The sequence below is a fragment of the Schistocerca piceifrons genome, chromosome 4 (assembly GCF_021461385.2).
Source record: "Schistocerca piceifrons isolate TAMUIC-IGC-003096 chromosome 4, iqSchPice1.1, whole genome shotgun sequence".
NCBI classification, from domain to species: domain Eukaryota; kingdom Metazoa; phylum Arthropoda; class Insecta; order Orthoptera; family Acrididae; genus Schistocerca; species Schistocerca piceifrons.
This window is the reverse complement of record NC_060141.1, coordinates 335469898-335541986: the sequence shown is the minus strand read 5'-3', so window position 1 is coordinate 335541986 and position 72089 is coordinate 335469898. Positions and strand designations below refer to the sequence as shown.

The window sequence follows — 72089 nt, the reverse complement described above, 5'->3', positions numbered from 1 at the left end:
GTAATGTTCCGACGACATAAAGACCTGCACGTTGTTACGCTATAGGCTGTTGGGAGCCATCAAGGGCACGCCAAGGTTAGAAATCAGAGACACAATGCAGAGAGCAGGCGAAAGTGGTAGCGTTTGGATTACCAGAGATCACTGGTAACACTGGAGCCCTGCAAACTGCAGACGCTCTGAGCAGCTGTTCTAGGGGAGAAGTTTCACTTCATAGAATTGACTGATATCTATATCCACCGCCTACACGCTGTTGTAAGACGTCAGTGTCGAAATGGCCACGGAAACGCATGTCTTGGTAGAGGTATTAAGCTTAACACCTGCTCCTGAGAACTGCAACATCAGTGGGTTTACCCAGTTTACAGTGCTACTACAGCAGTCCCCACCGACAGAAGGACGGGGGGCGGCACCAAGTGATGTAAAACACTGTTGTAGGTGACCGTAATAGGAGTGGCAGTGACGTTTAGCTTTCAACTGAACGGTCTTCCAACCAATCTTGGAGTTCGTTAATGTAAAATCCAGAAGCACGCCTACCTACCAAGTAGGAGTAGGGGTGGAATCTAAATGTGGTTAGTCAGGGGCGCCCTGGAATTGCAGAGCGACTCGCCAGACTGGCCGAGGCTTGGTAAGTGCCGGTGGATTGGTGGCTCAACTGCAGCAAGGGAGAAACGGTGTGCCGCCAAGATTCTTTAGAAACTCATGCTTATGTATTCAGGGATAGTTCTCAGTCAGATTGCTCGGGCACCGACTCCGCGTCACTCGTGGTCAGCCTCGGTAAGCTCCGACATACCTGTTTTTGTCACTTGGAGTGATGCTCACATGCTTGTACTTAACGTGCTGCTGGCGACCGCCACTTCTGTCACCACCCATTCCGTGCCTTCAGACACTGACTTCTGTTGTGCAACCAGTTGCCTTCTGTGCTTTTTCTTAAGTTTAGAATTCACCTTCAGTGTAGTAGTTTGACTGATCGCAAATACATTGGTGTCCAAAATTAAAGCAACAAACCGCTATTTTCCCTTCCCGTGTCTAATTCACGACGTAATCATACAAATTGTCAACAGATGTCCATAAGATCGCGTCCTGCACGGAAAATAGCATTTCGATCAGCGGACCACCACACCAGCGATGACGTCAGGGCACCCATCAAAAGGGGTGGTATTTCTCGGGTAGTCCCACATCCACAATCGCTGTGTACATAGTCACAGACGGTGCAGTATGGCACAGGGAAGACGCCTAGACTCAGTGGGGAGGCGTAGAAAGAATGGAAGCAGGACAGTTGCAAACTGATGTGGCCTGATGGCTTAAAGAGAATCGTTCTGTTGTTTCTCAGATCTTGGCGACATTTTATAGAGACCGAAACTGTATCCTAAAGACTAGGGGAGGCCGACCACGTGTAACAGCAGAAAAAAAATGTTATTGGGCGGTAAGAGTACAACGGTACCGCCTTAGTACAGCGCGGCATCTGGCATCTGACCTAGCAATATCCACTGGACGTGTTGTATCGAGGCAAACACTGTACAGAATCCTTTGTTTCAGTGCCTTGCTGTATATGTACCTCTGGCGCATATTCACAGAAGGAAACGTCAATAGAGGAGTCATCAACATGCCACCTGGATAGTAGAACGGTTGTCCAATGTTCTTCTCACAAATGAATCCCGATTTGGGCTGGAGGGTGATTTTCGATGGATTCGCATCTGAAGGCAGCGTGGAATACGATTTCAGGACCAAAATATTGTGGAGAGAGACCGATATCAAGGAAAATCTCTAAAGGTATGGGCAGGGGTTATATTGGTTTCTCAAATATCTCTTCATGAACTTGTACAGAAGGATCGGAAAGATTTAACTGCTGTCAAGTATCGTTATGCGGTTTTGGGATATCATGAACGGTCGTTGTGGGATGCTGTGCATTCACATTTATTACTGATGGACGTAATGCTCGACCTCATTGAGCATGAGTGGTTGATGTTAGTAGTAGGGCAAAGCCAAAACCATCCGAAGTTACATTGTTGACGAATTTATTCAAGATGGCGGATCCAAGATGGAACCAATAGAAGTGGGAAGCTCACAATGATATCATGGCGGGAAGTTTCAATTTTGGCTGGAAAAATAGGTCAATTGAGCTATCTGCACTAACCTTACTCCCTCCCCTCCCCCTCCCTCCTCCCCCTTCCCCCCTCTCCCACAGAAAATGGCGGGAAGTTCTAATTTTAGTGGGAAAAAAGGTAATTGGGCCACCTCCACTAACCTAAGAAAGTGGTGGGAAAATAGCTCGCTTGGGCTATCTCCACTAACCTAAGTCATCCATCCACCACCTATTCCATGGAACTGGCGAGAAAAGGACTGAGCCTGTGTTTATTTAAACAATTTGAGCTGTCATAGACAGTAGCTCCATCCAGCGTGTTCACCATGAGGTACAGCGTCCTAGTGACCTAGTACACAGTACTGTCACCAGAGAGCCCTGTCTTCCCAAGGCGTTCTGGGGAAAAATGGCGGAGAGAAGACTCAGTCTGTGTCTAGCTGCTGGAGAGAGGATCAATTTATAGGGATTGATTTCATGTAGTATATTTATTATGTTGATAAAAAATACTAGCCCTGGCATGCTTGGGGTCACAATAAATAGCCTACAGACCTGCAAACTATACGCAAATTACCGAAATAATGCACTACACTATTGTACAGACACGCAAACAACTCGTAAATTATCAAAATAATGCATGTATAGCGCTCTGCAATCAAACTCACTAATTGTAAACTGTCAAAAAAATGCAATTCACTGCCTGCAGACCGGCAGACTACTCATAAAATATCGAAATAATACAGTACATTGATGTACAGACGCGCACACATTTCATAAATTTTCAAAATAATGCTTGTAAAAGGCTCTGAAAACATGCTCACTGACTGTAAACTGTCGAAATAATGCACTGCACAGCATACTGACCTATTCTCAAAATAATGCAATAGACACGTTCGCTACACGTAAAACTAGCAAAATAATGCGTGTATAAGGCTCTGCGAACACGCTCACAACGCTTATACAGCCAAAAATTATGTAATGCACAAACAGTCACTGCACCAAGAAATTCTACCGCAGCACATCAGCGAACTGTTCCCTACAGAGCCCATCAGCGAACTGTTCCCTACAGAGCCCCCAAGGTGGTGCGATCAAGCAGGTCCCACATGCAAGACATGTCTGGGTGTGCACGTATTCACCATTGCTGACACATAGCTGCAGGTCCAGCATTGAGTGAGAGATGTTTGCCTAGCGCCTCACTATCGCAAGTGCAGCTGAAAGATTGTCAGCAATATACTGATATCTATGTAAACAACGCTTTAGAAATCTTTTGCAATGCTTCCCACAATAGCACAGGATGTATTGTTTCTGGCGATCCTAACAGGACATGTATGCCACATGCGAGGTGCGTCAGACTGCATGCCTGTGTTTACCTGTCCAGTGTGGCTGATGCATAGACGCAAGATGTTTGTGTAGCGTGGCTGGAATTTTTGGTGTCCTACAGCTACTGCTCTGGAGATGTCCTAATACAACAAGGGCGGATGAGGGACATCATCATGCCAGAGGTGGATTGTCTGCTTCAACTTGTCTCTCAACACTTAAACAAAGAATACATCACCTTACTCTCAGAACTTTCTGTAGATACCTCGTCCCCATGTTGTTCCAACCAGCCTGTAGAGGCTCTTATGTCCCAGCACAAAAGATGTCTTGTGAATGAATAAATCATTCTGATTGGCTCTTACTTAATTTACCTTCCAAACTGCTGCTGGTGCCGGTGTGGGAGCACTGTCTGTCATTTTTTTCTGCAGACAAGTCTTTCAACAGCAAAACTACTTTGTACAGATCGCCATGTTGCACTGACAGTTAAACCCTGCAAAAGTAGTCTACAGATCGTCAAATATGAAAAGACACTTCCTCAATTACACTGTTCCGCCACTGACGACAGAAGCTTGAATATTTCAGCGTGAAACGGATCTCCACATACCATATCGATGTAGTAAACACACAATTCGTATCCTGTACCATACAAAATCCCTACTTCTGCATCCTGCATTTAGCTATCGTCCACCAGACATTCGTACATACACTTCGAAGACAGACAGCATAAGCACCTGCACTGTCTATACTTCTCGCTGCACTAGATATTTCCTGCTAGACTGGGTGGTCTTCCACCGCAGCTGACATCCCCCCCCCCCCCCCCCACACACACACACACACTGGCCCAGTGCTTAACCAGAGCGCCCTCAGAAGACCGAAGTAACTCTCCAGACTATTGTAGAAAGGCTGGGTTGGTTCCACTCAGCACAAAGGCATTACTGTTTCTGGCCCCTCCCTGCTTACTTGCTTGCTTTCTACACCCATCTTCAGAATCTGGGATAACAAGAACATACGTATTTTCACATGGGTTGCCAGAATATCATACTATTTTCGCACTACTTCTCGTTATCAAGCACTCAGCAGAATGCTACCGATCGCTTGCACGCTATAATTCCGAAGATATAGATAGTAAATTATTTCTCTACAAATCCGAAACTTTAGCGAGGTGGAGCGTGCTCTAAACCATTAACTAGAAACATATCTCGTCTGCCAAGACCTTTACTTAAAAACTCGAAAAAAAATAGAGGAAACTGATATTTCCACTTGCGAATACTGATGTCGGTGATATAAAAGATTACAAATCATCCTTATAATTTACAAAGACTTCTAATGTGTTTCTCATGTCTGGAAAACAAGCAAATGTGTCTTCCACCTGTCTTTCACACACACCACAATCAATTTTCTCTCAACCAAATAAAGATGGGAAATGTGCAGAATCAGTTGAGAGGACAATTTTCCTGGGAGGAAATAATGGTCCAGCGTCAACACACGTCCATATTGAATCTTCTCAAAGTTGCATGGAGAACACACGTGATCACGAGGGCTGCCCAACACGTACTGAGTGTTAGTTCGCTATCCAGTCATCTAACATAAGTTTTTGCGTCTCCTGTCAAGCGTAGCTTGCTCATCTCCTACAACCGTTCTTCTGCCCAAATTCCCAGATTTGCAGCTGTGACTAGGTTATCTATAAACGCTGTACTTGCTCCCCAATCTTGCCTGAAAATTGATTAACTAGGCTGATGGCAGGTGATTCTAGAGTGGGAACAGCCAAACCTGACGAGAAGCTGTTCCTTCTCACAGCAGGTAACTCCCTATGCAATTCTCTATTATCTGCAGTGAACTGAGCTACCTGGTCTACTAAAGAATTAATGCTTACTGAATAGTAGCACCCTTCGTTTTTGACTCAGTCATTTTGGAGACTTTATCCAATGTGCAAGGGAGCAACAGGAGAAACTAAATGGGTTTAACAGAAGTATGGCTATCACTACCGTAATATTTCTAAGTCCTTCCACCAAATCATGAGCCATGTGCAATCACCACACTGGCTATCATAATGTCCGTATCTATAACATGGGAAGCATGTTACTGGGGTTCATTCTGTGCAGTGTGCACAGTGACCTAACAAATTACATCTCACAAATTACATAGTTACATTGTGTGTACAAATCCCTTAAATTGATTTGATCTATGACCTCGTCGGTGTAACGAATTTCATATATATACTAGCCGTTACCCCCTCCACCGTTCCTCTCCTGGTGTCTTCGGTGCGGCCGGCGCGGCGGCTACTGGAGGTGGTGGGGGAAGCGGCGCCTGGGTCTGAACTGGGATCTGCAGTCTCCCTGCTGCCGCCGTCGTGGGCGGTCCTCGATCTCTGGGACCGCATCTTTCTCTCCAGGCTGTGGAGGGTTCCAAGCCTGACTATGTTGAAGGCCGCTGTCTTTATTAATTACATCGTCCTGTAGTCGGATTTCGATGGCTTCTTTAGTAACGCAGTCCCCGAAGTAGGAGGATTAACAGACTATTTTTGTTTTCTCATAGTCAATAGTATGGCCAGTCTTTATACAATGGTCAGACACGGCTGATTTAGTAGCCTGCCGTAATTCGGTATGGCGCTTGTGTTCGCGGCACCTCTCTTCTACAGTGCGGACTGTCTCCTCAATGTATGATTTTCCGCACCGACAGGGAATTTGATTAACGCCTGGTTTTCGAAGCCCTAGGTCATCTTTCACTGAACCCAGTAGAGTCAAGGTTTTTGCAGGGGGTCGGAATACACATTTCACATTGTGATTCCCCAGGATTCTACCGATTTTTCTAGAGGTGTTTCCGACAAACGGAATACACACCAATGACTTGTGTTATTCTATTTCTTCTTCTTGTTCTCTTGGCGCAGTCTGTCTGAGTGCGTGTCTTATTTGCTTCTGGTTGTACCCATTTTTTTTGTGTCGAGGTGCTGCAGTGTTGCTGGAATGCTCTCCCGATCGCAGATCGATCGTGCCCTGTGAACAAGTGTGCGCAAAACGCCGTCACGCTGGGAGTTGTGGTGGCAACTGAAGGCACTTTGGTACAAATCGGTGTGTGTAGGTTTTCTGTATACACTGTGTCCCAGCTTTCTGTCAGGTTTCCGTTTCACCAGGACGCCAATAAGCGGTAGAGCACCATCCTGCTCCACCTCCACCGTGAACTGTATGTTGGGGTGCATCGAGTTGAGGTGTTCGAGAAATTCATTTAAGCTGTCCCGTCCATGTGGCCAAACAACGAAAGTGTCATCCACGTAGCGGAAGAAACAAGTTGGGTTTTGTTTGGCTTGTTTTAGTGCCTTCTCCTCGAAATTCTCCATAAAAAAGTTGTTGGCTATAACTTTTTCATGGAGACGGCGGCATCGTTGAGACTGCAGACCTCAGTTCAGACCCAGGCGCCGCTTCCCCCACCACCTCCAGTAGCCGCCGCACCGGTAGCACCGAAGACACCAGGAGAGGAACGGTGGAGGGGGTAACGGCTAGTATATATATATATATATATATATATATATATATATATATGGCGCCGAGAGGAGCGGCACAGCATTCGTCAGTAATCACCTGAAGATGGCAGCGTGTACGTCTGCCGAAATATTGTGGAGAAATTACGACGCTACCCGGTCGGATACCCGAGAACTGTTCAAATTGGGAATACGCCGGGAAAACTTCAGATCGAATATCAAAGAATATTTTCACACTGCTTAAGAGTAGCCCAGCCAAACGGGATATTTTGGTACTGTGATGGACAAGAGTGCAGAAAAAGAAATATGTAAAGCTGAAACATCCCCTTAGAAAAATTAAGAATGATAGTGCTGGTATACCTCTTACGTTATTTGATTTTCAAACAGCTGAGCAAAACTGAACGTGCTCAGACATTTCTCCCTTTACTTATTTTGATCAACAGTAAACTGACACACACACACACACACACACACACACACACACGCATACACACACAAACACACACACACACACACACACACACACACACATACACACACACACACACACACACACACACACATATATATATATATATATATATATATATATATATATATTAGCGCAACGCAATCTGACTTTCAATAATCCCTACAAAAAAGTGGTCCTGACTAACAATAAGCTATACCTTTCATGAATCACTTACCTCACAAAAATCTTCATTACTCGAACTACTGCAATACAGTGAGCGCCAATACTGCCAGCTAAATAAAAGATTCTAACAACTGAAGGCACTAACTGCTGATAAGCATTGTTAGCAAATGAAAGATTTTGATGGAGAACAAACAATGTATTTACCTTAATAGTGTTCAAAAGTTATATATATATATATATATATATATATATATATATATATATATATATATATATATAAAATCAATTCATGACCTCCATCTTTACAAATTTCCTTTTTCTGACGGACACACGTCCAGATCGTCCGCTCTCAAAACTGCCATCTCTCTCCCCACATCCACCACTGCTTGCGGCTCACCTCCAACTGCGCAAAGCTACGCGCTGTTCACATCCAACTGCCCAACGCTACAATAGCCAATATTCCAACAATGCAAATCAGCCACAGCACTCAGCACTGTCAGTGATTTTCATACAGAGCGCTACGTGGCGTTACCAACATAAAAACCTAAACAGCCTACTTAATTTTGTGGTTATTTTCGTATATTTTACAGACAGCCACATTCATCTGTTGAGCACTTAATTTGAACAGGCAAAGGTTTCTTTGTAGGTAAGATAGCTTGTCTCATACAAGGAATCATGAAAATTTTCAAATATTGTCAGAGGTTTCTACCCACAGTGACATCACATCGATTTTTTTGCTTTATATTGTACTATGCAGTGTTCTACACTTCACTGGATTTCTGTGCTATGAATTTACTTTCATCAGCAAGTACGTAGCTTTCGAATGCAGCACAATATAACAACCATACGGCGGTCTGTAACGACCACTGGCCGCCAGTGAACACCGTCCGTTCAGTGAGATTATTTCGCTGCCAGGCGAAGCGGTGCCGTCGCACATGTTATCCCGGCTATGTTTCCGATAAGATAAAGTGTATCTACAATGAGATACCAAGTATTGAGCACGGGACTAGCACCCGCTGTGATAAAAATGGGTCGGTGCGCATTGCGGCAGGCTGAGCCGTCATATGGAGCTGGGCGTACCACCGTCGAAAAAATTCGCCGTCACACACCCACGATTTACTGATACTCACATATGGAATTAGGAATACGAGAGCTTGTCAGTGTATATGACGAGTACATTCTAAACTAACTTTGTGTAGTTGCTAGGGTCAAATGTTCAACCTCTATCACGAACGATTGTTTCCTCCGTTATTAGCAGTCACTCACCAAGCTGTTTGTGTATCTATATGACAGTGAGCAAACATTGCGAATTTGTTTTGATGTACGCTGCGGCAGTGAACTTCCAGTATTTCGAAATCCGTCTGCGCCTATTGAAACAGTAGCCAATTACTATGGAGCATGTACAACGTGATTTTTTTTTTTTGTGAAATGAGGAAGAAAAAGAAGAAATGAAAACCTAGAACGGGTAACAGAGACATCAAATGAAACCCTAAGGACTATACTTGTTCATAACTGAATTAGCAGTGCGCCTCCAAGGCTTGAAAGCTTACGAAGGTCGATTTGTCGATGTGGGGGATGGGACCAGACAGCGAGGTCACCGATCCCATAGGATTTGGGAAGGACGGGGAAAGATGTTGGTCGTGTCCTTTTAAAGGAACCATGCCGGCTTTTTCCTGAAGTAATTTAGGGAAATCACGAAAAATCAAAATCAGATTGGCCGGACGCTGGTTTGAACCGTCGTCCTCCCGAATGCGAGTCTGGTGTACTAACCACTACGACCCCTTGCTCGGTGAAAGCTGACAGTAGATAGGTGATCTGTGACGTGACCACTGGCCTTCCCATATAGCATACGATGAAGGTACGATGAAAGGTACCTTTTATGGCCTCGTCGACAATGAGGTCATTAAAGCAGAAGCACAAGCTTCCATTGGGAAAGCATGGGGAAAAATATCGGTTATGCTCTTTCAAAGGAATCGTACTCGCTTTCGCCTTACGCGATTTAGGTAAACCACGGTAAATATAAAGTGGATAGCTGGACGGGGGTTTGAATCGCTGCCCTACCGAATACGAGTCTAGAGCCTCTTCAGTGCACCAACTTGATCGCTGCAGATGTCGACACAGCACACTGTGGGCTAACCCCCTTCGAAACCTGGACACAACAGAAACAGAGAATGGTTCACGTTCCTACTTTATTAGCGCGAAATATTGTGTAGACTACTAGCGTATACTTGTCTAACGCTTTGGTGGCACTCTAGCCACAAGCCGATACAATACCAACTAATATTATCCGAAACCGTTGGCTACAAAATTTCCTCTGCGAGGCTCCACGTTTGTAAATGGCTGTTATACTACCTCAGTGGTGTAGTTATGAGTTCAAATTTATTTGCGTGCGCATATCTGCGCAAATTTAATGGACGTTCTTTCTTTGCAAGGCTTGTTTTGTTTTATGTTTTTTTACGTATTATATCGTTTAGTTTCTGTAAATGTGGTTGGTTTGAATCGATTACACAAAACTGTATACTTCTTCACCAAGAAATGACAGAGTCCAGCATTTCCCCCTGCAAATCCACCCACCAACATGCACTCACCACCACGTTGCGCAATCACTGAAAAGGAACCAAGGAATTGTAGAAATGTACAGTGAAAGATCACCTCATGTGGATGATTTATTTGTTTCCAATTATAAGGTAAACCAAACGACTATTTATGAAAACTTACCTCGATTTATCCTCTGTCACGTTTCCACTTAGGATCCTTCCCATGCTAAAGTGATTACCGAGTGTCCTTACCGAAAGAACATTAAAGCCCAGTGTTTTACTAATTAATGCTTCTTGAACATAGTAAAAAGAAATTTAAAGTTAATGTAGCAAAAGAGTGAGCTAAAGTAAATAATGTTTGCTGAAAGTAATTTTGCAACTAAAACTGCTTATTAAAAGTTTGTGGGCTTGCTAAAAACTAAAGTCAAAAACAGAATTTAAAGTAAGAAAGTAGTGCAAAGAGGTACCGTAACAGTTCGCTGTCAACTTCAAAATTAAATGTTCTTAAAAGTGAGGCTTATGAAGTTTTGCTTGGTAAATGATCATATTCCTGCATGTTGTAAATCGCAAAAGGTGAGTCAGTATCTTATAAATTTGTCAATTTTGTGTCTCACTGCACTAAAAGTTGAAAAATGCAATTGTGGAAAATTATATACTCATGCTTGCTAAGTACTTGTTTCTGTTGTGTATTGAAAGTCCATATTAATAGTGTAACAAGATCCACAGTTTGTCCTTTATGCACATGATAGATAACAATTAATAGAAAGACCACTATCTATGAAAACAGTAACTTCTTTTATTCAGAGGACAGCGAGAAATAGTTTGTTGGTGAACTTTTTTTTACTCCCATGTCAGTTAGAAAAGCAATTGGTAAAAGAAAGACTAAACCTATTCCCAATTTATAATTTTGTAGTGAACTTTATTCACATCTCTTGTTAGATAGGAAAGTGTTTGAAAAGTGATACTAAATTCCATGTCCAATTTATGATTCTAAAGTGCATTTTAATAGTCATACTACTGAAACCTTTCAGTCTGACCAGGCCTTGAAGGCAAAAGTGTATGTCATTATCTGTTGTTCTTATGAAAATAGCTTTGTTCTTCTATAACTGTTAGAACTTTCTTTAACGCCTACCTCTGCTAGTGACAGAGTTCATTGCACTCTCGTGTGACGAAGTATAGGCTGTTTCTGTCCATTAAAGTTACTCATATCTATTTTCTAGAACAAGAATGTTAATCATTCTCATGCCTAATTAGGCTGGCGACCGTTTTCTTTATTCTTTGAAGAGTGTGAATAGGTAAAATATTGTTTGTTACAGTTTCAATATTTACGTAGTTCTGACTTCCACTTCCGATAAGCCACCTCCGTTAGGTACATCACGGTCAACATAACAAAATTCCTTTCAGAGGGTAGCACTGCTCTGCTTCTTTATACTGTAATTGCTTTAATAAAAATAATTTCACTATACGAACGGCCTCCAGCTTTGAGGCTATAGTATAAAGTAACGGATGGTAGTGTTATATCCTCCCCCTCCCCCCCTCCTAACCGCAATTCTACGAGCGGCGTTTTCACTTATGTTTGTTACAGGGATTCCAGGATCGGAAGCGAGTTGTTCCACCGTGCGGCGGCCGATAAGAAGTCGCAGTCTTCAGCTGTAATCAATGGGTTAATTATATATGATCTGGTGTCCAAAGCCTATGAAAAATAGCCTTACAAGTTTCACAGGGAGACTTCATTATTGCTCTGCCGAAGAGGGAAAAGTGCAATATCTGTTGCACGATTGATCTCATACTTCACATTTGCAAACTAATCAGTAGAAAAGTACGCCGTATATTAATGTCTAATAGTACTACGCTTCAGACTATTTTTCACATAATTATTTCAAGAAATTATAAGAAAATTAGGGTTTGACGTTCCATAAACGACGATTCAATTACAAGCAGGTTTTGATTTCTAAATGGCGATGGATAGAGAACCATATAACTTTTAATAACATACCTGATAATGCTACCCAACAAATGACGAAATATATTTCACTGTTCTTAAATAACTATTGAATAACTGAGAAATAAAATAAGAACAGAGACGATGCTACACCCGTCGTGTTATACGTGGAAAAGTACCTGTACTTTCATGGGATAGCTTGTAAAAGTAAATATAATGTGCAAACTTGTTAGCTGTGTTTTATGGATAAAGAAATTAATCGACAGAACTTGGTGATATAAATACGAAAAATTTATTACAGTTATAAATACATAAAACAGTGATGCACTGTACAGACAATCCTCCATATTATTTTATACTGGAGTGCAAACAGTAAAATAGATATCAAACACTAGATAAGTCTAATAAAGCAGTCTGGTTTCTTTGAGAAACACTCATTTTAGGTGTACAAATATATGAACTAAAACAAACAATTTTTGATAGTGTACTGGTACTGTCGATAGCTGTTGACAAAGGAAACATTTTATTCGCAGCGGACGGTTCTTTCTGCGATACACCAGGTAATTACAGTTTTCATACCTTTTACGAGGAGATTAGACAAGGATCTCTAAAAAAATCCTGTATTTAGACGCGGTGCCAATAATTGTGTCTCAAGTTCTATTCAGAGTGGCATTCAGTACTAGAGACAGAGCGTATTTAAACCAAGCTACTTTGTACACTCACACTGTAGTTGTTCACAGAAAATGAACCTTTTCTGCAGAATTGACGACTTCGAGGGTGCTGGTTGCATTCTGTCCCTGCGTGGTAGGCGGAATATTGCCTCATCGCAGTAAGGAAAGTGAGGAAATGCTTACCTGCCATTATCTCTCTACAACCGTAATTCTTTAAACATACATCATTATGCTACTACGATAATGATGTTAAGTGCAAGGCACTGAAAAAAATGTGAGAGTCAGTCGGTGCTTGTAGCGCAGAGAGTACGATTTAGCTCCACACAGACTGCGCTAATAAGTCTATGGAATAAAGTACTTGTGAAGAACATGTGCATGTGTGTATTTTCACGGGTGAATATCGAAATCAAATTACAGGGAGATGAGCGTGCCCCGGATACAATCCACGCGGCTAATAAAAGGCCGTTCCGTAAGTTTTGTATATGACAGTGACTCCACGTGAAGGAAAAATAATCAAATAGCCGTCGGTCTGGTACAAGTTTGGGACACTTCCGTGGAGTTTCACTTCTGCGGTGCCTGGGGCTTTTGCTGAGATAAGCGGTTTTTCCCATGTAATCCCCTTTTGTGAGTTGGCAGAAGTAACTAACCGGAAAGCAAAATAACCTGGGTCGTGACGGATTGATCTGTAGCTCAGCCCTAGGTCTAGGTTAGGTTGAAATGTCACTGTTCGGTTGTGAGTTGGAGAAGGCAACGAATGTGGAAGCAAGAAGTATTTGAAGTGTCTTGGTCTCCCCAGAAACTTCGTTTTGTTCCATTTGCACACAAGTGACACTCCGTGCAACTGTCACAAACTCTGGTACGTGGCTCAGCTTGATGTGATTTTAGCCGGTTTTCCACGCTAGTGTAGGTAAAATCTCAATTTCCGCTTCAGAAGATGTGATAAACACACAGCTAATATACGAAAACACAGTTTCCCCGATTCACATGGGGGTGGCGCACACGACTTCCTTCCGCTAGGTTAAGGGAAGGGAATGCAAGTTAAATGAAATAATTTAGCCAGATATTGACAACAGAAGAAGCTCTAACAAGTTAGCTAGAGTTAATAAGGTGTTGGTACTATCGATGGGGAGAGTAACGACCAACTGAGATCTGATTTGGATGCACTCCCATAACTGGGTACTGACAGGAATTTTTGCTTGATGGAAGGACTGAACTGGATGATTCAGCCTCGTGAGGCCATATGTTCAGCTAATTGAATTTGAAAGTAGCGGTTCCAAGACAGGAAAGCTAACAATGACTGGCCTAGTGTTGAGTGGCTGCAGCCCCTTCCATACGGCACACAGTAAGCTCTGTTAACAGAGGCTGACAGAGCAGCGTGTCGGAGCAACCGTGGTCTTCAGTCTCTCATCATGGAGTTCGTTTCAACTGCACTAATGGCCAAAGTTTGTGAGGGAGGCTTCATCACTGCTCTATTCAAGAGGAGCAGATACGATATTAACCTGACATCTCACATTTTCAAACTAGTGAGTAGAATAATTTACCGAAGATCGGAGTAATGTACGAAAAGGTAGCGTTAGAATATTAGTTCGGACAGAGCAAATATGGCGACTTCGCCCTTAGAAGGGAAAATGAAGGAAAACCAGCGAATCTGTCTTTCACTCACAGACTTGAAAACAGTATTCGATATCGTCATATGGTATGAGGGCTTAGAAGTGCTGAGAAGAAATGAATAAACTATTTATGGTATTAAAACCAAAACAAGAACAAAATGTGTAGTAAACATAGGCTCTTAAATCTTTTGCTTAAGAACTGTGAGCACTTGTTTAATCCGCTGCTGAAAAACGTCTCGTCTGCTGTAAGCTCTTTATATTCCAAACGATCTATAGAATACAGCAAATAAATGAGGACATATTCCATGGATACATAAAAAAATAAAAAAACACTATTCTAATATGTGCAGATGGAAAAGTATTTCACATACAGATCAAAAAAAATCTTGTAAAAGTATTTCACATACAGATCAAAACAAAATCTGACTCCACTTGAACTAATGTATGCGCTCCAGTTATCTATAATTGTGAATACAGTGTACTGCTACAGATTTTTACTGAAAGCTGTATCCATGGCCAAGAACGGAGGAATGTGCAATAATTTGTTTACTGAATTCTGTATGTGGTTCCTAATAGCAAAGAACTCGTAACACCGGATGATCAAAAAGTCAGTATAAATTTGAAAACTTAATAAACCATGGAATAATGTAGATAGAGAGGAAAAAATTGACACACATGGTTGGAATGACATGTAGTTTTATTAGAACCACCCCATATTGCTAGACTAATGAAAGATCTCTTGCACGCGTCGTTTGGTGATGATAATGTGCTCAGCCGCCACTTTCGTCATGCTTGGCCTCCCAGTTCCCCAGACCGCAGTCCGTGCGATTATTGGCTTTAGGGTTACCTGAAGTAGCAAGTGTATCGTGATCGACCGACATCTCTAGGGATGCTGAAAGACAACATCCGACGCCAATGTCTCACCATAATTCCGGACACGCTTTGCAGTGCTGTTCACAACATTATTCCGCGACTACAGCTACTGTTGAGGAATGATGGTGGACATACCGAGCATTTCCTGTAAGGAACATCATCTTTGCTTTGTCTTACTTTGTTATGCTAATTATTGCTATTCTGATCAGATGAAGCGCCATCTGTCGTTTGGTTCTGTTAAAACCCCATGTCATTCCAAGCATGTGTGTCAATTTGTACCTCTCTATCTGCATTATTACGTGATTTGTTCAGTTTCCAAATTTATACTGACTTTTTGATCACCCGGTAGAAGAGATGTGTATTGTAGTAGCGAAGATGAACAAGTGTTCGCAGCTCTTAAGGGATACATTTTAGATGCCATGTTTACTGGACCTTTTTTTCCTGTTTCGGTCTATACTACCACCTCTCAAAATATCACATATTCTTTTTTCACACCAGAATGTGAAATTACTGCAAGAATTTTGGAAGTTTGTGATAAGGACTTATGGGACCAAACAGCTGAGGTCATCGGTCCCCAAGGTTACGCACTACTTAATCTAACTTAAACTTACTTACGCTAAAGACAACACACACTCGCATGTCCTTGGAAGAACTCGAAACTCCGACGGGGGGAGCCGCGCGGACCCTGACAAGGGCCCTAGACTGCGCGGCTACCACGCGCGGCTATCTGCAGAAAGTCGAAGGAGACAATGAGCGAAAGAAAAGGAATTTGCTCATTTGACACATCATGACACGCCAGAGAATAGTAATGGTATTGCCTAGGGAGGCGAGGACTTCTTTTATTTTCATTTGGTTGGGTAGTCTCATGGAGTTTAGAGCAACAATATCTTATCTTTAGGGTAATACTTTATGAAAGTTAAATAATGCATAGGTTTGGTACTTAGATGGAGGATAGAGAAGATGTGTGTAATAAGGCAGTCAGTTCACATAGAGTGGCAGAGACGGCAGATTAGACACTAGGAGTGCCACGGAAGCCTCGGGCAACATCAGCGCCGCACGACATCGTAAATCTCCGCGTAGACCGGCTCGTCCGTTCTTTCGGGGATACGCGGCTGCACTGGGTCTTGCACGTAGACGTTGGGAGGCGCGCGCTCGCTGAGCTCGAAGCACAGCGGCTGCGTCTCGGAGCAGTCTTCTGACGTGGGCGTCGGCGTCGGCGTCGGCGTGACGACCTGCTGGTAGTGCGGCAGCGGCGTGCGGAAGCGCGGTGCCTCGAACTGCAGCACGTCGTACCCCGAGGGCGGCGTCGGTCTCTGCGGCGTCGGGGGTGGCGGGCGCCGCAGCGTGGGAGGAGCTTGCGGGGGCAGCGCAAGGGAGGTGGGCCGCGAGGGCGGCGAGGGCAGCGGCGTGCGCCGCCCCGAGGGTTGTGCAGGCCGCGGCGACGGGCCGCTGCCGCTGCCGCCGCCGCCGCCGCCGCCGCCGCCGCCGTCCTCGTCGCACCTGGCGACGCACGGGGCGACGCTGGAGCGGTGGCGCTTCACGTAGTGGCAGAGCGACCGCGAGGCGCGCCGCAGCGCCACCACGCATGGGTACGCCACCAGGCCCCACACCACCAGCGCCACCATCGTCGCGTTGTACGCGCTCATACCCTCCTCGACTTCTTCCTCCGAAGCCTGGGCGTCGACAAAATAGAGCAATTACCACCAGAAATTATTGAATTTTGTGAAAAAATTCTGCTGTCCAATGCGGCAGGGTACAATGTTTACGGTTTGGCACACAGATGGCGATGAAATCAATAAAAGAGTGTGTGAGACGTCATGGTCTCCTGACCTTCATTGCTTACATATTCCGCGCTCACAATCATATTCCGATCATCAAGACGCTTCATTCTAACCCAAACTCGATAAGGTAAAGTCAATGTTGTATGAATTCATGTAAACGATATGCAATTAACAAGTAAGCGCACCGTGGTTGAAATACTCGAGGCTGGTGTACACACATACATTCCAGACACGATGGTCACAGAAGCTTTTACTATGGGAGAGAAACCGCACAACGGGATGCCAGTCCCTTCAGAGGACGACCCAGCCTTTGTCGGCCAGTGACCGCCCATGTAGCGGACAGCATGGGGCCGAGTGAAAGGGGGGAACAACCCCGTGTTCGGCTTAAAAGCAAATTCCGCTACATTGTGTGGGAGCGGCCAGCCTACGCATTCTTTACACATAGCACGCAGTTTCAGAGATTTTCACACGGAGACAGCAAACGCCAAACGCCAATGCTACAGGTTTCCAGATTGGTCACCTTAAACGAAACGTCATTCTCCCGTTTTAGAAGAGCAATGCTGATTGGCAGACGATATTTCTGACGCCTTGAGCTGAAGGAATAATGGAAGAGACCGAAAGATATACCCCTTCACGTCTGGCGTAGAGAGGCGCCGTTCCGTTGTCGCTCTTGGAGTGAGGAACAAAGCTCTCCTCAGTACTTCACTGGGAGAGCACCTCTGTCGAGAGCGAATCGAAGTGCTACTCTATATTGAGTCCTTCGGATTAAGCATTGTTCACTGTGTTGGCTGACACACTTATTGTGCGGCCTGAACAGGCAGAGTTATAGTTAGATGCCTGCGAGCGAATTTTGAGTGTCATCATGGTGGACTGGTTACCTGACCGGTGTACCACGCCAATAGTTAGACTAGGGGCGAATAGGAATCCTTGACTTCATCATGGCATAGGGAGAGTTTGATTGGCGAAGGTCAATCGAGATATAACGAGAGTTATCTTATTTGTCAGCAGCGAGCGGCGCAGACAGCAGTCATCGCAGCTTACGGTATTGTGCGCTACAGCTATTGAAAGCCCCATATTTCCTCCACAACACTGCACTTCACTGCATTTCACCCGCGACAGCCTCGACCGTACCTAGCAACATTCTAAAGTATAGTTATTCAAGTTAAGTAGGTGCGCCTCTCAGCCATTCTGCCAAGTCAACAACCATCTTAAACTTTGTATAGAAATTTCATTAGCGAATCCTATCCTTGAGAGGAGCACTACTCCAGTACCCAAGTGTCCCACTAGTTACATAAGAAATTTTGTGAATTTATGTGTCATTTCCTTACAGCGGACGACTCCAGAAGATATTTATTGCTGAAAGTTTTTCAGGCATTTCTCTTTCAAACGTTAGGAGCGTCTATCTGACTTCTGTAGTAGTGTCGTGTGGAAATTGCATCTTGCAGGAGCCACAGGGTAAAGGGTACATCTCAGATTAATCCGTTGCGCAGAATAATAGAATAACAGATCAACCCCACACCTCAGAAGTGTGTCATGTAAATGAGTGTGACCGAGTGGGGTAACACAGTGGCTGTGACACTGGACTCGTATTCGGAAGTTCAGCGGTTCAAACCAGCTTCCGACCATCCAGATTTAGCTTGTCCATGATTTCCTAACATCGCTTAAGGCAAGTGCAGGAATGTATCCTTTGAAAGGCCACAGCTGCTTTCCTTCTTCATTTTCCGCTAATCCGAGCTTGTGATATGACTATAATGACCTCGTTGTCGACCGAGTGTCATACACTAATTTCTTCCTCCTCCTCTTTTAAATGAGTGTTCGTGACTCATGGGCTCAGAGAGTAACCAAAACGTAGTACCAATGATTGAGACTTTTGGGTATATCATAATTTTGTTGAAACAATAGTATACAGCGGTCAAGTATTTGAAAAATGCATTGCAAAGCACCAGCTACAACAACACAGTTTTATTCTTCTACCGATTTCGGTTAATAAACGCATAATCACTGGAGAAGCTGGGCATTGGTGATTTACACATACAGATCAGTGCAACAGCATTTCATTATAAATTGGCCTATCTCTTGGCTCACACTTCTTATGCTAATTATTTCACCTTATGTTAGAAGCTCCGGATCACAACCTGAAATATGGTGATCATATTCATCAAGTCAATTCTTAAAATGGTTCAAATGACTCTGAGCACTATGGGACTCAACATCTGAGGTCATCAGTCCCCTAGAACTTAGAACTACTTAAACCTAACTAACGTAAGGACATCACACACATCCATGTCCGAGGCAGGATTCGAACCTGCGACCGTAGCGGTCGCGCGGTTCCAGTCTGAAGTGCCTAGAACCGCTCGGCCACACCGGCCGGCCAAGTTATGTCTTACAACATAGCATAAACAGAACACACAAAAAGTACACGATATTTGCTAATCCTTATAACAGCTGAGGAGAAGATGATCTTTTGATCTTCTGACAATAGTTGTTGTAATGACTAGCAAATACTCTGCGAGTCAAGACAGAGGCAAATTCACAGTGAAGTATCATTGTACAGGTATGTATGTGTAGTGCACCAATGTCCAGCTTTGCCTTCAGTGATGATGGTTTTGTGAAGTGAAACCGGGAGAGGAATGAAGTTTTACTTATAAAACTGGTGGTTTGCAAAGCATTATTTCAAAAAACTTTGAGCATATCTTCGCCTATAAATCCGTCGTGTGCTACGCCGGATGTGAACTACACCCAAACATATTATACAGGGTGCAATGGTTATAAGTGCAGATACTTTTATTTGTAGTACCTTAATATGTTGGTTGTTTCTTCTCTGAGTCGAACTGTCTTGCCATAAATACATCACAAACTTTATGACTTGATGTTTTCTGCATGGTCGCAATTGCACCACTAAGTGGACCGTTTTTCATCCCCATACCCACACTTCAACTCCTGATCTGCCGCCCAGGGTAGAATAAACATTATTTGCTTGCTCTTGCCACACTTGCTTGTAGGTATTAACCAAACTAAAAACATACGACTTGTAATAGCTGTAATTATTAGATTGCAAATGACTTAATGAGTGATGTAATGTTATTCACTACAGATTTCTCAATCACCGATTCAAATATCTACACTTTTACCTGTTACATTATGTGTAAGCATACAGGAAAAATTATTAGTTTCTCCATAAAAAAGCACTCTGGTTGCTTTGGAGCGCTGCAGTTGGTGCAAAAGTGGTACCAGTCACTAACACGTACCAGTCACGTTTTTGCTGAAACGTATGCCCTGGATGGTTTGCCATGAAGGGCAGAAAAACTGGGCGTAGAATATCGTCGACTTGACGCTGTTCTCTAAGGGTGCCGCGGATGCAAACTAAAGGGGTCCTGCTTTGGAACGAAATTTCACCCCAGACTATCACTCCTGGTGGTCAGGCCGTGGGCGACCGTCAGGGCAGTATCCCACCGCTGTCCGTGGCGTCACCAGATACGTCATCGGCCTGGAATCTTATTTACTGGTGTAGAATTGTCTTTAGTGATGAGTCCCTCCGAACTGAGCCCCGATGACCAGCAAACACGTGCCTGAAGACGCCCCTGACTGGCACCCGCCATACGGCGCTATCTGGTTGTCATCCGAAGCACCTTTACATCACAACGGTATGTCCATGATGTTCTACGCCCTGTTTCATTGTCTTCGTGGCAAGCCATCCTGGGCCTATATTCCTGCTAGATAATGCCGCCTGCAATGGCCAGAATTTGCACTGCTTATCTCTGTACTTACCAAACCCTAACGTTGGCAGTAAGGTTACCGGATCTGCCCGCAACCGACAACTTTTGAAGCATTATTGACGACGAACTGCTACCAGCTGGATATTTCGACGATCTAATGCGTCAATTGTACAGAATTTGGCACCAAATCCCTCAGGAGGGCATCAAATAACTCTGTCAATGAATTCCAAGCCGAGTAACTGCTTGCATAAGGACCAGAGATGGACCAACGAGTTATTGACGTGCTCAGTTCACGAAACTTTTCTCTTGAATAAATCATCCAATTTTTGTAAAACTGTGATCATTTGATTACCTGTACATCTACATCAGAGCTACCGATTTGCAACTAATTCAGATTATTCCTTCGTAGTGGTTTTTTTTATGTCTTTCAGTGTACATTGGTGAATTATCTGGTAATAAGGAACCAGACGTCACATTGCCTCCTATACTTCTCCCAGCGACAGTACTCTAAGAGACCGTTTCTCTTGGTCTTCACGACTCTCATGTGCGTAGCCTACTCGTTTAAGCAGGTGGATAATCTTCGGATAAACTGCAAGGGGCGATTTCTGTGATACGATAAAATATTTTGTTTGGGAATCCGTAAATTATAATAAACTGAAATAAATAAAATATGGAGTGAATTCGGCTTGAAAGGAAACTATTGGTTGGAAACCTCGTCCAGTGAGAGAGTAACAGCATACAATATCTAATCAATACTATTAGCACACAGGCCAGTGAAAATAAATATGGGGACAATATTGAAGTATATTGCAATATTCCTTCGGAGATGCATGCACGTTCGAAGCAAATGGCACTGTGGCCTATACAGAAGTCAAGAAATGCGTGAAAAATATTCACAGTTGCTTATATGGACAACCAGCAGCTACACTATTTGATCAAAAGTATCCGGACACATGGCTGAAAATGACTTACAAGTTCTTAGCGCCCTTCATCGGTAACACTGAAACTCAGTATGGTGTTGACCCACGCTTAGCCTTGATGACAGCGCCCATTCTCTCAAGCATACGTTCAGTCAGGTGCTGGAAGGTTCCTTAGGGAATGGCAGCCCATTCTTCACGGAGTGCTGCACTGAGGAGAGGTGCCAATGTCAGTCGGTGAGGCCTGGCACGAAGTCGGCGTTCCAAAACATCCCAAAGGTGTTCTACAGGATTGAGGTCAGGGCTCTGTGCAGGCCAGTTCATTACAGGGATGTTATTGTCGTGTAACCACTCCGCCGCAGGCCGTGGAATATGAACAGGTGCTCGATCATGTTGAAAGATGCAATCGCCATCCCCGAATTGTTCTTCAACAGTGGGATTCAAGAATGTGCTTAAAACATCAATGTAGGCCAGTTCTGTGATAGTGTCACGCAAAACAACAAGGGGTGCAAGCCCCCTCCATGGAAAACACGGCCACACCATAAAACCGCCTCCGAATTTTATTGTTAGCACTACATAAGCTGGCAGATGACGTTCACTGGGCATTCGCCATACCCACACCCTGTCATCGGACCGCCACATTGTGTACCGAGACTCTTCACTCTACACAACGTTTTTCCACTGTTCAATCGTCCCATGTTTTCGCTCCTTACACAAAGCGAGGCGTCATTCGGCATTTACCGGCGTGATGCGTGGCTTATGAGCAGCCGCTCGACCATGAAATCCAAGTTTTCTCATCTCCAGCCTAACTGTCACAGTACTTGCAGTGGATCCTGATACAGTTTGGAATTCCTGTGTGATGGTCTGGGTAGATGTCTGCCTATTATACATTACGATCCTCTTCAACTGTCAGCGGTCTCTGTCAGTCAACAGACGACGTCGGCCTGTATGCTTTTGGGCTGTACGTGTCCCTTCACGTTTCCACTTCACTATCACATGGGAAACAGTGGACCTAGGGATGTTTAGGAGTGCGTAAATATCGCTTACAAACGTATGACACAAGTGACACCCAATCACCTGACCACGTTCGAAGTCCGTTAGTTCAATGGAGCGCCCCATTCTGCTTTCCCACGATGTCTAATGACTACTGAGGTCGCTGATAGTACCTAGCAGTAGGTGGCAGAACAATGCACCTAATATGAAAAACGTATGTTTTTGGGGGTGTCCGGATACTTTTGATGGAATGATGACAATGATAATTTGTGTCGTACAGGGACTGAAACCAGAATTTCCCGCTTATCGCGGGTAGTCACCTTACCACTAGGCTGCTGTAGCACGACTCACGGCCAAAATTTCCATACGTAGTGAGCCACCTGCCTACAGATTGTACGTTCATTATGTATTTTCCCACAAAGGAGAGACATTTTAATTGAAAGCCGTAGATGCCGTAGATGTACAATAATGCAGTGCCTGTGTTGTTCCCAAGTACGATGCAATATTCCTTCAGACAAGAATGTAATTAAAATGTCTCCCCTGACGGGTTTACACATAACAGATGTATGACTACTGTTGTACACAAGTGTTTCACGACATATGGAAGTTTGGACATGGCCATCAGGCGTGCTCGGATAGCCTACTGGTAAAGTGAATGCTCGCGATAAGCGAGAAATCCGGGTTCGAGTCCCGGTTCGGCAAAATTTTCATTATCTTTATCCCATCGTATAGCTCCTGGTTGTCCATATTCGCAACTGTGAATATATTTCATGCATTAAAATGTGGTGTGTCCATCCTTCCGCTTATGGCGGCTTGAGCTCTTCTCGGTGCACTTACAATGAAGTGTATAAAGTTGACCTCTAGGGTTTTCTCGGCGCTTTTCATTGATAATTTTCTATCGGTTTTTCTGCTGGGTTATTGTTTCTATTCAATGTGCAATATTTTTCTTCAGGTGCTAGACTTCAAATAAGCAGCGCGAACACACAACAGCAAACATCGTAGCACTTGAAGACGCCTGGATCGGTCGTCGAATTATTGTGCACAAATTGGAAACAACGACCTAGCAGAACGCCTGGACGCACACTGTTAAGCCGTCTAAATGTCCACGGTGGAACCGCAGCCCATTGTTTCTCAAGAGCTGATACCAGAGAAGGTAGTGCTGCTGGAACTGCAGTCTGGAGTGAAGTTGACACACTAACTCATCGCGAAGTTGTTCTCTTGGGTACAGGTCGGCACTCCAGACAGGGCTGCACAATTCAGGAACGTTTTTATCCACAAAGCATTGTCTCACCGATGCTGATCTTCTACCGTACAAAGTACATAGAGTTTAGCATTTTCTCAAGCACAATAGGGGCACGGCACTATAACCTCGAGAAACACTCCCGTGCTGTAACAGAACCTCTTTCGTACTTCACGACTGGCGTTACACATGCTGGCAGGTAAGGTTCTGCAAACATCTGCGAAACCCAAAACTTATCGGATTGTGACAGTGTATAGGGTAGTTCATCTCCTCACATGACTCGCTTCCATTCATTCACTATCCAGTGGGAGACTCTCTAGACCTACTCCAACGTCGCTTAGCATTGACTTCAGAATAAAGTGTGAGGCGTGAGAAACACTTTATTGTTGCCGCTCTAGCTTACGCCTCAAGGCCGTTGCCTGGTAACTGCGCCTCGGGAGTCCTGCTAGGGAACAGCGATGTAGTGCTTCGTGAGGATAAAGTCTCGTGCATGAGCTATGGCAAGGGTTGAGCGTCCACTGAAGTATTGTGTCTCGTGGGCGACGTTTTGCTGGGAGCTCCGTGTAACGGCCGAGGGACTGGCTTCTGCAGTTAAGTCCACCTGAAGTACCGAGGCGGTCGTTCACCGTTAAAGGGGTGGCCACGCTTTTGGGACTGACAGTTTGCTTCCTGCTTCGACATCGGTGAGTCGCAGGTTGGACTCTGAGTCGCTGAATATGCTGTTTTGCCTGGTGCACCGGCGGCTTGTGGTGGTTTTAATATCATCCAGGACGACGTGATAACTACGGTGAGCATCTGCTTTACAGCCATTGGGTGTCTGGAAGTGAAGTTTTTGGAAAATCGTTCTGTTCTGCTTAAAGGTTCCGCCACCCTGGTTATCGTGACATATCGCCCTCTGATATCATGTGGTCGCGATCTGTGTGGGTGCACTGGTTTTGCTTCTGTGATTGTAATAAGCAAGTGTGTTACTTCTTGTTAAGTTGAAATGAAGTTCTGCCTCACATTTTGCTTTGTCAGTCAGTGAGCTGGCGAGTGGACATTGTCCGTGTTTAATCTGTTTTATCTATAACATGAAAGGATTTCTCCATCTCTGCTTGGCAGAAAATGATATTAATATTAATAAAGAAAACACTTCTGTTCTGCAAAATTATATTGATTTGGTCAAACACCGGCTGTTGGCTTCTCAGCTCATCTTCAGGTGAGAACCGATTGTCGCAAAAGCAGATAAACATGATGAACGCTATATGCGACGTACACAGATATTATATGTGGAGAAGATGCGAAAATCATAGCGTATTTACATGGGAAAAAACTTTTCCTCGCATAGAAACGATTACATTAGCTGTAAACAATGTTTTTATATGGAGGTACATTTAATAAGACGATTTTTAGTCTGAATCTAGGATTTGTAAGGAAAACGTCGTTTAACAAAGGCAAAATGGAAACTGAGTCTGATCGTTTAATATCAGGCCAGCATTCTGTGTCATGTGTTTGTTGATTTCCAGAAGAGTCATCGTTCTGCTTTTCTTTTCTTAACAGAATGTAAAACGTTTCTGCATCATATGAATGGTTTTCTACTAAAAGATGATCAGTAAAGGTTGAACCTTTCTTCTTTAATCTCCAGCTGCTCTCATCTTCACGTAGTCTGAATACCACACCTCTGTCTGACTGATCAATGCACACTTCTTCACACTGCTTACAAGTGATTTTATATACACCAGTCTGTGCCAAGCATTACAATTTGTCTTTATTACTGAATGAAAAATTTGATCTGAAGCTGGTATCATAGAAACCGTGTCTGTCGTTGCGAAACTCTTTTTTGCTAGGTTGCCTGAAATGTTGCTGATATATATGGTTTTGCACCAGGCTTTGTAGCTGCTGAGCAACTGCTGTTGCACATCGCACAGGAACAGTGCAATTTTATGCATTTTTTTTTTTGGTAGCATATTGTGAATCAGAGCAGAGCTATAGCCATTTCTGGAAGCAATATGTTTAATGATCTGCAGTTCTCTTTGTTAGGTTGACTCAGATAATGGTAGAGATATGATGCGACGCACCATCGAATGGAAAGCTGCATGTTTCTGGCTATGGGGATGCTGGGAATTTGCAACGATTACTGCATCAGTAGCTGTGTTTTTTGCAGTGACTTCTTGTACTAATATCTATATTAAGGTCCAAGAAAATTAAAGAAGAGCCTCCCACTGAATTTTTTTACGGTGTGAATTTAAATGCTGTAGTAATGTATCTAACTGACTAGTGGTACTGGTCCACAACCACAGCAGATAAACGATAAGTCTTAACCAGTACTTCATATTGTAGTTGAACGACTCTTTCTGTAGGAAAATTTGTTCGAAGTTGTCAGACAGTATAGGGCTTGGAGGTGAACCACTAGCTAGGCCATAAGACTGACTCGCTAGCTAGGCTATCAGGCTGACTATTAAAGATGTTGTGAAGCTGAAAGTATATCTGTTTTACATACGTTTGAGTAGCATCGATTATGTCACATAATTTTGTAGGATTTACTTCACAATTGTGTAAAGTTTCGTTAGTAGTTTTATACTTCCATTAGCAGGAACGTTTTTAAATAAACTAGTGATATCGAACGATAAAAGTTTAGAATGGGTGGGATATTCATACTTTTAATTTTATGAACAACAGCCATAGAATTTTTGATACCAAATTTAGGTTTTCTTTGTGAAGATATAATCTAGCTCTTTCACTAGTAAGTCACACGGTGCAAGAAAGGATGATACCACGGGGTGTAATAGAACATCATATTTATGCAGTCTGGGTAAGACAGATCATCTTTCCGTTAAGAAAAGGGGGACGGCGACCTTACTGAAAATAATGGAAATCAAACGCATGACACAGAATGCAAGCTTAGTATTAAAGGGCCATACTCAATTTCCATTTTTCCATTCGATGATCAAGTTTTCGTTACAAGTACTAGATTCAAACTACAAGTTCATCTTATTTCTCATCTGTTGTCAAATGTACCTCCACATAAAAACTTCGTTTACCCCTCCCGTTTTTTAGTTAATGTAATTATTTTTATGTTACAGAAAATGTTTTCCTACTTTACCACTCTGTCATTTTTGTGTCTTATGTACCTATAATGTCTATGTAACTCGCACATCATGTTTATCTGATTTCGCGACATTCATTTGTCAACTGAAGATGGCCTGAGAAACAGGAAGCAAGTTCGTGACCAAATAAATAGTTTCGGAGACCATTGGGAAGTGTTTAATATTATTTTATTTATGTTCACATGGCACATAAAATTGCGTGAAACTGGTAACCCTGACAAAAGTACTGTTTCCCTTTATTATTACTTCGATTTCGATATGTTCAGTGGCACATCGGCGTTAACTGTTATTTATATTTTGATTGTTTTGACCTCTCACACTGGTATCTGCTTGATGGCTGCTCCTTGATGTATTCTTTATTTTTTGTTTTACCGTCTGAAGGCAAAATGTTTGAACTGTATTTAAAATGCTTTGTGCATTTAAAATTCAGGTTTAATTCTGTGTAGTTGTCGAAGTAGTACTTAAAAGCTTAAAGACTTTGGGTGTGTCTCAGGCAGCCTGTTACTGTTTACCGGCCTTTGGTATTGTAAGGAATTTAAAATCTTAAAAGATATCCCAGTGGATGGTCTTTTTTCCTAAAGGTTTCTGTTCAAGAGATGTTCTCTAACTTTTGGTAAATGATTTGAAAAGTAATTGCCCACCGGAGGCGGATAATTAAATTCTGATGTGCGTTGTTTTGGCTGTTTAATCTGGATGCTGCTACAGTTAGTTGCCAAACGCTATGTCTGTAAATTTGGCCTTCATTGGTTGCCGAATAAGGCGAGCTACTAACTATAACTGTTTCAAAATTGTTTTTAAACACATTTGTCGCTGTGAAGGCGCATAGTTAACTACAGTGCACCTTTATTTTGTTGTCTTTTAAGGTGGCTAATGGTAGCAATTGCTATACATATTTTATTGTTCGCATCCTTATTATACTGAGTATTTACCAGAAGTATAGGGTGTAAACTTTTTTTTTTAAAGTGTTCACCTGGGACATTAAGAGAGTTGAAATTTATGGTTCTTGATGTTTGATATTATTGTTAAATAAAGTAACTGAAACGGTATCAATTTATTTGATCTAACGCGTTATCACGTTTCATTGTGGCTTATGAGAACTCGTAAGACCATTGGACTCAACTCTGTGTACCACCCTACGCATGGCAATTGTCCTAGCCGGTCTGGTGGTAGCACTTGGGAACTTATTATTAAGTTGTATATATGGTTCTCGGGCGAGACGTCGGATGTCATAGTGAAAACTCCACTACATTTCATCAGCGCAACTGGCCGACAGCCGGCCGGTGTGGCCGTGCGGTTCTAAGCGCTTCAGTTTGGAACCGCGTGACCGCTACGGTCGCAGGTTCGAATCCTGCCTCGGGCATGGATGTGAATGATGTCCTTGGGTTAGTTGGGTTTAAGTAGTTCTAAGTTCTAGGGGACTGATGACCTCAGAAGTTAAGTCCCATAGTGCTCAGAGCCATTTGAACCATTTTTTGAACTGGCCGACATCTTCAGGTGCGACCAACACACTGCTAAGGCAGAACCAGAACCAGCCTATTTATGCCAGTCTTACGCAGGAAGTGCGCATGCGTGGAGGCGCCAAATTCGATGGCCAATAGCGACGATATCAACCGATTATTATTAAGTGTTTCCATTGATGTCATGCGATTTGTTACATACAGCCTCAGAAACGATCGACGGTCACTGTCCGCCAGTACATGAGTTCTGGCTCGTCTTGGTTTAGCAGTGGTTGTTTTTTCGCGTTTCCACTTCACAATCACATCACGGAACTGTCGACTTGGGCAATTTCAGAAGGAGTGAAATAGCCATGATGTACGACGCACGTAATATCTAGTAACCAGTCCAGTCACTGACCTCTCCTGACCGAATCATTCTGTTTTTGCTGGTTTGCAAATGACAACACAATACTCTTAGGGTTCTCCCTTTCGTCACATCTAGTGATCGGTTCTGCATTACATTGGGGTGTCTGGATACTTTTGGTCAGTGTGTGTGTAAGCGGGAGAAACTCTCGGAAGAACGGGTCGGTTCTTGAATGGGTCTAAATAAAGTATCTCTCAAGTAAGGAAGCAAACGTGGAGAACTTCACACATTGTGCAATATTTTCTGGTGGTTTCTGGATGTATGAAAAATTGCACTTCATTTTACTTTCTTGTTCAGAAAGTTTTTGGAGCTACGTTTAGCAAATCCGAGGACAGTCCTGTACATACTTTTCCTGTAATTAATTGGAAATCATTGGACACTAAAATTTTCGAAATATGTTGAGGTTCATAGCTGTAACTTGCCTTAATCATGTAATTCTTAATACTAACACTAAAATAAATTTTAAACGTAACTATAAAAAGTTGTTCCAAATTTTGTCACAAAACTGGTTGAAACTGTCAAATAATGTATCATTCTGAAAAGAAAAAAGAAAAGCTGAAAATGAGGGAACTTTTCACGAAAGTCGAGCAGATCATATAAATCTGATCCATGTATTATTTTAAAACATTGAGTCTTCTGTGTTTTCACCATAGTAGATTCGTACTTTAGATAGATACCTGTAACAGTGGCGAGTTCTACACTGCAGCTTTAGAGAGTAGATTTTTCTTGCCAAGCGAAACTTCAGCATGGCAATAACGTAGCAGAAAGCGAGAATTTTAGCACTTTTTGTCAGCGGTGGTATTAAACTATGTTTCTTGGGTGGGTATAACCGTCGACAAAAAGAGCTTCATTTATTCAGAATACGTGAGTGATGGGAAAACTTTTTTTCTGATTTGCTCATAGCAGTCCTGCAGTAATAGATGAAACGTCGCGAGAGCGTAGGGTTTGATATCTCGGCAGTTGTTATGAGAAACCTTGACTAATTATGCAATGCATTTTCATGTTTCAATCTATTAGATTAACTGTCCAAATACATTTTCAGTGATTTCCATTGAGTTATTATTATTCAAGTACAAGCTAGAAATGCTGTAGAAGCGGGAATGACTGTCGAATAAGGAAAGGCTAATTGTTTTCACGTCCATTATTATTCAAGTACAAGCTAGAAATGCTGTAGAAGCGGGAATGACTGTCGAATAAGGAAAGGCTAATTGTTTTCACGTCCTTTTGAGATGGCAGAGACATCAGCAACTCTAATTAGATACTACATACTCAGAGTTACCTTGTGTCACCCAGTTCTAGTGATGGCTAACTGAAGTAGCCGAGTATAGAATGACATACAGCATAAACTCCCTCCCGCCGACAGCTGGCTCAGAACTTCTGCCAATTTTTTTTTCCATCCATTTGTACACATACCTCATGTACCACCTATGTTGCCACAGAAACAGAATAGTTCCCTGTACAATGAAAAACGACCATAGGATGTATCCCACGTTCCTGGAAGTTCTGGAGAGAGAGAAAAATTACCCTACCCTGGAACACCTGTAGGCCTGTAGGCCTATATCTCTACCTGAAAACACATTCCATAGTGGGAAGATGCCTTAAACTGTTTACAGAAGATGGATGATATCAGATCTAGAGAGCCGGGAGCTAAATTTAGCAATCTATAGACAACATTCAAAAGGAACGGCTACAGCGAACAGTAAACGTATCGCTTTATTCTGCGCGTGGTTCTCAAAGACAGGTCGGCTAAGAAGAGAAGTTAATCCTTTCAGACCTCATTTTTTTCTAGAGGAAGGAAAGTTTTTTATAGTCTCATGCTCTTAGAAGAATTTTTAATTATTTTAGAATCAAGGTTTATACAAATATATGTAAATGTTTTCAAAATATACTTTGTACAAATGGCTTCTTTTCTATGCAGTAAAAATAATTAATTTTGGTATATTCACTGTTGAAATAAATAAACTAATCATTCAATAACTACCATACAAAGTAACTATAGTAACGTTCAGTTATTCACTGGAATATAACTAAACAAAAATTCCAATGTATTCTGATGGTCACAAGAAACTGCGTGATGCTACATTCACTTGCTGCCTTTTTTTATAGTGACAGACAAAAGGTGGCAGGACATGAGCATGATGAATCATTCACTTATGTGTACATGAGGAAAAAATATTTCTGTAGCACCTAAACCACAGAAAAAATTAGTGTACACAGTTGTAGCCAATGCATCAGAAAGATGGACTACTGTCGTATAAAACTGAGACAGATCTGTGCCCGCTTAACTCTGAATGTCACCCATCTCCAAATAGCCTGGGTCTCCAGGAACCGGTTTCAGATCAACTTGCTGCACATTTCAATGATGATGGAGAAATTTTCGTTTTAGTTTTAAGAGGCATATTTCAGTGTCCCTGAACACTTTAAGCAAAATGTCACATTAAAGGCTGAATAAATTTCTGAAAAGTGCAGCATTGAAATTAGAAAACACTAAATTGTTATTGACAGCATAACATTGCAATCTTACGTTACCTAATTTAATTGTGTATAGTGACTGAAACAGAATACATTGTGTAATCCATTGTATGTAGATCCATTTTTTTAAAAAAAGGTGTTCAAAACATGTATTATAGTCCAAATAAATAATCCAGGTACTATGTAAAATATATCAAGACAGATTGGTTGTGTTGTAAAAGTGATCACACGAGACAGATCATGTACTCACAGCACTTTCACTCTTAGGAAAGATGCGAAACTCGTCTAGGATATCAGAGAGAAACTTGCATTCTTCTTTATAAAGTAATGGGAAGCTACCAGTGAAAAATACTAGATAATTCTACAGTAGGCCAGTCTACATTGAGACTCAATAAAAGCTCTCAAAAGCGTCTACACAGGATCAGAGATGGTCATTGTTAGAAAGAAAGTCATTCAAAATTAGATATATGTTCGGTGTACAAAATTTATGTATAATTGTTTTACCTATGATGTTTCAAAAATATGAATACAGAATGAAAACAGCTGTACTTAAAATGAACCTAATATCGAATGTATAATAACTCCAGAATGAGATTTTCACTCTGCAGCGGAATGTGCGCTGACATGAAACTTCTTGACTGATTAAAATTGTTTGCCAGACCGAGACTCGAACTCGGGACCTTTGCCTTTCGCGGACAAGTGCTCTACCATCTGAGCTACCCAAGCACGACTCACGCCCCGTCCTCACAGCTTTACTTCCGCCAGTAACTCGTCTCCTACTTTCAAAACTTCACAGAAGCTCTCCGGCGAACTTTGCAGAACGAGCACTCCTGGAAGAAAGGAGTTGCGGAGACATGGCTTAGCCACAGCCTAGGGGACGTTTCCAGAATGAGATTTTCACTCTGCAGCGGAGTGTGTGCTGATGTGAAACTTCCTGGCAGATTAAAACTGTGTGTCGGACCGAGACTCGAACTCGGGACCTTTGCCTTTCGCGGGCAAGTGCTCTACTCTGGAAAGTAGGAGACGAGGTACTTGCGGAAGTAAAGCTGTGAGGATGGGGCGCGTGTCGTGTTGGGTAGCTCAGATGGTCTGGTCATAGGGGAAACGTCGTCAGAGAGGTCCACCGCATGAGCGTCTAAGGAAGTGATTCCAGTGGTGGTTTCCCGTTGCTTTCAACTGATTATTATGAAATGATAATGAGGGCAACACAACACCCAGTCCCTGAGCGGAGAAAATCTCCGACGCAGCCGGGAATCGAACCCGGGCCTCTTGGCGAGACACACCGCCGCGCTGACCACTCAGCTTTCGGGGTGGACCATGAAAAGGCACGGAAAGTGTAAATTCGTTCTACGTCCTATGTCGCAGTTGTGTTTCCAAGGCGAACTGAACTTTGAAGACTATTAACATTTATGAGAAAACACATAGGTGTTTATGAAATAAAATACGAGTAATAATCGAAACATGATGTTTCACAAAACTATAACTACTCTCATTTTTCAACCATTCATGATATATGTTACAAAGAAAGAAAATATTAAGAAGGTTACAGATAGCAAAAATAGTTATTTTGAAATGAATATGGCTTCAGTTGCCAGTGACTGTAGCGGCGTGTATGTGAACTGCGTTTGCGTTAGTAAGTATGTGTGTGTGTGTTTGTGTGTGTGTGTGTGTGTGTGTGTGTGTGTGTGTGTGTGTGTGTGCGCGCGAGCGCTCGCGCGCATGTGCGTATGTGTGTATCTATGCCTGTTGTATTTTTGCGTCAAAGGCCTTGTTGGCCGAAAACTCATTTTGTGACAGTTCTTTTTTTGTGCCTATCTGCAGCTCAGAATCATCGCCATATGATGATTAGCAACTATCATTTTCATAATATTGTTACATTCTGTCCTGGATTTTCCACTGTTTGAAATGAATTACACTCCTGTAAATTGAAATAAGAACACCGTGAATTCATTGTCCCAAGAAGGGGAAACTTTATTGTCACATTCCTGGGGTCAGATACATCACATGATCACACTGACAGAACCACAGGCACATAGACACAGGCAACAGAGCATGCACAGTGTCGGCACTAGTACAGTGTATATCCACCTTTCGCAGCAATGCAGGCTGCTATTCTCCCATGGAGACGATCGTAGAGATGCTGGATGTAGTCCTGTGGAACGGCTTGCCATGCCATTTCCACCTGGCGCCTCAGTTGGACCAGCGTTCGTGCTGGACGTGCAGACCGCGTGAGACGACGCTTCATCCAGTCCCAAACATGCTCAATGGGGGACAGATCCGGAGATCTTGCTGGCCAGGGTAGTTGACTTACACCTTCTAGAGCACGTTGGGTGGCACGGGATACATGCGGACGTGCATTGTCCTGTTGGAACAGCAAGTTCCCTTGCCAGTCTAGGAATGGTAGAACTATGGGTTCGATGACGGTTTGGATGTACCGTGCACTATTCAGTGTCCCCTCGACGATCACCGGTGGTGTACGGCCAGTGTAGGAGATCGCTCCCCACACCATGATGCCGGGTGTTGGCCCTGTGTGCCTCGGTCGTATGCAGTCCTGATTGTGGCGCTCACCTGCACGGCGCCAAACATGCATACGACCATCATTGGCACCAAGGCAGAAGCGACTCTCATCGCTGAAGACGACACGTCTCCATTCGTCCCTCCATTCACGCCTGTCGCGACTCCACTGGAGGCGGGCTGCACGATGTTGGGGCGTGAGCGGAAGACGGCCTAACGGTGTGCGGGACCGTAGCCCAGCTTCATGGAGACGGTTGCGAATGGTTCTCGCCGATACCCCAGGAGCAACAGCGTCCCTAATTTGCTGGGAAGTGGCGGTGCGGTCCCCTACGGCACTGCGTAGGATCCTACGGTCTTGGCATGCATCCGTGCGTCGCTGCGGTCCGGTCCCAGGTCGACGGGCACGTGCACCTTCCGCCGACCACTGGCGACAACATCGATGTACTGTGGAGACCTCACGCCCCACGTGTTGAGCAATTCGGCGGTACGTCCACCCGGCCTCCCGCATGCCCACTATACGCCCTCGCTCAAAGTCCGTCAACTGCACATACGGTTCACGTCCACGCTGTCGCGGCATGCTACCAGTGTTAAAGACTGCGATGGAGCTCCGTATGCCACGGCAAACTGGCTGACACTGACGGCGGCGGTGCACAAATGCTGCGCAGCTAGCGCCATTCGACGGCCAACACCGCGGTTCCTGGTGTGTCCGCTGTGCCGTGCGTGTGATCATTGCTTGTACAGCCCTCTCGCAGTGTCCGGAGCAAGTATGGTGGGTCTGACACACCGGTGTCAATGTGTTCTTTTTTCCATTTCCAGGAGTGTAGAACGTTACACAAGTCGATACAGGAAATTAAAAGTGAAAATAAGGAGAGAAATGCAGATTGTGAGGTCGCCTGGAGTATTATAGAAAGAGCTGAATGAGTCATTCATTCAGTACGTTCCAATTCAGGGAAGTATAAATAATACCAACCAAGGAAAAAAAGGTTTCTTCGACGAGGAAGAAAAGACAGATATATCACAACTACCACACAGTTCAATTGGTGATGGAATAAGCATAATTAAGGGATGAAGGAGAATTGAATTGTTTGCTTTGCGTGGGCAGGAAGGTCTCTAGAGGCGAATTCTGCATTGTTTAAATGAGAGTAATATCTCTTGGATGTCAGTTCCCATATCTATACTACATGTTTTAAATATCAAGTTTCTATTTAATGTAATAAAAATCCAAAAACTCGGTACAGTGTAGAAATGGGTTTTTGTGCATGTTACATCTGCCTACTATTGCGCCGAAACGCACAAAATTATAAAACGCAGAGTACTACTTTACGCAACTAATAATTCATGGACTGTTCTCAAGTAGTTTGAATTAAATTAAAAACAAATCTATTGCATGGAAATGTAGTTGTTTTCATGATGACTTACTGTTTTTTGCGCGAAAGACACTGCTTATAATGTACGTATGTTTCATTAACTTCTTTACGTAAATTAGCACAATAATGATGTTGATTATTGTTTCACGCTGTATTATAACCATATATTTCTCTGCTAAATTTGTGAGCAAAGGGAGACAATGTAATAAGTATCTGTTGCGTAAAACAGTCTGATTAATTTAAGTGACGCCTGCGAACATTTGCTTTCTAGACTTTTATTTGACGATGATGGAGGAACCAGATTTTTTTGAACGGAAATTTTGTTTGAGGAATGTGGAACATAGCACTGTGTACATTTTACAAGCCGTGAAGACCAAATAATTGAATTTACCGTGTGTCATCAGAACTTTAATTTGAAGAAAGATCGAGATCGACATTATTAGAGAAGAATGAGTAGCTCAACTGGCACTCGATGCGAGAAGTAATGAGCTGTGGACAGTTCCTACACAGACCCGATCTCATTTATGGCGTGTACCAAAAAAATAGATTCTCAAGGAATACTTCAAAATTAAAAGTATTTGCCCGGATCAGTGAGAAGATTAAAGATGAAAAAGAGGAAGGAAGTGGTGTTAACGGTCACATCACGTTAATCAAATCCACTTTTCTCAACAGGTAAGCTAAGTGACGTACATACCTTCATCTCCTCCTGATGAACTACTTCGCTGGTAAGGGACGAAGGCGTTGTGTCGGCTGCAGTTGTAACGTTAACGGTAGAGGAATTGGTGTATTCACTGGACGAAGTAGCAGTTTCTGGAATATGTCTTTCGAGATACATACAATACTGATTAGTAAGAAAATGTGTCCAAAGAAGTCCTCTCAACGCCTTCGGTTTCCAGCATCTTCTACTTTTGTTGTCGGCTGTCCGTCGGAGCCACTTCCCTATTTCTTTCAGCATTTTGCATGAACAGATGAACGGATTTTCACCTAATAGTAGTTCTTCATAATCTAAAGATACCGCAACCTCTGTTAACTTATTGTAACTCAGATCCAGAATCATTTTAGAAGCATTTTCACTTATCACGGAGTCGGTGAAAAACGTCAGAGCATTGCCAGACATATTTAAAAAGTAAATTTCGGGCAGGATTATGGAACTGATAGCTGTTATCTTGTTGGAAGATAAGTCCAACACTGAGAGCTGTGGCATTTCTCCGAAGGTGTCTTGGTCCAAGTTTTCGATAGCGTTATTGGACAGGTTCAAGACGCGGATACTCGGGAGCGATAGACTGAAGGTCTTTAGTTTATTGTACGACAGGTCCAGTACTGACAGGTTGCGCATTGCGCGAAACGTCACTTCGTGCACTTCACTGATAGAATTGAAGGAGGCGTTCAGACGTTGGATGGCGGGTGTGTCGAGGGAGAGCCGGACCAGGCCGCAGTGGGTGACGGCCACCGACAGGAGGCTGCTGCTGGACACGAGTGGCAACTCGTCGTCCTCAATACTCGCGCCCCAACGGGTGTTGTGGCTTAGATCGAGGTGACGCACCTCGGTGCAAGACGTTAGAAGATCTCCCGGCAGTTGGCCTTCCAGCAGATTGTACGACAAGTTGAGATCCGACAACTTTGTCAAATCCTTAAATGTCCCATTGGCCAGCGAGCGAAGTACGTTGTGAGACAGATCTATTGCAACGAGTTGTGGCATGGAGGTGAAAGTTTCCGGTAGAAGTTCTCCAATAGAGTTCCAGGAGGCGGTGAGCCGCTGGAGGGCTGGAGTGTCAGTGGACAGGTCGACGAGTCCACAGTGGCTGAGATCCAGGGACCGGAGCGTGGCGCTGGTCACTAATGCAGCGCTGGTGGTGTTGTCAGGGACTATCCCCAGTCCCAGGTTGTGGCTCAAGTCCAGGTGGCGCATGACGCTGTTCTTCGTGAAGAGGTCAACAGGCAGCGGACCCTCCAGTATGTTGTGCGACAGGTCCACGGTGGACAAACTGGGCGTCTCTCTGAATTCGTCACCGAGCAGAAAACGCACCCGGTTGTGATCGAGAAGAACCACCTGTTCGACAGAAAGCATTTTCAGTACGCATCCAAAGTGCAGCCGCTTTACAGTTCACATTTCTTATCATCTGACTAAAAATTTAATGTCCCGCGATAAAATGTGACGAGCTCCAATAAATTCACGTTTCTAAATTAAAATGGAAATTTTAAATACACTTACGGCAAAAATTACAACACTAAAGGGAACTGTTCGACATAAACGAAAGTTGGTAGGCGTGTTTCTACACCTGAATAATGTTGTCTATTCAGATTTCTCGCCAGTCGCATAAGCGTGGCTCCAGCAGCGTGGCGAGTTGATGCCAATCAAGGTTGCCTTTAAAGCAATAAAGACGCCGTTATCAGCACCTCACGGAGTTTGAACGAGGTCGTGAAGTAAAGCTACGAGTAACTGAATGTTCCTTCTGCGATACTGCAGAAAGACTTGCAGGAATGTGGACAATTTACATGACTGTTGGCAGCGGTGATCACAAGAACGTACGGTCGAAAGAAGAACAGGCTCCAGACGGGCTCGTGGCACTACCGAGAGGAAAGACCATCGTGTTTAGCGAATGGCTCTGGCGCATCGTACTGCATCTACAGCAACTATATGAGCAGCAGTTGGCACCGCAGTGACACAACGAACCGTTACAAACCGGTTACTTCAAGGACAGCTCCGAACCAGACGCCCTGGAGCATTCGTTCATTCCACTGACCCTAAACCACCACCATTTCAGTCTCAAATGGTGTCAAGCGAGAGCTCATTGGAGGGCAGGGTGGAGGTCCGTTGCATTTTCTAATGAAAGCTGGTTCCGCATCGGTGCCAGTGTCGGCCGCGTGTTGGTTGGTTAGAAGGCCAGTTGAGGCGCAGCAAACAACCTGTCTACGTGGTGGACACAGTTATGGTCTGGGATGCGATTTCGTAAGATAGCGGCTCATGGGGAGGGGGGTGGGGGAGTGGATTCCGACAAGATCAACAGGATACTTCTGTTGAACACAACGCGCTCTACAGAGTGTCGACATGTTGCCTTGGCCTGTTCAGTCACCAAATCCGCCTCCAATCGAGGACATGTGGGACATCACTGGACGAAAGCTTCAGTGTCATCCACAAACAGTGTTAACGGTCACTGTATTGATCGACTAAGTGCAACAGACGTGGAACTGCAGCCCGGAAACTGACATCCAACAACTGTACAGCACAATGCATCCGCGTTCGCATGCTTGCATTCAACTCTCTGTCGGTTATACCTGTTTTCAGTGCACCAGCATTTCACCTGTGATCTTGTAATTTCTTTCACTGAAAGACAATTGAATTTCCAAAATTTCATTACTCTATATTAATTTTTTGTGTTGGGATTTTCTTTATGTCAATGTATGTCGATTGCACTTGTGAAGGCAACGCAACCAACAACCATGCATCTCTAAACTCAGTGAAGGAGCAGTAGCAACAACATGCTAACTATAGAAAACGCACAGGTTCAAACAAACATTCCCAGAACTAATTAACAAGTGATTGTATTTGTTAAAGCTGTATAGTTTTAATGCTACTCATGTAAAACAAGTAAATCAAGTGACTATTCGCGATCTCTCCTTCATAATACACTTTTACTTCGTTTCTATGAATCAGTATTTTCTCTCCGTTTCTCGCTTTTGCTTCTTACTATCTATGCGGTATGGGAGGAAGTTCTATCCCTGCCTCTTGAACTGGTTAAACAAGAAATAAATAGACAAGTAAATGAAAAAGAAATGTTTATGTGCAGGACTGATCCAGCCACTAAATGCGACTTATTGTCTTGATATGCTAATTTTTGCCTAAGGCAGCTTATTCATTGTAGGCTAATCATATACTAATGGTTTTTACCTAACATTATTCTGTGAACACTGAAGCTCTAGTGCTCGATGAAATGAAACTTAGAGTATTTTTCTGGAGTATGGAAGAAAAATTTTAACACTTATTGTTATTATTATTAGTAGCAGTAGTAACCGTAGCAGCATTCGTAACAATAACTATCCTGATCTAAAATCGTAATAATATTATAATAATGACAATATGAATACTTAGATTTGGGCCATCGCCGATTTCCTAGTGCAACTTTAATTAGCCCCAAGACGCCACGATGACAGAACATTATTGTTCACCTTGCTATGGCACAGACTACGTAATATATTAGTCCCGACCACGCTGTATAGTCTTCAGGCTGCCCGTTAGAGATGCAAACGCCGGCTTCTGGCACCCAGTGGATTTGGCTTTCATCCAGCCTGGAGCTGATGAGTTTGTGTTTCCCTATAGTGTCTTACACGGTTGGGGTGGGAACCTACTGAGTTAGATGAGAGGTCACCCATAAAGGCAGTTGGTTCCCCGTGCCTGCTACAATTATCTTGTGGTAAGTTCTAACAGAATGCAGCAATTCCTAAGGAGTGTTATCGTAAATAAAATGATCAAAGAGAATGCCTGCGTTCTGCTGCTGAGGCAGACTGGCTGAAAGGTCGAAGTATACACATAAAAAAAAAAGTTTTGGGTCACCCTGGTTCCCAGGGCGCCTGAAAATAGACGTTGACTGTGGATGGTGTACCACAGACACAGTCCCTTCGACTGTTCAGAGATGTCACTAAACCCGCCCAAAGATGTAAACAACAATGTACGAGCAGTGCCTATTAGACGGAGGGGGTCCGACAGCCGATCAGTTCCAGTCATTCCACCAATAAGGAGGTTGTCTGTAGTTCATCCATGCCTAGACGGTCAATACCGCGGTTCGATCGCGTCCGCATTGTACCAGGAAGGGCTCTCAACAAGGGAAGTGTCCAAGCGTCTCGGAGTGAACCAAAGCGATGTTGTTTGGACATGGAGGAGATACAGAGAGACAGGAACTGTCGATGATATGATTCGCTCAGGCCGCCCAGTGGCTACTACTACAGTGGATGACCGCTACCTACGGATTATGGCTCGGAGGAACCGCGACAGCAACGCTACCACGTTGAATAATGCTTTTCGTGCAACCACAGGACGTCGTGTTACAACTCAAACTGTGCGCAATAGGCTGCACGATGCGCAACTTCACTCCCGGCGTCCATGGTGAGATCCGTCTTTGCAAACATGACATCATGCAGCGCGGTACAGATGGGCCCAACAACATGCCGAATAGACTGCTCAGAACTGGTATCAAGTTTTCTTCACCGATGAGTGTCGCATATGCCTTCAATCAAACAATCGTCAGAGATGTTTTTGGAGGCAACCTGGCCAGGCTGAACGCCTTAGACACACTGTGCAGCGAGTGCAGCAAGTTGGAGGTTCCCTGCTGTTTTATGGTGGCATTATGTGGGGCCGACGTACGCCGCTTGTGGTCATGGAAGGAGCCGTAACGGCTGTACGATACGTGAATGCCATACCCCGACCGATCTTGTAACCATATCGGCAGCGTATTGGCGAGGCATTAGTCTTCATGGACGACAATTCGCGCCCCCATAGTGTGCATCTTGTGAATGAGTTCCCTCAGGATAACGTCATCGCTCGACTGGAGTGGTCAGCATGTTCTACAGACATGAAGCCATTCGAACATGCCTCGTATAGACTGAAAAGGGCTGTTCATAGACAATGTGACCCATCAACCACTTTGAGGGATCTACGCCTAATCGCCGTTGAGGAATGGGACAATCTGGACCAATAATGCCTTGATGAACTTGTGGATAGTACATCAAGACGAATACAGACATGCATCAATGCAAGAGGACGTGCTACCGGGTATTAGAGGTACCGGTGTGTACAACTGTCTGGACCTCCATCTCTGAAGGTCTCGCTGTATATTGGTACAGCATGCAATGTGTGGTTTTCATGAGCAATAAAAAGATCGGAAATGATGTTTATGTTGATCTCTGATCCAGTTTTCTGTACAGTTTCCGGAACTCTCGGAACCGAGGTGATGTAAAACATTTTTTTGAAGTGTGTATTTAAAACCCTTTGTCGGCAATCATTGTGAGTGGGAGGGTCGTGGTTTCTCTGGAGTGAAAACTGTGTGTCGATTGTATTACTGATTTCTGAATTAGGAAGTTTGTGATCGACCATTATCCACGAAGCATTTCACCTTTTACGGATGGAAGAGGGATTACACTGCACAGGTGCCAAATTTCGATTATTCATTTTTCGATTTTTGCATTCAGTGCGCGGTTTAGAATGGATGGTTGGAAGAAAGTAACCTGTGTGAGGCTGTTGAGTCATGAACGAGATGGATATGGTGTTGAACAGAAAATTTTGGACAATAATGAGGCCCAACCGCATTAATAATGTTGAAGCAAAAGCTCCTACCTTCAGAGACACTCCTGACAAACGTACATGTCTTAGGTGAGAAAGATTTCGTACATAAACGTGTTGGTTGGCAAAGGCCCACAAGCAGTGACACAAAGTTAGCTGGAAATATGAAAATTACATTAAAATTCGTATTACAATCAATTCACAAAGAGGTTGAGCATTCCAGTAAAACATGTAACTACGTAGATTTATGACATCCACCTTACTAAAGCCATTACAAAATCATTAGCATACCATTGCTATGGTCAGTACTTCTAATACTCTACTAGACTCTCTTTGCACGTGACTCGCAGTAATTCTGTCCACAAAAATATCACTAATAGAACAAAACATAAATGTGTTAAGATTTAGCTGCCGGAAATGAGTTTCAACAGTGCTAAACTATACCAAGACGGCTTACCACTCCCCCTTATTCTGTCCACCAGGCCTGCATGAGAAGCCAAAGCCAACAGATATCCGCTAGAAGTAAACTTTGCCATCTTTCCCTGGGAAGTGAGACAGAATGCTATTCAAATGGCACTTTCTGCTAGAGCAGAATTTCTCAAGGAGCGCCAGTCAAAGGATCACCTTCCCCCACAATGTCTAATTTTGCTGTTCCCTTACGTGCATTAGATTCTGGTAACATTGTCTCAGTCAGACTTTCATCTGTCTTCAGGGACTACTTCTCTCTTTTAAACGTTACTTATCATTGTTGTTGAATTGCTTCAGTTATCTCTGTTCTGTAATTTGCTAGGACAGTGTTTGGAGCGCAGCATTTTGCTATTCGTGGCCCTATGGGAGGTCATTTAAGAAAATCTGCTATGTTACCGATCTGCAAGTGACATCACTAACTGCTCACAGCATCCGTCCTGCCCAGCGCAGGTTATCCATTGCATAGCATCCAAGTGCCTAGCTTCTACAATGTTATTTAGTAGCTCAAAAGAGGACTGAATCGTTACATCCTTCATAGTAATCAGAATATCTCAACGAATGAAAGCACAAGCTTTCAGTAAAAAATAATAAACTGATGGTGTGTGTTTCAATATGGAAGCCAGTTCTTCGGAAGCACTCCTGTTTTAAACTGAACTAGTTCTAAAGTAACGAATATTATTAATGTAGTTGATACGAATTACTCTATCAAATAATCAAAATATAATCACAACCTCGCTCCATTGCGCTGTAGGTGATATTAATCCAACAAAGCGAGTTTGTTTTCGTGGAATAGAACTGTTCTGGTTAGATATTGTGAGCTCTTATTCTTCTTTTATCTTTGTGGAGACTACTGGCTAAAGCTACTAGGAACAACGGCAAGCACTGCATTGATTTTTAACAATGTACATTTTCTAGTCCAGTGGCCTGATCTAGAAATAATTCTGAAAGCAGTTAGAAAGTTAAAGATCGTTAACCGATGCTACTGGGATAGTGACGATCTTAACCCTATCCCGCAGTTCCAAGTCGCATTGGCGACGTTTATTAACACAGTTGTCTGAATTCGAAGTCTGTCAAGGACATTTCATCCCAGAACAGAATAAAAAAATAGTTCCCCATCCTCGTCTAAAATAAAGGTTTTCTGGAAGCTTCTCTTCGTTGTAAGGAAGTTGAGGGGACTAAAAATACGCTCCCAATTAGTCCCAATTGGGACTCCCTTTGCCCCACTAGCAGCTCGCCTGTTAATTGACTGTGAAGTCCCTGGCACTTGCATCAGTCATTACTCGAATAATCTGCGCTGCTACACGGAACATTGACTTTTAGTCATCATGTGGGGCAGCTGCAGTGTTCTTCCGGGAAAAGCCACTTCCCGCATCACAAGTGCAGCTCGCTCTGTATTATATAGAAAGACTTTATCTTATCAGCGTTTCCCCTCCAGCAATCTTATATGACAAGGCAGGGGCTGGAGAAAAATATGGGAACACCAAAAACGGACGTCACCATGCCTAATGCGGTGTAGGAAACCCATTGACACCCAAACCACCATCCAGTCTTCTCGGAATGGATAAATATAGGTTCTACATGGTTTTCAGGAGAATATTATTCTACTCTTCCTTGTCATTGGAGACGGCTTCAGGTGAAGATGGTGAAGGTGGATAGCGATCACGTACCCTTCTCTCCAAAGTACGTCATAAAGGCTCAATTATATATACACTCCTGGAAATGGAAAAAAGAACACATTGACACCGGTGTGTCAGACCCACCATACTTGCTCCGGACACTGCGAGAGGGCTGTACAAGCAATGATCACACGCACGGCACAGCGGACACACCAGGAACCGCGGTGTTGGCCGTCGAATGGCGCTAGCTGCGCAGCATTTGTGCACCGCCACCGTCAGTGTCAGCCAGTTTGCCGTGGCATACGGAGCTCCATCGCAGTCTTTAACACTGGTAGCATGCCGCGACAGCGTGGACGTGAACCGTATGTGCAGTTGACGGACTTTGAGCGAGGGCGTATAGTGGGCATGCGGGAGGCCGGGTGGACGTACCGCCCAATTGCTCAACACGTGGGGCGTGAGGTCTCCACAGTACATCGATGTTGTCGCCAGTGGTCGGCGGAAGGTGCACGTGCCCATCGACCTGGGACCGGACCGCAGCGACGCACGGATGCACGCCAAGACCGTAGGATCCTACGCAGTGCCGTAGGGGACCGCACCGCCACTTCCCAGCAAATTAGGGACACTGTTGCTCCTGGGGTATCGGCGAGGACCATTCGCAACCGTCTCCATGAAGATGGGCTACGGTCCCGCACACCGTTAGGCCGTCTTCCGCTCACGCCCCAACATCGTGCAGCCCGCCTCCAGTGGTGTCGCGACAGGCGTGAATGGAGGGACGAATGGAGACGTGTCGTCTTCAGCGATGAATGTCGCTTCTGCCTTGGTGCCAATGATGGTCGTATGCGTGTTTGGCGCCGTGCAGGTGAGCGCCACAATCAGGACTGCATACGACCGAGGCACACAGGGCCAACATCCGGCATCATGATGTGGGGAGCGATCTCCTACACTGGCCGTACACCACCGGTGATTGTCGAGGGGACACTGAATAGTGCACGGTACATCCAAACCGTCATCGAACCCATTGTTCTACCATTCCTAGACCGGCAAGGGAACTTGCTGTTCCAACAGGACAATGCACGTCCGCATGTATCCCGTGCCACCCAACGTGGTCTAGAAGGTGTAAGTCAACTACCCTGGCCAGCAAGATCTCCGGATCTGTCCCCCATTGAGCATGTTTGGGACTGGATGAAGCGTCGTCTCACGCGGTCTGCACGTCCAGCACGAACGCTGGTCCAACTGAGGCGCCAGGTGGAAATGGCATGGCAAGCCGTTCCACAGGACTACATCCAGCATCTCTACGATCGTCTCCATGGGAGAATAGCAGCCTGCATTGCTGCGAAAGGTGGATATACACTGTACTAGTGCCGACATTGTGCATGCTCTGTTGCCTGTGTCTATGTGCCTGTGGTTCTGTCAGTGTGATCATATGATGTATCTGACCCCAGGAATGTGCCAATAAAGTTTCCCCTTCCTGGGACAATGAATTCACGGTGTTCTTATTTCAATTTCCAGGAGTGTAGATCTGGTTTCTGTGGTGTCCAGGGGAGAAGGCACAACTCATCCGCGTGCACTTCCTGTTTCACTCTTCGGACGGGCCGGGAGTTGGAAACAGTCTGCATCAAGATTCACCCAACCAAATGACTTTCTTCCATTACTTCATAGTCCACGTTTTGTGGCTTCAGCACCACGTTTTCCTGTTACGGTCATTTGCGCCACTGATGTTTCGGAATTCCAACCCGCCACGCAGTGCGCAGCTTGTGACGTAGAGGATGGTGTTTTTACACTTACCCTGTATGCGGTAATAGTATTCTGTATGTTGCCTCTTGAAATACCAAACACTTTGGCTACCTTTGTTACGGAAGCACCCAACATGTGAGCACCAACAATTTGCCCTCATTCAGAGCCACTTAGCTCCGATATAACACACTCACTGCTATACGGAACACAGTACTGGCCACGACGTAAACTTGCTACGTGCTGAGGACACTAACGCCCTGTGCGGCTGGTCCCGGCGGAGGTTCGAGTCCTCCCTAGGGCATGGGTGTGTGTGTTTGTCCTTAGGATAATTTAGGTTAAGTAGTGTGTAAGCGTAGGGACTGATGACCTTAGCAGCTAAGTTCCGTAAGATTTCACACACATTTGAACACATTTTTCAACACTAACGCCGTACGTGGTCAAATACAACAGCGCACCGTGCAGCTTTGGTTAGCATCTGCATCTATGTTCAACCGTCCGTTTCTCGCGGTGTTTCCATACTGTTTTTCAACCCCTGTAACTTCACTGTGAATACTAACTTCCAGTTATTACCTGAATTTATATGTGAAACATGTTCCAATAAATAGTGGCAGACACTTAGACGTACATATGTCAGACACTCAGAACGGTATCAAACGTTTGACTTCGATAGATTATCAAAAAAAAGCACTGATTTAGTTCGTGCTGTCTGCTGTCGTCCAGTAAAATATGCGAAAATGCTAGTTAAAAGTAGCACCAGAACCACGGAGCACAGGAAAAGCGTATCTGTGAGTAGTTTTTTATACATCTCACGTAGTTGAGTTGGTAGTGCATGATGAGGTACGAAAGGTCCCGCATACAAACCACTGATTACAATTCTTTTTAACTATTTACGCGTGAAACTGTTACACGGAAGAACGTTTTCCTGACATGCAAAAGCTCTTTTCCAAGTTTGTAGCAATATTCTTTTGGCAGTCTGCTTTCGCTTCGTTAGTCGAAAGCAGTAAATCTATAGAGTACATTTCTGCAGATAGGTGTGGCATTCTTTCGCGCATATGGATGCTACTTTCAGCTACCGGAGCGAAGGCAGACTGTCAAAAGAATATTGCTACAAAATCCGAAAAGTCCTTTTACATGTCAAGGAAGTGTTCTCCCATGTAACAGTTTCACGCCAAAACTTTTAAAAATAATTGTCATCAGTGGGGTCTGAACGCGGGACCTTTGATTCGCTACCTGACGCTCTACTAGCCCAACCACGTGACATCTACAAAGGAGCTGCACACTGATCGCTATTCCTGTGCTCAGTAGTTTTGTTGTTACTTTTTTTTTAAATTAACGTTTGCAATGTTCTACTGGACGACAGCACATAACACGATCTAAATCGGTGTTTTGGTTGACACTCTTTCGACATACAAAGTTTGGTACCGATTGAGTGGCTGATATCTGGAGGTTTGAGTGTGAGTAGTGTTTGAATGGTGTGATGTTGTCAGTGACCAATGTAATGTTCGTGGGGAAGGGACTGGATTGGTAAATGCAAGTTATTTAAATATGAGAACACTAAAAGTCTTAGGAACAAGGAACCGCCCCAAACAAACGTTTCCGAAATTGTCAAAGGTTCGGTGGGGGGTCTAATTTGCCACCCGAGCCGCACATGGCTTCTCGTCGCAAGAGTGGATAAGACTACCGTCGATGCCTCGGCAGGAAGGAACGCTGCAATGAAAGAAGTCCTCATATTTAAATATGAGAATACTAAAAGTCTTAGGAACAAGACACCGCCCCAAAGAAACGTTTCCGAATTTGTCAAAGGTTCGATGGGGGGTCTAATTTGCCTCACGAGCCGCTCATGGCTTCTCGTCACAAGAGTGGATAAGACTAACTCGATGCCTCGGGACGAAGGAACGCTACAAGGAAAGAAGTCGACATACTTGAAGCTTGTAGAATTCGTTGCCGACGAACACGTCCGGCAGCACGGAGTGCACCAGCGGGTAGGCGAGGTGCAGGTCGGCGACGTCGGAGGCGACGCAGCGCGGGACCCTGGAGAGGCCGCCGTGGCTGCAGAAGGCCGTCTGCGGGGTGGAGGGCCGGGGCCTGCACAGGCAGTTGACGGGGTGCACGTGGCCGCCAGCAGCGCCAGCCGCCGAAGCCGCCAGCGCCACCAGCACGGCCGTCACCAGGGGAAACATTTCCCCTCGCCGCCGCGAAAATCGCCGAGTGTCACCATCCGTTGCTAATCGGTGACTCACGTTCATCGGTCACCATCGTCATGAAGAGAGACTGGTGGGTTGGTGTGTGACATGTCTGGAGAAGAAAAATATTTCAAATAAGGGATTTTGAAAGATGTAAGACTGTAACCGAGGTTCTTTTATTCATTTCTTATTTTCTTTTTCCCCCACTGCTGCTGCTGTTACTTTTAGTGACGTTGCCCGGGGTCCGGGCAACGTGGAGGTGGACCACTGTGCCCTCTTTTCTGAATAGTATTTTGCAGTTTTACTTACTTATTTACAAATAAATATATACAGATATAACATACAAATTATAATGTACATTTCTTACAGTTAGAGAAATTACTGATAAAATTAAGTTGAAAAAAATTGTGTTTTCTTACCTTAAGCATGGTTATGTTAAGTGATATACACTGAAGCGAGAACAAACTGGTATATGCATGCGTATTCAAATACAGAGATATGTAAACAGGCAGAATACGGCGCTTCCGTCGGCAACGCCTACATAGAACACGTGTTACGAGACCATTGCTTTTCACAATATACCGGGTGATGAAAAAGTCAGTATAAATTTGAAAACTTAATAAACCACGGAATAATGTAGATAGAGAGGTAAAAATTGACACACATGCTTGGAATGACATGGGGTTTTATTATAACCACCCCATGTTGCTAGACGCGTGAAAGACCTCTTGCGCGCGTCGTTTGGTGATGATCGTGTACTCAGTCGCCTCTTTCGTCATGCTTGGCCTCCGAGACCTCAAAAATGGTTCAAATGGTTCTGAGCACTATGGGACTCAACTTCTGAGGTCATTAGTCCCCTAAAACTTAGAACTAGTTAAACCTAACTAACCTAAGGACATCACACACATCCATGCCCGAGGCAGGATTCGAACTTGCGACCCTAGCGGTCTCGCGGTTCCAGACTGCAGCGCCTAGAACCGCACGGCCACTTCGGCTGGCTCCCAGACCTCAGTCAGTGCGATTATTGGCTTTGGGGTTACCTGAAGTCGCAAGTGTATCGTGATCAACCGACATCTCTACGGATGCTGAAAGACAACATCCGACGTCAATGCCTCACCATAACTCCGGACATGTTTTATAGTGCTGTTCACAACATTATTCCTCGACTACAGCTATTGTTGAGGAATGATGATGGACATATTGAGCATTTCCTGTAAAGAACATCACCCTTGCTTTGTCTTACTTTGTTACGCTAATTATTGCTATTCTGATCAGATGAAGCGCCATCTGTCGGACATTTTTTGAACATTTTTTTGGTTCTAATAAAACCCCATGTCATTCCAAGCGTGCGTGTCAATTTTTACCTCTCTATCTACATTATTCCGTGATTTATTCAGTTTTCAAATTTATACTGACTTCTTGATCACCCGGTATATAAATGACGTAGTAGATACTGTCGGAAGTTCCATGCGGCTTTTTGCGGATGGTGCTGTAGTATACAGAGAAGCTGCAACATTAGAAAATTGCAGCAAAATGCAGGAAGATCTGCAATGGATAGGCACTTAGTGCAAGGAGTGGTAACTGACCCTTAACATAGACAAATGTAATGTATTGCGAATACACAGAAAGAAGGATCCTTTATTGTATGATTATATGATAGCGGAACAAACACTGGTACCAGTTACTTCTGTAAAATACCTGGGAGTATGCGTACGGAACGATTTGAAGTGGAATGATCATATAAAATTAGTTGTTGGTAAGGCGGGTGCCAGGTTGAGACTCATTGGGAGAGTCCTTACAAAATGTAGTCCATCAACAAAGGAGGTAGCTTACAAGACACTCGTTCGACCTATACATGAGCATTGCTCATCAGTGTGGGATCAGTACCAGGTTGGGTTGACAGAAGAGACAAGAAGATCCGAAGAAGAGCGGCGCGTTTCGTCACAGGGTTATTTGGGAAGCTGATAGCGTTACGGAGATGTTTAGCAAACTCAAGTGGCAGACTCTGCAAGAGAGGCACTCTGCGTCGCGGTGTAGCTTGCTGTCCAGGTTTCGAGAGGGTGCGTTTCTGAATGAGGTATCGAATATATTGCTTCCCCCTACTTACAACTCCCGAGGAGATCACGAATGTAAAATTAGAGAGATTCGAGCGCGCACGGAGGCTTTCCGGCAGTCGTTCTTCCCTCGAACCATAAGCGACTGGAGGAGGAAAGAGAGGCAATGACAGTGGCACGTAAAGTGCCCTCCGCCACACACTGTTGGGTGGCTTGCACAGTATAAATGTAGATGTAAATGTAGATGTGTATGGCGCAGTTGTTATATCGGTTACTGCTACTACAATGGCGGGTTATCAAGATTTAAGTGAGTTTGAACGTGATGTTATAGTCGGCGCACTAGCGATGGACACAACATGTCCGAAGTAACGATGATGGGTGATTTTTCGGTACGACCATTTCACGAGTGTACCATGAATATCGGAAATCCTGTAAAACATCAGATCTCTGACACCGCTCCGGCTAGAAAAAGAACCTGCAAGAACGGCACCAATGACAACTGAAGTGAATCTTTCAACGTGACAGAATTGCAACCCTTCCGCAAATTGGTACAGATATCAATGCTGGGCCATGAACAAGTGTTAGCGTCCGAACCATTAAACGAAACATCATCGATATGGGCTTCCGAAGCCGAAGGCCCACCCGTGTACTCTTGATGACTGCACGACACAAAGCCTTAAGCCTCACCTTGCCCCGTCAACACCGACATTGGACTGTTGATGACTGGAAACATGTTGCCTGATCGGACGACTCTCATTTCAAATAGTATCCAGCGGATGGAGGTGTACGGGTATGGAGACAACCTCATGAATCCATGGACCCTGCAAGCCAGCAGGGACTGTTCAAGGTGGTGGAGGCTCTGCAATTGTGTGGGGAGTGTGCAGATGGATTGCTATGGGACCCCCGATACGTCTAGATACGACTATGAAAGGTGACACGTACGTAAGCATCCTGTCTGATCACCTGCATCCATTCATGTCCATTGTGCATTGCGACGGACTTCGGCAATTCCAGCAGGACAATGCGACTCACCACACACCTAGGATTCGTGCAATGTGGCTCCAGAAACGCTCTTCTGAGTTTAAACACTTTCGCTTACCGCCACACTCCAGAGAGATGAACATTATTGAGTATATCTGGGATGCCTTGCAGCTTGCTGTTCAGAAGAGATCTCCAACCCGTCGTATTCTTGTGGATTTATGGAGGGAGCCCTGCAGGATTTATTGCGTCAGTTCTCTCAGCACTGTTTCAGACATTTTTCGAGTCCATGTCACGTCGAGTTACGGCACTTCTGCGTGCTCGCGGGGCCCCTATACGATATTAGGCAGGTGTACCAGCTTCCTTTGCTCTTCAGTGCGTTAATGTATTATATTACTTTAACTAGTAATCGTGAAATTTTCTACATTTATATTATTGGAGTCTAGACCTTAATTTGCAGTAGATTGTTATTTATTGCTTAAGCTTTCTGTGCCTCTTGCAATTCTTATTTTTAGCGAGAACTTACTGTATATGCAGTTGTGCTTACTGCCTTCTTGCTATACATTAGTCCTTAAATCCTGAGTGCTCTCATTTACAGTTTTAATTGTCTCGTAAGTGCTAAGTGATATAATCTCATTGCACGTCCAATAACCCCATTTTAAAATAATTCTTGTGGAACTCTCTCTCGAATAAACTGAACTTGAAAGATAAACCTAATACAGTCATTACTTTGGCAATCGTGCTGTTACTGAAATATTATAAAACCTGGCATTTCTTAAATTAACTTTAATTTATCTTAAGTGAATAAAGCCATTATGGTTATCACTGTAAAGGATAATCTTAGGCGCTGTAGTCATGGACTGTGCGGCTGGTCCCGACGGAGGTTCGAGTCCTCCCTCGGGCATGGGTGTGTGTGTTTGTCCTAACGATAATTTAGGTTAAGTAGTGTGTAAGTTTAGGGACTGATGACCTTAGCAGTTAAGTTCCATAAGATTTGACACACATTTGAACATTTTTTGTACATTTGATAATCTTATTGAAAAATCTAAGTTTTACTTCCTGTCTGTATGTGACAATGTTAAGTCCCGTGTTTGTCCAAAATATCCTTAATTATAATTAGGACGTCAGAGCAATAAAACGTTCGCTAGTGCATTTACTGTAATTGTTATAACGTCAGAACTGTAAACCTTTCTGGTAAGATAGGATCTAGAAAGTTCTAAGTTATACTTTTCAGAATTAATTTTCATAACACGGGCTATCACAGTGATAATGGAAATTTCTTAAACCGTATTCTTCAGTGCAGTGGGGTGTTTAACACACTACATTATAACATCTATTTACATTATAACATCTACATTATAACATCTACTACACATACATATAAAGAAAAACCGAAATGTTTGCCACATTTACAGACTGCTAAAATGTATGGCAACGTTGGCTATCCACTATTTCGAGTCTATTTATAATCTTTGTCCTGTTAAAATTTCAAGATTGTTTACGTCTTCACTATGCATCGTCTTGGTAGCCTCTATTAGTGCCATTTCCTTGGGCGAGTTGTTGATCACAGGATGGTTGGTTGGTTGTTTTTGGGGAAGGAGACCACACAGCGAGGTCATCGGTCTCATCGGATCAGGGAAGGACGGGGAAGGAAGTCGGCCGTGCCCTTTGAAAGGAACCATCCCGGCATTTGCCTGGAGCGATTTAGGGAAATCATGGAAAACCTAAATCAGGATGACCAGACGCGGGATTGAACCGTCGTCCTCCCGAATGCAAGTCCAGTGGATGGGTTGTTCGGAGGTGGGATTTAACTGGAAGGAAAGGAATACTTGAAAAGCAGGTACTCAATACAGCAAAACTATGGAGAGCCACCAGCGTAACAGCCGGCCGGTGTGGCCGTGCGGTTCTAGGCGCTTCAGTCTGGAACCGCGTGACCGCTACGGTCGCATGTTCGAATCCTGCCTCGGGCATGGATGTGTGTGATGTCCTTAGGTTAGTTAGGTTTAATTAGTTCTAAGTTCTAGGCGACTGATGACTTCAGAAGTTAAGTCGCATAGTGCTCAGAGCCATTTGAACCATTTGAACCAGTGTAACAGAGAGGAGAAAAGCGTTTGAAAGAGCTCATAAGAAGAGTGGAAGGGAAAAAGGGAAAGCGCGAAGATGTTGGGGGTCGAGAAGATGATAATATGAAGGAGATACCAGTAGTCCTACAGAGGCTATAACAAAAGAAGAGAAGAGGACGGAACCTAGAAATGTGAACAAACAAACACACACACACACACACACACACACACACACACACACACACACACAAGCGCGCACGACTGGTTTCACTTACTCGCAGGTGAATGGTGGCGGACGCCCAAACAATACTGAGTAGCGTTTACTATCCGCCAAATTTGGGAGTGGGACTGACTTGGTATGGTATAATCGTACCCCTCTAACCACTTACGGACATAGTTATCACGAACAGCTTACCCACTTAAGGACTGGCCCCATTTTGATGTCAGGGGAAGCATTAAAGATTTGACTAACAGGGTAAATTTAAGGATCCGTTATTGTTTGATTACATAGTTTACGAACAATAACTGAAATAAACACTCTCATTAAACATCTTGGAAACGCATACGGAATAGTTTCACGTGGGCTCACCACACCACATGAAATTAACAGTAGTACAAGTAGTGCTAGACCGAGATACATGGAAAGAATTCTCGGGCGGTGTAGACCTCTCACGAAGGAGGTGTGTTGCGAAACCCTCCTCCTACCGACAATTGAGAATTACTCTTCACGCTTGTATCCTTTGCCAGACAGGGCGATAGAGGAATAGGAAATCAACACGTAACGGCAGCAGCTTTCATCACAGTATCGTTTAGTTAGTGCGAAAGCGCCACGAAGATGCTCATCAACTAGACTGGTGAACGCTGCAATACAGATGTTGCGAATCACGGTGGGGCTTACAGCTTAAGTTCGAACAGCGTACATTCCTAGAACAGTGAATCAAAATTTTGCTTCCTCCAACATATATCACACCAAAAGACCACGGAGGCAAAGTTATAGGGATTCCAGCTGACAGGGAGAGATTACTAATACCGTTTCTCCCGCAATTCCTTCGCGACTGTAATAAGAAGTGGGGTAAGTTCAAAATGGCTCTGAGCACTATGGGAGTTAATTTCTCAGGTCATTAGTCTCCTAGAACTTAGAACTACTTAAACCTAACTAACCTAAGGACATCACACACATCCATGACCGAGGCAGGATTCGAAGCTGCGGCCGTAGCGGTCCCGCGGTTCAAGACTGCAGCGCCTAGAACCGCACGGCCACTTCGGCCGGCAGTGGGGTAAGTGTTGCAGTACGCAAAGTAACCGGCGGCCACATACCGAACGAAGGTGGCTCGCGAGGTGTAGATGTAGCTGTTACCGACACACAGCAAGTTTGGTTAAGAACTCTCTGTGTGGTTTACCAAATGCATTCCAGGTTGTTTTCTATAGTTTTGTTTATTGCTTTTACTGATCATACGGTGGCTGTCTTCAACAGCTCTAAATACAAAAGTCCATCAACTCGTACTGTAACTTCATTATTCATTCTTAACGTATATGCAACTAAGCGAAAAGAATTTTTTTTTTTTTTGTTCGTGCGTATTTTTTAGCACCTACGGTGAATTCAGTTGCTGTTATCTGCAATTGTTTTCGAAGTGTTAATTACAGCTTGTTTTAGTGTTGTAAGTGATTTTCAAGCATAATTTCTCTATTAATTTCGTCTAGTTGTTGTTACACTAAGGGCAGACAACACAGAACCATTGGCGTAACGAAGATGGCACAGGGAGGTTTCATTCGCCCCTTGTCTTTCTTCCTTTCCCTTTCAGCTATTCCAGGTCATCCTCTAGCTTTTTGATGCGTATTTTCCGTGCCTGATTTCTCTTTGAGTTGTGGGCAGCCCATTATTGTGACGAAGATATTGATATACACTACTGGCCTTTAAAATTGCTACACCAAGAAGAAATGCAGATTATAAACGGGTATTGATTGGACAAATATATTATACTAGAACTGACAGGTAAATTCATTTTCACGCAATTTGGGTGCATAGATCCCGAGAAATCAGTACCCAGAACAACCACCTCTGGCCGTAATAACAGCCTTGATACGCCTGGGCATTGAGTCAAATAGAGCTTGGATGGCGTGTACAAGTACAGCTGCCCATGCAGCTTCAACACGATACCACAGTTCACCAAGAGTAGTGACTGGCGTATTGTGACGAGCCAGTTGCTCGGCAACCATTGACCAGACGTTTTCAACTGGTAAGAGATCTGGAGAATTTGCTGACCAGGGCAGTAGTCGAACATGTTCTGTATCCAGAAAGGCCCTTACAGGACTTGCAACATGCGGTCGTGCATTATGTAGGGCTTTGCAGGGATCGAATGAAGGGTAGAGCCACGGGTCGTAACACATCTGAAATGTAACGTCCACTGTTCAAAGTGCCGTCAATGCGAACAAGAGGTGACCGAGACGTGTAACCAATGGTCCCCATACCGTAACGCCGGGTGATACGCCAGTATAGCGATGACGAATACACGCTTCCCATGTGCGTTCACCGCGATGTCACCAAACACGGATGCGACCACCATGATGCTGTAAACAGAACTTGTGTTCATCCGAAAAAATGACGTTTTGCTATTCGTGCACCCAGGTTCGTCGTTGAGTACACCATCGCAGGCGCTCCTGTCTGTGATTCAGCGTCAAGGGTAACCGCAGCCATGGTCTCCGAGCTGATAGTCCATGCTGCTGCAAACGTCGTCGAACTGTTTGTGCAGATGGTTGTTGTCTTGCAAACGTCACCACCTGTTGACTCAGGGATCGAGACGTGGTTGCACGATCCGTTACAGCCATGCGGATGCCTGTCATCTGGACTACTAGTGATACGAGGCCGTTGGGATCCAGCACGGTGTTCCGTATTACCCTCCTCAACCCACCGATTCCATATTCTGCTAACAGTCATTGGATCTCGACCAACGCGAGCAGCAATGTCGCGATACGATAAACCGTAATCGAGATAGGCTACAATCCCACCTTTATCAAAGTCGGAAATGTGACGGTACGCATTTCTCCTCCTTACACGAGGCATCACAACAACGTTTCACCAGGCAACGCCGGTCAACTGCTTTTTTTGTATGAGAAACCGGTTGGAAACATTCATCATATCAGTACGTTGTAGGTGTCTCCACCGGCGCCAACCTTGTGTGAATGCTCTGAAAAGCTAATCATTTGTATATCACAGCATCTTCTTCCTGTCGGTTTAATTTCGCGTTTGTAGCACGTCATCTTCGTGGTGTAGCAATTTTAATGGCCAGTAGTGCATATTTCTGAAATTCGCTGTCGAAACGACATATCGCAACCTGGCTCCAGTGGTAGAGGTGAAATAACATTCAGTTCTCATCAATTGACAGTGAAGGAAGGGAGAAACTGAAACTAATTGACGAGACTGTGTGTGGCAAGATGTGGTCTCCTTTTGCTGAAAGTATCACTGAGGGTATAAAGATTATCAAGAATTAGTGCTATTCAAGTGAAAAATTCTATCTCGTAACACCATGTATTGCCCTCTAGCTGCCTTTAATTATCCACAGTGTAGTGTTCCTACACTGACGTATCATTCACATAAGTCCCAGGAGAACACTGAAACCAGCAAGTCTTTCTGTACGTAAAACGCTTTTTCGGCGCACAAACACTGTTACTTTGGTGACGTATTAGGTATACAGACTCATGTCTTTGGGTTAATTTAGAAAGAAAAGCATTCTACCAACCGCCAGTAAATCACACCTTTCGAGTTACTTTTTCGGCAGTTGAGTAATGTAACAGCCAGTTTCCAAATACCTTAACTAGACAGGAAACTCAATCTTCCTGACAGTGTTGCACCGCCTGAAACTCGTCACCGACAGGACGTCAACCGTTAATCTTCTTTCCTGAGGAATACATTTCAGAATGGTAACTCAGACCTCAGTCCCCGTAGCCCATGTTGTGGAACTGAATTTTTCTAGCTCACTGGAAGTCTCAAAATAAACTTTAAGTTTACCCATACATTTCTCCATTAACGCGTTTTCGGAACTTACTATCATCAGCAACAAAAGCCCCAGATTTTACCACTGAGCAAAAGAAGCATATTTAATTTGAAAATTAGACGTTATAATATCGTGTAACGGCGATTAATAAATACTGTTGTAGTTTTATGTTTTATTATGAAGATTGGAATCCATGGAGGGAAGACGACATTCTTTTCGCGAAACGCTAGTGAGAAAATCTGTAGAACCGCCAATAGCGGCTGAGTGCAGAACGATTCACCTGCAGTCAACGTAGGTAAGCATCACGAAGAAATTAAGGAGCGTACGGAGACGTATGGACAGTCGTTTTCCCTCGTTACATTTTCGAGTGGAACAGGAAAGGGAACTACTAGTGGTGGAAGACTGTGCCTTCCGCCATACATCTTATTGTGGCTTGCGGAGTATCTATATAGGTGTAGGTGCTAATAGCCTTTCAAATACAAGAACTTGTTTTTCTCACAAGTTAATACCAATATTACTTACATCAGAGGTCTATTATTCATACATAATAAAATGTTAGTACAGTGGTAGTCTACAAATTACAAAGCAGGTATTCTTGCGGACGATGAGAGAAGATAATGCTTGTAGATATCAGATTCTTTAGTTTCATAAGATAAGACTTAATATATATTCCTATCTCACAGGTGTCAATGACAAGCAAGTTTCATACTCGCGTTACTTGTTAAATGTGCATGCAATGTAATGTGTAACCATTGCATATGTTTCCAGATACAGGGTGACAATTATTGAATTATATAATACAAAGTCATCGTAACTCCTAAAAGGTTGCCTTAGGACGTTCAAACTGCACGGTTGGCCGCAGGCCCTGATGGGAATTGGTATGCGCATGCGCCTTGTTGTTGTCGGCCATTTGCACGTGAAAATGTCACGGTGTAGCGTGCCTGAGCGTATAACGAAACTGAAGGCCTATTATGCGAGCAATAACAGCTCAACTGCGGCTCAAAGGAAGTTTGCAACCGAGTTCAAATCGAAGACAGCCGGTCCAAGTGTGGTAACAATCAAGAATTTGATTCGCAAATTTGAGAGAACGGGTAGTGTTCGTGATGCCGGCAATGTCGCCCATTCAGAAAGAGTGAAAATGCCCGAAAACATCGAGAAGACACGCACTGTGTTTCAAAACAGCCCCAGGAAATTGGTCAGACGAGCTGCCCAACAGGTGGAAATCAACTGGGAGACTGCGACAAATTGTTGTTGAAGACTTCCACCTCTTCCCATACAGAATTCAGACCCATCAGCCATTAAGCTCCAGGACCCTGGAACAGCGGCTGTCTTTCGCCAACACTATTGTCCACAGAAATAACGAGCAGGACTTTGAAAGAAATAAGGTTTCGTTTAGCGACGAAGCCCACTTTCATTTTGGTGGGTCGTCAATAAGCAAAATGGGCGCATTTGGGGCACTGAGAATCCGCATTTATCCAAGACGGAGCTCGACCCAGTCGAATCAGGAGTGTTTTTGACGCCCTGGAGAAGCACTTTGGGGAACGTATTCTGGCTCTGGGGTACCCAGAGGCCAATGGCATGGCCTCGATTGGCAACCACATTCTCCGAATCTGCACACATGCGACTTCTTTTCGTGGGGCTATATTAAAAACAAGGTGCACAGCAGTACCCCAAAATCATTGCTGAGCTGAAAATAGCCATTCAGGAGGTCATCGACAGTAGTCATGTTCCGACACTTCAGTGGGTCATGCAGAATTTCGATGTTCGTCTCCGCCAGTTCATAGCCAATGATGGCAGTCATATCGAACATGTCATAACCTAAATCCAAATATCTGTAGTGACATTTACATGTTGAATTAAGGGTGTGCAAGCCGTAGTTTGTAACTAAGTTACTTATTTAATATAGTTCAGTAACTGTCATACTTCATGTATCAACTGAAAAGAAAGGCTTTCAGTTTCCGTATTTCTTTACCGCTACAAATAACAAAAGTAGAACTTTTGAGGCAATCGTAATTAACTGCAGTTTGAAATAGTGCCCAGACATTACATAAAACGTTCAGGGGTTCTTCCATAAGTTCAGGAAAGTAATGATAAAAATTTTGAGTGAAACATAATTGTTGATGCAGTTAAGGGTCGACGATATCTCTGAGGTGAAATGAACAGTAAATGTATCAGAAACATTGGTGGCGGAATACGTTCCACTAACATCTAAATTAGTCTGTCCCTATTTAAAAAACAGTTGTTACTTGGAGAAAGGAATAAGGATCCGTTTTCAGTATTTCAGTATATTCCAAGAACATCGATCAAATTGGTCACAACATTACGATTTGGGAAAGTGCCCATTACAGATCACAAAATCTATAGTTGGATACTTCAATGAATTCAAGTAAATAATGATTAGCTTTTACAGCTAATACGAAATGGCGTGTGGCAAACAGGTAAGAAAAGAACTGCTTTACATCACGTAACCTGAATACAAATGTTTAATTGAAGTTGTAGTCTCTCAAGCTAACATACTGAGGATAAGAAAATAAAGCGGGATGGGCAGTTACTAATTTCATAGTTACGAATGAATACACGGAGTTCATAAGTTATGTGCTCCGTAGTTTCACAGTATTGTGAAGTGCGGAGTCAAAAGGCATATTGGAGACAATTCATGGACTGCGTGTAGTTAATAACTAGTACGAACCTCGCTATTTCCCGTTCCATTCACGAACTGCCGAAGAGAAAGCACAGTTCGAGAACCTTAACAGGCCTTCTACTCTCTCTTATCTTTCTTATCAGCCGTACTCGAATGATATTAGTTGGAAGCAACAGTCTATCTCTCAGTCCAGGTTTCAAATTTTTCTCACAAGTCGAGGAGAACATCTTATTTCTTTAAGCGTTTCCCAAATAAGATCACAGGACGTCTCCATGGTAATTAATTTCCGTATCTGGCAGCGCATTAGTTTACTTTCGTCCATCATGCTGCGCTGAAACCGCACAATTTTCTCACCGTTAGTCTCAGAGATTACATTAGAACAGGTGTAAGTAGGGAAACGGTAAAAGCTCAAATTATCAAAAACATCTAATGAAAGGCGAACTGACGGAATTAACTACTTGTTAATGAGCCGAATGGGGAACGAGCAAAACTTTTTTTTTTATTCTGGAATAATTCGGACGATGCAACTGTAGCGCGCCGTTTCATGAAGCTATAAGGTGACAGACATTTGCCGTCGATTTATACTGCGGACGATCCGTGATCGTTTGACAATCGTTAGGATGGTTTCAGTTTTACACTGAAGAGTCTCTTTAAAAGGACAACTCGTTTCGAGTTTCTTTCAAGTAAAGGCTTGTTTGACAGGAGAGCTGCCTACAGATGAATTAAGTTTGCATCATTAGTTCATTCGTATGAGCAATTGTCAAAAACTATCAGTCCATAGGAAGAGTACTAGTTTGTCAGCGCTTGGAACCCCTCTTGTGCAAAACGTTGCTTCAGAAATATTTCGACGGCTAGATGTGCTGTCATCCAGTTTCTGAACATCACTTCCAGAGTCTTTCTTCTAGAGTCATTCCCAATCATTTTCAGTGTCTCAAGGAATCAAAATAGGTAGCAGCTATAACTAAACCTCCTTTAGACATCAGAATCATGGGGGACAGACAAGTAGCTAAATTACGCTAAAACTGGAAGGAGACGCGGTGCCGTCCTCGTTAATCTGAGGAGTTTTAGAGAAACCACGAAAAACCAGAATCTTACTGGCCTGACCGTGTCTGACCTTTGATACTATCACTAATCCGAATCCGATACCCACTGAGGTGACAAACCATCGTATAGCAATATGCACATGTACAGATGGCGGTAGCATCGCGTACACAAGGTATAAAAGGGTAATGCATTGGCGGAGCCACCGTTTATACTCGGGTGATTACGGGAATTAATAGACTTTGAACAGGGAATGGTAGCTGGAGCTAGACGCGTGGGCTTTTCCATTTCGGAAACCGTTAGGGAATTCAGTTGTCCGAGATCCACAGTCTCATGGGTGTGCCGAGAATATCAAATTTCAGGCATTACCTCTCGTCACGAACAATCCAATGCCTGACGATCTTCACTTAACGACCGAGAGCAGTGGCGTTTGCTTAGAGTTGTCAGTGCTAACACACAGGCAGCACTGCGTGAAATAATCTCAGAAATCAGTGTGGGATGCACGACGAACGTATCCGTTAGGACAGCGCGTCAAAATATAGTATTATTGCGCTGTGGAAGCAGACGACCGACACGAGTGCCTTTGCTAACAGCACGACATCGCCTGCATCTCCTCTCCTAGGCTTGCGACCTTATTGTTTGGACCCTAGACGACTGGGGACCATGGCTTGGTTAGATGAGTCCCGATTCATTCGGTAAGACCTGATGGTAGGGTTAGAGTGTGGCGCAGACCCCAAGGACCTATAGGCCCAAGTTGTCAACAAGGCACTGTGCTAGCTGGTGGTGACTTCATAATGGTCTGGGCCGTGTTTCCATGCAACAGACTGGGTTCCCCGATCAACCTGAACTTGTCATTCAGTTGTGTTGGTATGTTTGACTACCTGCGGACCATATGCAGCCGTTCATGAACTTCATGCTCTCAGACAACAATGTCATGTCACAGGGCAACAGCTGTTGTTCGCGATTGGTCTAAAGAGCATTCTGGACAATTTGAGCGTATCGTTTGGCCACCCAGATCGCCCCACATGACTCCCAAGTGACATTTACGGGACATAATCGAGAGGTCAGTTCGTGCAAAACATCCTGCACTGGCTACACTTTGGCAATTATGGAAGGCTGAAGAGGCAGTATGGATCAATGTTTCTGCATGGGAGTTCCAATGACTTGGTTGTGCCACGTCGAACTGCTACAGTACTCCGGGCAAAAGGAGGACTGACACGATATTACGAGGTGTAATATTACGAGGTGTACCATAACTTTTCCCACATCATTGTCATAATTACTTCGTAACTTATGAAGGACAGACACTTACAGTGAAGTTATGTGTGACATTGCTGTCTGCCTTGTGATTCATCCTTTGGATGGAGACAGTAAACTGGACCAGCTTTCTTGATAATAACCGAAAACAGTAGTACGTCTCGGCTCCTGTTCTTTGTTGCCTCCTTTAAAACTGTGCTCCTTCAAGGGAAAAAAATCGCTTGCAGACAGATGATTCCTCACAACAAGTCCGAAAAATAGAAAAAGACGCCGCAACTACCCGCAACAGGACTTAAAAAATTAATAAGGGACTCAAGAGTTACCCAACAAAACTCAACAATGAGCACATGACTAATTATTGATTAATTTCGGTATTAGTGATAGCAGGTAGTGATAGCAGTGAAAAAATGTGTAGCTTGCATATGCCGCCTGTCAAAAACCCTCTCCTTGCCAAGAGACTTCTCTATCTCTTCTCTCTGTACAATATTTTGGACATGGTGATCCTCAACCCATGTCATGAATTTGTTTCTTATTGGGTGCCTTACACTGGGTTTATAGGCAGACAACCAAAAATCGAACTAAGAGAAAAACTGGAAGAAATTTCCTTTTAATAAAGACTTTCCTTGTCCACAAAGCATTGCGTGTGTAGAAATATGTCACATATTACAATACATGTCTTGATCCATCTCCTCCCTCCTCTCTGCCCATCACCTCCTTATCTCCCTATCTGCACATCTCCTCCTCCTCCAACCACACCCCTTCCTTCTCCTCCTTCTCCTCTTCCCCACCATCCGGACTCCCCTCTCTCTGTCTCTCTCCTCCACTACTCTCTCTCTGTCCATCTCATCCCACCTCCCTCTCTGTGCATGCCTCTCTCCCACTCTCTCCCTACCCTGCCCCCTGCCTCTCTCTCTCCATCTCTTCATCTCTCCATCTCAACTTTTCCCCATGCATTCCCATCTGCCCATGTAGTGCCTGCAAAAGAGGTCGATAATGTGTGCTGGTATTACTCCCACAAAATGCCTCTTGTGCAGCACTGCCTGGGCGTCAATGGTTTGAAAAAGAAAATTTCTCATAATGTACAGGCTGTGATGCAAAGCAGGCCAATGAAGTAAGCCAGTACTACTGCAACAGCACAACACACCTGTTTTGTTGGGCTGCCTACACGTAAAGCACTGGATAACGTTTTCTTACCTCTGACATGTAGGCTGCCTTGCAAATATAGTCGATAAGGAAGGTTGCAGCTGTTCCCACACAATGGGCAGCCTATATATCAGGGGCTTATAAAATATATTTCTGTATATCAGATCTTATAATATTTCCTATTATAAAATGAAGACAAATAAATCATGGAACAAGTGCTTGCATTATTGCAAACAGAGATGGAAATTTTAGTGAACTCTGTAGTAGAACTATGATAAATTTCGCATCTAATGATGTTTATAAATCTAAAAGGAATCGAATAAATTTTCTCCCCTTTCTCTTTTACAGTAATGTTCAGAAAAATGTATCTTTTGAATTTGAAGTTATGTGTGTAAATTATATTTCTACACAAAGTTAGCGGTAGTAACAACTGCACAGGTACTTACGTTTTTTCTGTCACATACACCAGTGTGGTAAAGCATTATGACAACTGTCGTCAGGGAGACAGAATGATATCTAGTGTGATAATGGGCATATGATCTGCAGAAACATATAGGGATCGATTAACATACACTTAAGTGCGCGATTTTGATGAAGTGCAGATCGTTATGGCCCAGACGAGTATCCCACAGATGGCGAAGCTGGTCTGCTGTTCGTGTGATACTATCATGAGTATCCATGGAAAATGGTTTAAGGATGGTGTAACCAAGAGTAGTAGAAAAGTAGAAACTTCCTGGCAGATTAAAACTGCGTGCCGGACCGAGACTCGAACTCGAGACCTTTGCCTTTCGCAGACAAGTGCTATTATTCTGGAAACATCTCCCAGGCTGTGGCTAAGCCATGTCTCCGCAATATTCTTTCTTCCAGTGCTAGTTCTGCAAGGCTCGCAGAAAAGCTTCTGTGAGGTTTGGAAGGTATGAGACGAGGTACTGGCAGAATTGAAGCTATGAGGACATGTGGCGACTCGTGCTTGGGGTAGCTCAGTCAATAGAGCACTTGCCTGCGAAAGGCAAAGATCCAGAGTTCGCGTCTCGGTCCGGCACACAAACTACCAGGAAGTTTCATATCAGTGCACAATCAGCTGCAGAGTGAACATCTCATTCCTGTAGAAAAGTTGTTGAACATCCATGCCTCATCAGAGAACTTGGAAGTCTGAGGCTTGCCCACTCTATAAAGCAGGATAGGCGGCGATATGTGCCATCCCTGATGATGGCGTACAACGCTGGTGCAATCAAAAGTATTTTGGGGAGCACGGTTGAATATGAGGCTCGCAAGCAGGCGACTCTTACTTCTTTGCATGGCATCCTGACGATATAGTCAACGACGACTGCAGTGTGTACGGGACCATCGACGTTGGACCGCCGACAAATGGAAATGTGTGATGAATCACGTTTCCCCTTACAACAGGTAGATGGTTGTATTCTGACACGCTTTCATCCTGGTTATTGGCTATTTGGAACATGTACCGCACTATAATGTACGCAGGCTGTTGGGGGCGGTAACGTAGTATGGGGGGGGGGGGGGGGGGAAGCCAATTGGACTTCCATGGGACCTTCATTAACAATCAAAAATACACTGACAGCTGCGAATATAATTGCAGACGATTTGCATGCCTTCATGCTTGATGTCTTCCCCGATGGCAATGGCATCTTCCAACACGATAACAGCCTGTATAATAAGATGAGAAGAGTGCTGCAGTGTTTTGGGGTGCATTATAGTGAAATCAAATTTTTGTTTTGTCCATCGAATTCACTTGATCTGTACGCAGTGGAAAATATCCGGGACGCTATCGGGTGTCAGATCCGCTGCCACATACCACCGGCCCGTAATTTATGAAGACTACGTGCTTGTGTGCTTACATCTGGTGGCACTTACCTCCGGAAGCCTACCAATGACTTGTCGAATACATGCTACTCAGAATCGGAGCTGCATTGTGTTGCAGTAATGAGGCAACAAGCTATTAAGCAGATGGTTAGGTTCATACGTGTGTGGTGCCGCTGAATGCTTTTAACACCACTCCACTTGTTAAAACATTAAAAATGTGGTAGAATTAGAGTACACATATGAAGACCTGAATTGGTATTGCTACATGATTTCACTGAAGTCTTGAAGCAGACGTGCTAGGCTTATGACAGCTAACCGACTATACAAAATAGTGCTGAGAATTCTGGTAGTTAGGAGAGTTGATTCCAAAAATTCATGAACTATCGATAATGTCATATACACACAACAGCACAGTAGCACCCTCTCAAAAAATGAGATAAAGCAACAACAGTATCAGATTACACTGGAATACGGTGAACGCTGTAATCTGAAGGCTGTGGATAAACCTTACTTTTAAGCGAAGAATTAACTTAATGCAGATGTTGTCAGTGATGTGTTCTACTCCGGCATTTGTATTCATTTTCACTTTGTGGAATATCCATTTACAGTACCTTGTCACTGTTATGTCCCGAATTTCCTCAGTGGATATATCACAGACCGATTCTGTACCGTTATTTTATGTCTGCTGGCTCTCCCTGGGCTCTGCTTTCCGTAGATGGTGAACCACAAAAGAAGAAATTTTGCCCTGTCGTATTGTTTGTGAGTTCATTTCACTGTAGTAGTTCGCATCATATCTTGAAACGCTACACTTTTTTAGAATCTACCTTGAAATTTACTGGGCACTGTATCTAGCGAATAGGGAAATAAGAAACGCTGAACGTGCTACCAGATGCTGCTTTCCACCCGAAGAAATAAATAATCTTTTTTTTTTTTGCAGTACTTCGTTTATGAATTGATGAAGAAATCAGAAAAATACACAAAACTAATATAAACAAGAGAATAAAACAGTGCAATACGCTATAAAATTATTAACAAATTACTAGCCTGACAAAAGAAGACTGTGACATGTACGTATAGGTTAGAATGGACGTGAGAGGACATTCGAGATTCAAGAAAACGTATCAGTTCTGTTGAAACTAACTCAGCTATCTCCAAAATGGCCGTCGATGTCTTTTCGATATCTTTTAGTCGTAATAAATAGTAGTTACAAAGTATGGGAATGAAGGTTTTCTAGGAAAATTTTAGAATTGAAGATTCTCGTGTTGTAAGTTGAGCCGTGGCATAGTGTTGTCGCAACGTTTAGATAAATTTCCTGTACGTCATCTTCAAGATTACAAGTTCATACACGCCGTTGCCAAAACACGACACCCCGACTTGGCTGGTAGCCCGAGAAAATTTCATCAATTACGAAGTATCTTCAGAAATACGGTCTCGAAACTTGATTTGCTTAGTTTCCTTGCAAATATTTCATTCATTGTTCACAGGGAGTTCTTTATAAATAAGAAGACTCATACTGAATAGTAATATTTTTACCAATAAAATTAACAGTACCAGTACCTAAGGAATCGCACAAAATTTTAACAATCATATTTTCTGCGTTACTAGAAATTTTCCAATATCTGTAATTTTTCAAGGTGGTATTTGTTGCCGGCCGGAGTGACCGTGCGGTTCTAGGCGCTACAGTCTGGAACCGAGCGACCGCTACGGTCGCAGGTTCGAATCTTGCCTCGGGCGTTGATGTGTGTGATGTCCTTAGGTTAGTTAGGTTTAATTAGTTCTAAGTTCTAGGTGACTGATGACCTCAGAAGTTACGTCGCATAGAGCTCAGAGCCATTTGAACCATTTTTTTTGGTATTTGTTCATAGTCACGTGCTAGTCCAGATACACACTATTCTAGAAATGTTTATGTTGAACTTCCTCGGTCCTGCATTGTCGGGTTTTAATGATCTTTTTTAGCCAAATACGGAAGTGAAACGTTGTGGAACGCTGTTAGTTCAAACTATGATATTACAAAATATTTTGTTTCTTAATCAACAGAGAAGCGGCCAAATGTTGCTTATTATTTGTTCTGTTACTAGTTTCGGTCATCGGCTGCGAGTATCTTCAGACTTTCATTGCCCTGAATACAACTCGTTGAATGTTTAAAGCACCATACGGCGCAATCCTCTACTCAAAACGTAGTGAGTCGCCTGTGTTATGTTGTATATCAGCTAACATATTGCCATCAGGGCAATGAACGTCTAAAGACGCTCGTGACCGATTAGTGAAACTAGTAATAGATAAAATAATAAATGACCTATGGCGGCTTAACTGCACGTTAATTATTAACAGTCACTATATCCCCGATAACGAAGACTCGGTTTGTCGATTTTGTTTCTAGTACATTGCTTTTTCTGTGGACTAACTGGCGGTTATTCAGAAATCAGCTATCAAGGTCGTGATTCCCGCGTGCGCTAACCTCACACTTCCGCTGACGTGGGCTTCTTTGGAACCATCACTACGTAGTTGTGTTACGAAACAAGTGGTGCTGTACGGCGGTCCGCTCCCTACTGTAAGGTCCGTATTCAGCCATTTGCGATACCGTATTTAATGAAATCGTTCTGTTTCTCCACACCACTATCTTGTTACGTCAGCAGAGGAGATCGATTTGGCTCGGAGAAGAGTATGCATTGTTCGACCAGATATATCGACTGATAATACGGCATGTTGTTGAAATCTGGTGTACGTCAACTGAAGTCGCAGTTACAAAATTTTTACTTCGGCAGTACTGCGCTGTCTTGTCATCTGCCGGAACGTGATGTGACGAGTGACGATTATGGAATTATCTATACATCGGAATTTCGTACGTGATGTGAAGCACGTACCAAAGCGTAAATTTCATGTCCTTCGAATTCATTTAGAAATTAACGTCATTGTCCTTTAAACACCTATCCGTAAGTGAGAAAAACAGGCAAGATAGATTTTTTTTTTACCGTGTGAGTGTACTGAGCGTTTTATCGTAAGTTAGGAGTTACAACAAACGCCTTCCCACGTGTTTTGAAAATTAGAAACAGATGAAATTTCGAAGGTTATGTTCGTGGACAAATTAAAACTATGTACAACACAAATACGTATGTGGGAAACACTAGTAAACAGATGACAAACCCATCCTTACGTTGTAACGCAAATAAAAACTACTTCCTCACAAATATATAAAGCATCTCAAGTAGTATAAGTCTACCAACAAATGGCTGAACACAGGCCGGAGCTGAGTAGCTGCTTCAAATGACTACAAAGAACACAAGGATTGCAGTTCTAAGGAAAACAATGTATAAATACAACTGTTGCTTACTGTGAACATATGGTACGTTGTGATGTGACGTGACGGGCCGTCCGTTTCCCGAGGAATCTGGCCGAGAACTGAGAGCGTTATCTCAGTGACGCGGTATCGAGGCCTCGCGACGTACCAGATAAACGCCCGTGGGAGCGGCGAACTTCCGTCGCTGCGGCCACAGCCAACGTCCACGCACTTCCCTAGCCGCACTTCCACAGAATGCACACCAAATACTGACCTAACTCTCACCAAGAGAATCAGTCGCATAAAATTTGTGGGAAATGAACCGCACATTTTACACAGCTACAGTGAAGTGCCAAAGAAACTGGTATATAAATGTGTATTAAGAGATATGTAAACAGCTAGAATACAGCGCTGCGGTTGGTAACCGCTATGTAAGGCAGCAAGTCTCTGGCGTAGTTGTCAGATCGGTTACTGCTGCTTCAGTGGAAGGTTGTCAAGATTTAAGTGAGTGTGGACGTGGTGTTATAATCGGCGCAAGAGCGATGGGACACAGCATCTCCGAGGTAGCAACGAAGTGGGGATTTTCCCGTACGACCATTTCACGAGTGTACCATGAATATCATGAACCTAGTAAAACATCATATCTCCGACATAGCTACGCCCGGAAAAAGATCCTGCAAGAATGGGACCAACGACAACTAAAGAGAATCGTTCAAAGTGACGGAAATGCAATCCTTCTGCAGATTGCTACATATTTCAACACTGGGCCATCAACAAGTATCAGCGTGCGAACCATTCAACGGAACATCATCGATATGGGCTTTCGGAGCCAAAGACCCACTCGTGTACCCTTGTTCACTGCACGACACAAAGCTTTACGCCTCGTCTGGGCCTATCAGCCCCGACATTGGATTGTTGAAGACTGAAATCATGTTGACCGGTCGGGCCAGCCTCGTTTCCAATTATATCGATCGGATATACGTGTACTGATAAGGAGACAACCTCATTAATCCATGAACCCCGCATGTCAGCAGGGGACTGTTCAAGCTGGTGGAGGCTCTGTAATGGGGTGGGGCGGGAGCAGTTGGATTGATATGGGACCTCTGATACATCTAGATACGACTCTGACAATTGACGCGTACGTAAGCATCCTGTCTGATCACCTGCATCCATTCACGTCCAGTGTGCATTCCGAAGGACTTGGGCAGTTCCAGATGGACAATGCGACTCACCACACGTCAAGAATTGCTACGGAGTGACTCCGGAAACGCTCTTCTGATTTTAAACACTTCCACTGGCCACCAAACTCACGAGACATGAACATTATTGAGCATATCTGGGATGCCTTGCAACATGCTGTTCAGAAGAGATCTCCTCCCCCTCGTACATTTAAGGATTTATGGACAGCCCTGCAGTATTCATGGTGTCATTTCCCTCCAGCACTACTTCAGACATTAGTCGAGACCATGCCACGTCGTGTTGGAGTACTTCTGTGTGCTAGTTGGTTCCCTACATGATATTAGGCAGTTGTACCACTTTTTTTGGCTCTTCTGTATAGTGTGTGTCAGAAACTTCTTTTCTTTTCTGAATTAATTTAAACTTCAACTCTCCGGGTAACATCCTTCGTAGCAAATTACATGGAGGTAATTTTTCAATCGCCTAAGCGGCAATATTTTACCATTCATGCACCTAATGATGCAGCCTGTTCAATGTAGGCGCTTCTTGAAGGCCTGCGGCATCCAAAGCTGTTAGAAGCCAACTGTTAACTATACATTCAATTAAAAGTATCAATACTTTTAATTTGCTAGTTGTTGTTTTTCCAGCAGGACCATTAAACTTTGCAACTGACTGTACTATGTGGCGACAACAGCTAACTTTCTCAATATAAACACAACATAAAACAGTTTATTAAGCATCAGATAAATTTCTTGCTTATAAAAATGATTATATAGCCCAGGAAACGACGTATACAAAGTGCAGCTAAGAATTTTTAGGATAAATGGAGTCTTCCTTATAGGTATCGTCTGTGCGGTGCACATATGGGTGCAGGCCTTAAGCACATCATAAATGTCTCCTGGAGTACAAACATAGATCTTTTTACTGAACATCAGCTAAGAGATGATCTGCAGATAGTGCTGGCCGGCACTCCCATCTAATGCATTTGTTACGTGACACGTCTTAAAGCCGATCATAATTGATGCACTGGATATGTGTGCCCAAGCAGTCTCCATCGTCAGCAATTAGTGATACTGAGGGCTTCATCAACTTCTCGGTATGGGTGACTGCTCGACCACTTTGAAGTAACCGTTTGCTGTCCAAATGCTTCAGATGATGTTTAAATTATTCACCACCACATCTAACACTTGCAGCAGCGAAACCATGCCTACTGGAATACTGACATCTGTGTTCAATTTCAGGATTTCTGGCTTCACTGTTGGTGTCAGATGCCTCTTGAAAACGTCAAGGATCAACATTCCACGTTTCTTTAGGAGACCAACAGGCCTCCTGCTCCAAACTGTACTGAGCCAATCTATAACCAACTCATTGGTCATCCAAGCGTTTCCATTACAACAGAATACGACACAAGGTGACAACATTTCCTCTGGCATATTTTCACGATGGAGGTTGACATAGAATAGTTTCTTTGTTTCATCGGCAATCACACACAAATCACGCTGATTCGCAATCTCTCATTGCATGTAGTGCGAATCACTATACTCTGGGGTTCCTTTCTCTTCAGCTATTGTACTCAATGGCATGTCGTAGTAAAGAGGAGTCTCGTCAGCGTTTTCTGGCTTGCTCTAAGACGAAGGCACATGGCTTTCTCAACCGTATAACGTATCTTTATACTCAACCTATTTCTCGACATAGCGTGCTGGAAGAGACTGACCACGGAATGTTCGATGTCACAGCACAAGTCCATTGCGTCGCATCTTCCTTGTATGCCACCAAGAGTTGGTTTTACATTGGATACCGCGTTCCCGCGCCATTTCAAATGCTTTATTTCGTATGACATCGCGGAAAACTGTCATTCCTTCTTTACGTTTCTCGCTCACAAATGTCATTACCTCCATTTCAGTATTTTCGAAACGTCTACTCTGTGGGCCACTGAAAACTTTCCTAGTCAACTTCGCCCTTTTCAGTCATCCTTTGCCCTTTCACCACCTCCGAACATTGGCTTCTTCCGTGACTCCATATTTCCTCGAAGCCGCCAGTTGTTTGCTGCTTCTGTAAGCTGTAAACCATGATTTTAAATTTTGCGTCAAAGTAACGCCTGCACCCTGTCGAAAAATTCGATGCTGAACCACGTTGTTACACACCACGATCGACTGCATACTTAGCAGTTTAAAAGTGGAACCTTCAAAATCAAACAACAGCTGATAAAAAAAGAAATTGCCGCAACAAACTCTTCCTGTCATTGTACAACAGTACTCAAAGCACATACGTTCAGCACATACGTTCAGCATTAAAGCGGTAACCATGGCAGAGCGTAGAGTTACAGCTAAATGGCAGCTCGAGGCTCTAATCCGGTAAAGAAAAGAAACAATCAACATCATATTCCGTGAATGCCTACTTCTGGGCATGAAATTTCGAGAATATAACTATTCTTGGATTAGGAGATATGCAATATAAATACGTTACCAACAGAGATCATGATCTGCGAAATATTTGAGGTGACTGGCACAGGTGAACAGGCAAAGGTAACAAAACATCGCCTGCTGCAGGGCGTGATCTTACCTAAGCAGATGGAATTATCTCTCCATCCAAATTCCGTACATGACATTAAAAGAGAAGCAGAAGAAGTCTCGAAAAAGCAATTACATGTACACAATACGTGTTACAAACGAAAGTACCTACTTTGAGACAAGATTTAAACTAATATTTTGTAACAGGGAAAGTGACTTGCTACCAGCTGATAGGGGAAATTTACCAGTAGCATGGACAAGTGTAGACACCACAGTCCACGTGGGCACAGCATTCACAAAGTTAAAGTTCCAGATTCAGTTAGAATCTAAAAGGAAAAATGAAGTGATTTACTGTAAGCAACTGTGACATCAGGAATAATAATAATAAGCTCGTCCAAAATGAAAACAGATAATTGTGACTGCAATGTTTTCCTTAAGCAAAAAGCAGCGAGAGCAACGTGAATACAGACAGCACACCGATTGGCAGATGTCTTCAGCCCGATTCACAAGACGCAAGATAGGGGTAGAAGTAAAAGTGCCGAAGTTTAGTTGCCATGGCTAAAATCTCAGAGAAAAGTGTCTGATAAGGTGAACGTATCCTAAGAGCCTCGCTTGAGACCTCGTCCTGGTATCTACTGACCCAACAAGTTACTCCAGATATTCCTGACACCCCAGATAGTGTTCACATGAAGCTGCTAGTTACAAGATACAATAGCGACGGATATATATACAGTGTGTTACGGGTATAAGTGCAGCTGTTTTTATTGGTGACTGAGGAC

The 72089-nt window shown here is 43.7% G+C and overlaps 1 protein-coding gene across 1 annotated transcript; it reads right to left on the bottom strand.

Annotated features, from left to right (window-relative positions):
- Window positions 1-16179: 16179 nt before the first annotated feature.
- LOC124795823 (insulin-like growth factor-binding protein complex acid labile subunit) lies at window positions 16180-67731 on the bottom strand. Its single transcript, XM_047259905.1, has 4 exons — window positions 67679-67731; window positions 47094-47466; window positions 35774-37129; window positions 16180-16806 (listed from the first exon to the last, which is right to left on the bottom strand). Exons 2-4 carry the CDS (start codon window positions 47415-47417, stop codon window positions 16180-16182), a joined length of 2307 nt encoding a protein of 768 aa, XP_047115861.1. The 5' UTR covers window positions 47418-47466; window positions 67679-67731.
- Between the last annotated feature and the right edge of the window lie 4358 nt (window positions 67732-72089).

Excerpts from the sequence above, each read along its gene's own strand:
- LOC124795823 (XM_047259905.1), bottom strand. The coding sequence starts at position 47,417 with ATGAACGTGAGTCACCGATTAGCAACGGATGGTGACACTCGGCGATTT. Across the intron at positions 37,130-47,093 it reads ACGAATTCTACAAGCTTCAA|GTGGTTCTTCTCGATCACAA; the intron begins GTATGTCGACTT and ends TCTGTCGAACAG. Across the intron at positions 16,807-35,773 it reads TTCATCAGGAGGAGATGAAG|GCTTCGGAGGAAGAAGTCGA; the intron begins GTATGTACGTCA and ends GTCGACGCCCAG.